We start from the raw sequence: 71,630 nt of genomic DNA on the forward strand, positions 1-71,630 counted from the left end.
CTTTTTGGGTAGGTATCTTTAAGTAGGGCCAGCTCAAAGTTTGTCAAATTTCTTGAAAAAGATTTTTAATAGCAAACATATTTTTAACAAAATTTAGTATGTGTATCTAAAATTGTTTGTATGCTATTTTAATTAATAAAATTGATTATACAAAATATTAAAAAACATATTTTATTCAAAGATATATATATATATATATATATATATATAACTATAAAATGTATATTTTAAAAAAAAAATTAGACCTGTAATATATGTGATATGCCCTTACTATTTTTATTGCTGATGACTGCATGTCCTAAGCTCTTGTTGGCTGCTTGTTGTTGGTTCGTTCTTTGTAAGGTCAAATACAGTTTCAAACGATCTGATCCTGCACTGTTTCTCTCTCTACCTTTACTCTCAACAATAACTTCACGTTCTCGTGCTTCCGGCGGCCAGCGGTGTTCGTTCCGTTGGTCACCCCCTCTATTTTCCCGTTCTTCTCTCTTCTGCCTCAACCCTTTGATATCTTGTGTATTTGCATGGTTCGAACAATTAAGTGCATTGCATATGCATTTGTCCTTATCAGGTGATGGAGATACCATTTGGTAAAATTGGAGCGTTGGAGTTATGAAGCAAAAGGGGTGATCATTGTTCGAGAGACATATTGATGGCAAAGTTTCACAGAGGCCGAGAAACCATTTCACTAAGCCATTATGACTCCCATACGACTTTTTCTCATCATGCCTAAGTGTTGGAGTGGTATAGTGCAGCGGTATGATGACAAGATATCTCAAGACATTGAAGTTTTGCGGACTTTGAATCGGTTTGATGCAGCAGTTATAAAAAGCTGCTGCTAAGGAATCATTAAGAAACTTGAGCTCAAGTGTTGCAGAGGCCTAATGGCAGAGGTTTGGTGTAACCGCTGTGACTCTCAGGATGCAACAATCAAGCAACGGTTCAAGTGTTGGAGCGGTTTGTGGTAGCAATGGGGAGCAGGCCGATGCAAAAGTGTGGGTTCTGAATCGGGAAGTAGTAGTAGTGTCACGAAGACGCCACCAAGAACATGTGAAGAGACTCGAGCCTAACTCTTCCAGTGGTTTATGCGCAGGCTTTAGAATATGCAACCAAACCATTGTGGACCTCCAGCGGTCTCATGCAATAGTATCAGCATGCCACTGGTAACCTTTGAAAAGTCAACATTCGAACTTTAACCAGACTTTTTACCCATTTGTTTTTGGGTCAATCCATAGTTGTTAGATTGACCTGGTTCAAGTTTAGGATTCTATAAATCCTTTTGAGGCCTAAATTTAAGAATGATCTTGTCTTCTCTTTAAACACATTTTTATTTTGGTAAAAAATCAATCTTTAGTCTCTTATCATCTTATTTCTTTGTGTTTGTTGAATTAACTTGCTTCTTAACATGATTTGTCTTCAATCTATTATGGGTTTAAGGTTTATCATGAAGATTAGGGAGTAGACTCCTATTGGATCTATGAGTTAGGGTGATTAGAGTTACTGAGTGAAGAGTTAAGGTGTTTTAAGGGACAAATCTACTTGTTTCCTTGCTATTTAAGTATTCTTAATTCTTGATTGGAACTGATCACTCTCAATCTTGATTTTAAGTTATTTATTGATTTGAAGGTGTATGATGAAATGCTTAAATATGTTCTAACTTGAATAGCAAAAAGATTTGATGCTAGGATAGTTAGATAGTTAGTAGACTTGTCTAAAATGCATGCTTGAATGATTTAAACTAATGGAAATTGATGTTTAGTTCATAATTGCACAAGGATCTTTATCTTGGGAAAGAAATAATATTTATTTGTGTTCTAGACTTAAGAAAAATTGTACATTGACATCTTGCTACCTTAGAAACCTGAAAGTCTTCCAACAACGAAATTTTTATGCTCAAGAAACAGCTACTAAAGCGATTTGTGATGCTAAAGAATGGAAGGAAGCTCAATTAAAGGTCATATCTTTGAATCCGATTAAGACTACCCGACAAATCCACGGAACACCTGAGGTAGTCTGCCGATCGGATGCAGCTTGGAAGAAGGAGCTTAATGCTGCGGGACTAGAGTGGAGCTTCTTAGAGAGACATAATGAGAGATTTGCCTCTCACAGTAAACCAATTGCGTTTTTGACATCGTCTCTTGTGGCGGAGGGACTAGCAATACACGCAGCTATGGAACATGCTACTATACTACAATTGGAGAATGTGATCTTCGAATCTGACTTGCCCCAATTAATAGCATGGATCGTTTCGGGACATAGCTTCTCGGATCTCCATGGAATCTTATCAGACATCTCTCTCCTTTCGTTATCGTTCAATCATGTTCCCTTTAGATTTGTCCATCGAAACAATCTGGTGTTTGAAGATGGGCTTGCAAAACAGGCCTAAATGACTATGTAACAAACCCAGTTTAATTTGAGTTAATGATATGTTATGAACAAAAAAATGATATCTTGCCACCTTACCTTTGATTTTAATCACTTGAAATCAAATGCCTAACCCCATGGATCATGTTTCTTTATTTGATTGAAAGCTTGATTTGCATTTAGTGTTTTTCTGTTTGAATTGTCATTTGTTACTTGTTTCAAATCAACCACCTTGCTATTGCTTAGTTTAAGTTGTATGACTTGGATTCTTTATGATTAAAATCTTCATAAGTTTGGATTGTCCTTAAGTATTACAACTGCTTATGATTAAACTTATCCATATCACCCTATGATCTGTCTTCTTCATCTCTTCTCCTTACTGGACGCCCTGGATTTTTGCTATGGTGATGCTAACTGGATCTTGATTGTTCAAGGGTCTCATGGAGATCTGGCGTGGTGAGATGAGTCTGATCCGTCAAAGTTACCCTCGATTCTGGCTTCCTTGTCTGAGAGAGCTCATATATGAGACTCAAAGGTTCGTCAGTTGGGTTCTCTCTGATGCTTATATCCTTGCCCTTGTCATTCTTTCCAGTCGTCCGGTTTCTATGGTCTTGCAGTCTTCACACCATCTGTGTGAAGGTGACATGGAGGCAAGTCATCAAGGACCTCTCATGTTCAAATTTCAGCAACCATGGTTCGTTTTTTGTGAAAGTTTGGTTGCCTTTGTTTCATGTGTCTGTGGTTGGCTAGTAAGGGCCTCGAGGATTGGTTGATCGTGGTCTCTTCAGAAACTGTTCACAGAGGCTTCACTCACCAGATATTAGCCTATTTTGAGGATTTTGTTCCCCTTCTACGATAAATTGCTCTGAGAAACTGCATCTTGCCTCGATTGATGTTGCAGCTCCTCCTTTGAGAGTTTCTCTGTGTCGTGTGGCCAGATGAGGGGATTTTATTCCCCTACACTTGACTAGATCATCTCTACTGTCGTTTCAATTCGAGTTGTCTTGGTGTCTCTTCCCCGAGTGGTTGGTGAGTTTGGTGTTTCCGGATGGTGCTTTTAAAGGATCTTCAGATCGGGTATAGCCAGCCTTCTCTGTTCTATGCCTCTTGTGAGTAGCTTGGGTATGTCCTTTACAGAGCCTCTCATCTACTTTTCTCTTTATTTTCTACCAAGTCTACAAAAATGGAAGTGCTTTGTGCCCTGGACTATACATTGTTTTTTTTTGGTAAAAATAAACTGTTGTGGGTTAACTTTTTATAGTGACTAACCTCACCCTGAAAGGTCCCATATCCAGGAAACCCCGAAAGCTTTATTTGGGGTATAGTACCACCGCGCCGATAGAGTATCGAACCTGCGACTTCTGGCAGTCTTCTATGAAAATCTCAAGGAACCACTAAGCCACCTTGATATCTCCTGGAATATACATTGTTGTTTTTTCGTTCTAGTTTTTTACTTAGGTTTGTCTACTAAAACAAGTTTATATTCTATTGTCATGATTTGTTTTTTTTTTTACTTTCTTGCGGCCCTCTGAATCGAATCTACTCTCAAGCATAAAGCGATATCAAGTTTTCTTGTAATCAAACCGACACTACTTTCATAATGAAATTTACATTTTAGCAACCAAAAAATGGTCTCAAACCATTTATAAAATGTCATTGAGAAATAAAAATTTCGTTGGATGTGAATCTGATTTATCTGAACTATAATTGGTCAATGATATTTTACTCGATTCACTTTCACCAATGCATAGTTGTATACTTGTATTAAAAATATAAGAGCATGATTAATGGGGGTTCTTAGCGGAATATAAGGAAAAATGTAAAAAAAAAATCTTACAATTTACAATCAATTCATTCAATATTTCCAATTAACTGTCTCTTAACTTTTAACTAAGAAAACTAAGAACCGGTTTTTAAATATCTTATTTAAGAATTAGTTCTTAGCTTTTTTAGTTAAAAGTTAAGAGACGGTTTCTTATATTCCGTTAAAAATCTCCTAAAGAACTCCCCACTAATCATGTTGTAAGCCTCGCTGGACACGTATCTATTAAAAAACAATATTCTTGCACTATAAATACAACGTCCCGGTCTATGGAATGAAGCACAAAAAAGCAATACATACTATACGATGGCAGGCAAGTGTACTTTAGCGAGTGTTCTAGGGTTACTTTTGGTATTCACACTGTTCCAGAACCCGCTCACCGTCTGCGGACAAAGTATCCCGGCGGTGGCTTTGTTCACGTTCGGTGACTCCAACTTCGACGCCGGAAACAAACAGACTCTCACGCAAGTAAACGTTGCTCAAGGTTTCTGGCCGTACGGTAAATCCAGAGATGATCCTAATGGTAAATTCTCCGACGGTTTCATCGCTCCTGACTTCGTCGGTACGTTTAAAACTTTATAACCAGAGAATCCTAGACCTAAACCTAACGTTAACTATTATTATTTTTACCACTAAATAAAAGGTGCATACTTTTTTAGGCTTTCAGCTGCTATTATTTTTTACCACCCACGGCAAATTCAGAGATGATCCTAATGGCAAATTCTCCAGTATTATTTTTTTTACCACCCATGCATGGAATATTTGTTTATCTTTTATAATTAATGAATGTGAAACCATATTCAAACAAAAAACTGTGTTACATGTTTGTGTATATTTATGGATTTTCAACGTTAAAACCCCTCAACTAAGTTTGTTTTGGATAAAAACCCTCAAACTAAGTATTTAACGGAACCCCCCCCCCCCCCCCCCCCCCCACCAAAACTAACTTTATTTAGTGAATTAAATCCTATTAGGTCATAATTACCATTACTACCGGTAAATCTTTAGTAGGGGAGTTTTTACATTAAATAAACATAATTGAAGGATTTTACCATTAAAAATCTAAAAAATTTAAAAAATTCAAAATTTTATAATATTATCTTAAAAATAGTAACTTAAATTTTCGAAATTATCTTTTTTAATTTTTTTGTAAATATATGAGTTTGATGTGTTTTTAACATCAACATTATATATGTATAAATTAAAAATATAAAACCCCAGAAAATGTAATAAAAATTATCTAAAGATTTATTATTACATTTTTATTATATAATATATAATTTTATAATATTTTCTTGTTTTTTACATTTTTAATATTTTAGTAACTTTATTACAGGTATATCTTTAGATAATTTTATTATATTTTCTAGGTTTTTACATTTTAAATTTATACATATATAATGTTGATGTTAAAAACACATCAAACTCATATATTTACAAAAAAAATTTGAAAATGCTAATTTTGAAAATTTAAGTTACTAATTTTTAAGATAATCTTATAAAATTTTGAATTTTTTAAAATTTTAATGGTAAAATCCCTCAATTTTAATGTAAAGATTTATCGGTAGTAATAGTAATTATTACCTGGTAGGATTTAATTTATTAAATAAAGTTCGTTTAGGGGTTTTTCCGTTAAATACTTTGAGAGTTTTTACCCAAAACAAACGTAGTTGAGGGGTTTTAATGTTAAAAGAGAAAAATATATATATATATATATATATATATATATATTTTTTACTTTCTTATTTGAGAAAAATGTTACATTCTAAAAAGAATAATGAAATAAAGAATAAACCACTTTCCTAATTGTTTGCTCACAATGCAAACCAGACGACAAAACCTCCTTTGTAGTGGACGGAATTGTGCTCAACTTGTTTCGTATTTTTTTTTGTCAAGATGTTTCTCTAATCTTATCATTGGAGAAGGATCTGTGTTTCATGTCGACGCAGCGTCGACGACGCTCATTCCTTTCATCCATGAAATATTTGTTGTTTGTGTATACTTGATATTAACGAGAAATTATTAAAAATATATGATAAACTAATGGTAAGCACAGTTTCAAAAAAAAAAAAAAACTAATGGTAAGCAACCTTTAATGGTAAGTATGTAAGAATGAGTATCTAAAGAGTAAGATACTTCTGTTTTAATGCACTTTTGATAAATAATTAAATTTTAATTTTCATGGAAAAAATAAACCAATCACTTACAATAATAGTAAAAGAAGTTTTAGAAAGTATCTTGAAAATTCTGTTTTGAGATATTCTTACAAGAATTTCTCTCACCTTTTCTACTTTTTTAATTTTTTATTATTATTTTTCTGTAGATATTTTTATTATTTTTGTGAGGTGCTCTAAAATAATAAAAATACAATATGCAGCAACATTCATGGAAATTCCTATCCCAATCCCTGCTGCGCTTAAACCGGGCGTCAATGTCTCACGTGGAGCTAGTTTCGCCGTCGCTGATGCTACGCTTCTCGGAGCTCCGGTTCAATCTGTAAGTCTATTAGTTTCTATATGTATATAAAGTGACCAACATTTTCTTTATATTCAAGTAAAAGTAATAATCTTTTCTTTATGGAAAATGCAAGCCTGAGATTTACAACGTCTGAAACAGTTAGTAAACATATATTTTTTCTTAATACATTTGAAAACGAAATAATAACCACTAATATTTTGGGATCATGCGACACTCTGGGAGTAGGACTCCCTTTTGTTTTGTATTCGTCAAAACACAACAATCTTTTAATTACTTGAAAAGCAATACGCTTCACTATAATATACGTAATATTAACTAGACTTTTCTTCTTCTTTAGTTGACTCTGTATCAACAAATTACGAAGTTCAATGAAATGAAAGCAGCAAATTGGAATGACGACTTCATCAAGCAGTCATTGTTTATGATATACATTGGTGCTAATGATTACTTGAATTTCACCAAGAACAACCCTATCGCCGATGCATCTGCTCAACAAGCTTTCGTCACTTCCGTGACCAACCAGTTAAAGAATGAAATCAGCTTCTTGTATGCATCAGGAGCTAGAAAGTTGATGATCCAAACCCTAGCACCATTGGGTTGCTTACCGATAGTCAGACAAGATTACAGAACCGGAATGGAACAATGCTACGAACCTCTTAACAATTTGGCTATACAGCACAACGAAAAAATCGGACCAATGTTGAACGAAATGGCTCTAAATGCTCCTGATTTCCAGTTCACTGTTTTCGACTTCTACAATGTTATTCTTCGTAGGATCACGCCGCAGAGGAGCTTAGGCTACAGTGAGTTGGTTAATTACAACTATTATTTATATATATATACATTTTAGATTTAAGCTCACAGACCAAGTGAATACTATACGAAACCATTAAAATATGTTATATTGCTATAGGATTTTTACGGACGAATGTATCGTGCTGCGGTATTGGGACACACACTGCTTATGGTTGCGGTTTACCTAACGTGCACTCCAAGCTATGCTCGTACCAACGATCTTACTTATTCTTCGATGGGCGTCACAATACTGAGAAGGCACAAGAAAGTTTTGGTCATCTTATGTTTGGAGCCGATCCAAATGTGATCCAACCGATGAACATCCGTGAGCTCGTTACTTACCCAGTAGGTGAACCTATGCGTGAGGCTTGGTTACCTACTACGTCAGCCACAGTCCAAGCCAGAGCCTCTAGCTCGTCGACAAGCCCCGGTTATGAGTTAAACTGAGTCTCTTTAAATCGTAATGTGTTTAGCTTACAACTTCTTCTTTTTCATCCTGCTCCAGTGAATTTCCCTCTACAATAAAAGATTGATCACTGTAACTCATGTATGGGACTGATTAGAGAGTGAATCAATCTATCGATCGTTTACGCAAACTATAAACCAAGAGCATTTAGTCCAGTTACTTACTGAAAGGATAGGAGCAAAATATCGGAGCATAACCAATCCAAAAATTCACCAATTTTAATCCAAACCAAACGATGTAAAAATTCAAATCGTGCTTGTAACCGGATCTGAATTCTCGATTCTCGGGTTGAATAAAAATTTCAATTTCAATTTCAAAAAAAAATAAAAATTTCAATTAGCTCAGTGAATTTGGTTCAGTCGAGTTATATGAACTTTTTATTTGCTGTATTTAAATCATAATCCAAACCAAACTATTTACTTAACAAATCATCGATATGTCAATGTCACTAAACTTTAGCTAGCTTACACAAATTTTAGTTGTTTAAACCGAATTGCGTTTGGTTATATAATGTAGTATCACATACTATATAGATCTTCATTTACTGATCCATTTAATATGGTATCATTTTTCCAGACATATATAACTTGACAAATTAACTGTTGTCATTACTAATTTCGTTCGGCAGATAAGTGTTTTGGAAAAAAAATATTTTTAAAATAGATTTTGGTGTGTTTATATAATTTTTTGTATTTAGAAATAGTAAATTGTAAATTTTAAGAAAATCAATTAAACTTTTTGAAATACTATTTATCTTATAAAAAATACTTTTAATTTATCTGAAAATTGACAATTAGAAAATATGACGTATTTATATATTTATGATGTGAATAAAATATGTTATTTTAATATGTATGAAATAATGAAAAATATATCTTTAAGGAATGAAGTGAATATTAGTTTTTTTTATATCTGACTAATCTTGGAATACTCAGCTCCTCTCTAAAATTCAGCTCTTCCTTTTAAAGTTATTCACGGTGTTGAACTGACATGTGAAAATCTTCAGAAGCGAGGTGAAAACACAAACTGGATCAGACGCGGTGCTACAGAGACCATGTTACATCTCTTTCGCCAAACAGGTTTGGGAGTTGATCCCATGGCTCTTCAACTCAAGTTTGGCTGAATCATTCGGTAAAGGGCAAGAGACATCCCACCTGACCTGAGAATTAATCTACAAGAGTTTCGCCAAGGACCAATCTCTTTCCAAGGTTGCTTGTGCTATCAGGAACTCCAGAACTAACTCCTCTTCGAGAACATGATCAATCTCTGTTGCGGCATGGAAAACGGTCAAGAAGAGGGACGGAATCGATTGGATCTTCACTGATTGGCGGTTAGAGTTGCCTTGCACCAAACAATCTCTCTCGGTATCATTCATATATGGCTTAGATCAGTCTCTCAAGAGCTCATTCGAGCGGTCAACCGACAACGGGTACAGCTCGGAACTCTATTGGACATCGCTTCTCTGTTGTATTCTCGTCTTCTATCCTTTCATTTTCATTCCTAAAAATTAAAATGGGCCAGCAAACCAAATTGCAAAAGCCTTTGGAAAGATTCTAATTGGCCTCCAATATAATATTTTCTGATTTAAAGTGGTGTTTCGAGATTCAACTATTTTAAAAGCAAATATGAAACTTTTATATAACAAATATTTAGTCATCCATAAGCAAATAGATGCATGTTACTCTACTTTGAATCTCTGTTACTGTATTATTTTCTACTTTTGTTTTGATAGTTCTCATTATTTAGAATTTTATACCTATATGATTTAATGATAGTATCCAACGTTAAAAACATGTATATAGAGAGAATGTACAATACAAAATGTTAACTAGAAGTTTATGATTCAATTAAATTACCTTTAGGTAATGTTATTTTGAAAATAATATTGAGTGTTTATTACATCCAAACTTGTTTTAACATTTATCATGTTACCCGGTAATTTTATTGAGACCATTAACTCCTAAATTGTTATATTTTCAATAAATTTGTTTCTGTTAGGAATTTCTCGATGGAAAAAAAAAATTTCCGATGGAAGTCAATTTTTGAAAGACTTCTTAGAATACTCTCGAAAGACTTCTTGGAAAGTCTTCTAATGCATTTTATGCTAGAAAACTTTCCACGAAGTCTTCAGGAAATCTTCCGAACTCTTCTTTCCAAAGTGGTTCAAATGGATGATGTCAAGTAGAGTCCAAGCTTATCTATGTTGAAGAATGATATCTAGTTCCATGTGTAATAGTTTTGTTTATGGTCTGTTTTATGATTTGTATGTGTACTATTGTAGTTGTGAATTCTTTTGTAAACTTGAAAAAATGTTAATCAAAACAATTTGGTAAATATGTTCATGTTTTGCCAAAAGTACTTGACATTATTGAAGTTATTAATACAACATACCAAATTTTTTTAAACATTCGACCCACTCATAACAAAACACAACAACACAAAACTTAGTCAAATTTACTAAAACTAAGGGAGAAGATTTGTCAAGAAAACTTAGTCAAATTCACAAAAGATAAAAATTGAATTTTAAGTGAAATTGAAATTCTAAATTTCATTGAAGTTAAAAATAATATCTTATGATCTAAAAGACACATTAAACCACATGCTTGATACTCTTGAAGTTACTTAACACTTTTGAAAGTTAAAACATACCTCGAAGTTACTTACCATTCTTGAAAATCTAACGTAGAAGACTTTTCTCACAGGATTCTCGGACTAGTTAGAAACATTAGTAAACATGAATATTTGAAATCTCATAAATATCACTAAATAAGTTACGAATTTCATCTTAGAGCCCCAATATTGACTAATATAAATGAATTAGTAAGAAAATATTAAAAAATCATTTTAATTGTAGAGAAAGTAAAAGTTTATTAAACATTGACGTACAAGATTTCCTAAGAAGTCTTCTTAGAGAAGATTTCTTAGGAAGTCTTCTATTTATGTCATTTTTGCAATTGCAAATTTACAAAGGAATACTTCTAAAGAAGTCTACTCTACATCAACCATCTTGAGAAGCCTTCCTTTGTAAATATTGGCTTACTTTTGAATTTGAAAAATCTTCGAAAATACCAGAGAAGACTTATAGAGAAGTTTTCTCTCGTAAACATGTTAGTTTTGCAATTGACCAAAGTTCTGTAGATATTTGACTTTTTCTTAGAAGACTTCTCACGTTCACATGAAGTCTTCTCACTGTCGCAAAAAGTCTGTATAGGTTACTTTTTAGAGTAGAGAAGACTTCTTTAGAACTCTTCCAACATCTAAGGAAGTCTTCTCTCGTAATCAAAGATTTGACCAAAAACATGGAATAAATTTTGAGAAGACTTCTAAAAACACACACAAAGTCAATTGCAAAACTAACATATGCATTGACCCGAGAGAAGTCTTCTCGTTGGAGAAGAAGAGAAGCCTTCTTCACGAAATAGATCTGAAAAAAAAAATTCAAATACTATTTTTACGATCCAGTGAAATTCATGTTTAAATTTTACAAGCACACATAACTTCTTAATGGAAGTTACTCCCTCGTTCTTGGCCATGAATCATGAACTTGAATAATTCTAATAAGCTTATAGTTTTTGAAATTAAAAAAGTTAGGATTGTTGGATGAAATAAGAGATAAAGTGAAAAGGAAATGGTTTATGTGTGTAAAAATGAGGATATGAAGATGTATATGTTTATTTTAGGTGCATTTAGAGCTTGAAATCGATTGTTCATGGTGGTTAGTGTTTTGATGATAATGATAATGTTGTAAATAAATGAGGAAGATGAGGATGAATGAGTAACACACTTATTTTCGGAAAAAAGAAAAAAATAAATAATAATGACATTTTCGTGAATAACTCGAACTTCTATGGTGAATATCGCAAATGGAAGTTTCAAAAAAGCATGAATCATTTTTGTGTTTGATTTTAAATATTATTAAAAAAAAGCCCTTACGAATAATTATTTTCAGTGTATTCACTTTATTATGCTACTATCGTAAATATATGAGGAACGTTCCATTTAGAAATAAAATAAAGAGGGATGGAAAATGATATACTCTCAACATCTAAGAAAATCATCCTTTTACATGTTTTTCTGTATAAAATATATATTTACTAAAAGACGATAGTTACGTAAAAAAAGTTATAATAACATGATGAGGGGTGATCATATAACAGCACCATTCATGGGCATTCCACACGACTTACCGCCGGCGTTTAAACCCGGCGCCGATGTCTCACGAGTAGCCAGTTTCGCCGTAGACTACGCTTCTATACTTGGAAATGGGACTCGGACTCCTAAAAATTCTGTAAGCAAGCTTAATTATTTATATATTTGAATAATAATAGTACTAGATTTTGACCCGCGCTTGAAAAGCGCGGGTTTGTTTTTGTAATTAAATATATTTTAAACAAATTTCTATATAAGATAATGTATAAGTTTGAGCACATTTATCCAAAAACACGGACCAATCCGTACTAAACTGAAAAACCAAAATTAAACTGAATTGCATAAATAATAGTTCAAACCATATATCTATGACTGAAAAATTGAAACCAAACCGAGAACCAAATGAGTATCTGAATTTTCAAATAAAAATTATATATTTAAAAATATTAATTACATTCAATTTTTAAAACCAAATATCCTAAAAATACTATTTATAAACCGGATAACTCGAAAACTTGAATTACCCGAATATTTTTATTTGGTTGATAAATAATTTAGTTAACCAAAAGTATAAATTATGTATATAATTATTTATTTAAAATATATATATAATTATGTTTAATATAACACATAGTATCAAAACTATTTTCAAAATAATATTATGTTAAAATAAGTAGATTTTGTTCTAAAACACAATTCTATTGCTAACCTATTTTAAAGTATTAATATAGTGTTAATAATAACAATGTGTTTTCATAGTTCTTAGAAGTTATCACTAACTGATTTATAATTGGTTAGACTAAATATTTAACGGAACCAAAGATAAATAGCCATTTTCTGAAAATATAGGAGATGGAAAGATTGAACCGGTTTTATGTAGACCATAATCATATATATGGATTCGTATAGGAACTGGTTTGGTATTAAATGGTACAACCAATTTGGAATATTAAGTTGTGACAAACATCGTTTAGTTTGTGAATGATAATGCTGAAGTGTTCATATATATATAACATGGTTAATGAAATCAGTTCAGTTAATAAGGTTGGTATAAAATAATAGTTGATCTCTGTAAAAGATGCAAAATTTTTTTACATTAATGGATATTGTATTATGTTTATAGTCTCCGAAGGTATTTACTATTAAATAAATCACAAGTAACCATATATACAAATATAGGGTGGACATTATTTAATAATAACACAAAATAATTATGATGGAATAATGTGTATATAGTAAATGTATATGTAGAGAATTAGGTTAGTATCATTTTTTATGACTAATTTGTCTTTAATGAAGAATAATGAAGTTAGTAGTATGAGAAATAATAGGAATTCTAGTTAAATGAAATGGTCCAACTATGACTTGTTTTAAGTAGATTTTTTAGGACTCCTTCCATTTTAATAATATTGATTATAGTGTTATTATTACTCACTGATTAGCACTACTATTATTTCTTTGTTGGTTGACACTGAATCAACAAGTGAGGAAATTCAATCAGATGATATCAAATTGGAAAGAAGATGATATTCCCAAATCATTGTTTATGATATCCACTGGTATGGAAGATTACTACAACTTCACCAAAACCTATCCTGATGCCGATGCTTCTGCTCAACAAGCTTACGTCATATCAGTCATTAACCGACTAAAATATAATCTAGAAGTAAGTCTTTCAACCTAAAATTAATGGGAAAATGATTTCGTGACTCGTGAGTATTGATTATATTCGTTACTATAAAATAATTAATGTTGATTGCAGTTGTTGTATTCATCGAGATCAAGTAAGTTCGTCGTACATAATGTAGCGCTATTAGGTTGCTTACCTATCGTGAGACAAGAGTTTAATACTGGTTACGAGTGTTACGAGAAGTTCAACGGTTTGGCCAAAAAACACAACGCTAGACTCGGACCGATGCTGAACAAATTAGCCAAAGCCAAATCTGGTTTTCAATTCACACTTTTTGATTTCTACAATGTCCTTCTTCGCAGGACACAAAGAAACATGAATTACCGTAATCTGTAAGTACTATATATAACTCTCAAAATATTACACTAATGCTTAGTCAAGCTCGCTCTTGTTGTGTGACTAATTAGGGTTCTCCTTCACGAATATATCGTAATTGCGGTATTGTGTCGCACAATGCGCATGGTTGTGGTTTACCTAACGTGCACTCGAAGCTATGTGAGTATCAAAGATATTATCTTTACTTCGACGCACGTGACGATACCGAGAAGGCACAAGAATCATTTGCTCATCTTCTCTCTGGAGCCGACCCAAACGTTCTCCAACCCATGAACATTCGTCAGCTTATTACCTATCCTGTTAACGACGATATGTCTGAGTTTTGGAAAGAACCAGTGGAGGAGAGAGAGTTTATTGTCAGACCATGGCATTGACGTTGGTGCGAGTGGATCTATGCAGCTCGTCTAGTTTCGAGCTTAATATTTACTCTCTAAGATCATGCGCAAGTTGAACGTTGTGACTGTTATTGTAACTAAATAAAATGTTGTCATCTGTTTTTAGTTTTTTTTTGTCACAAATTTCATTAATTCAAATCTAAGAAGTATCCACGATTACAACTGGAGGTAAGCTCGACGGTACGAGTAAAAAATTAAAACATATGATAGAAGTGTTAAAAGGAGAGACTTGCTCGAAGTAGAGAAACCCGCAGATAATCTTCACTTGAATCCTTGAAACTACAGCTCGAAAGAGCTTCAGATAGTCTGAAACGACGTTGAAATATCCTAGTGAAAGGGATTTGGAAGAGTTCAATACCAGATTGAACACCCGAAATGATTCACCTCTCATGGAGAGGGATGCAGGAGAGTCTTTCTCAACCGCAATAGTATCAAAAGGCTTTATGTGCCTGGATTTGGCATTGAAACGCATACTTACAGCTCTAACAACCACAAGACTTATCCAAGAGACTAGGTGAATCTCCAACTCTAGCTTCACTTTCAAAAGAGTGCTTAGGACAATCGAATTTGGTGACGAAGCATACAGTTTAATCGGGTTAGAAACTCGGACCTTGACATTACCGTGTCTAGGCCAACTTGTTGTAACCGAAAGAAACTTAAGCAAACTGTCATCGTACTCGTTTCTGTTGAGCATGTGTGAGTAAACATTGGATAAGAGGCAAGGAGCTTTGGGATGGTCGGGTTGAAGCCTTAACTGCTTGGATATAGGAATAAGGTTTCGATGAGATGCAGGTTGAGTCGTAGGAGACGACCCTGTGAGTCCCCGCTGAGGAAGATCTGAAGGTTCCCGCTTGAAAACGGTATGTGGCGTTGACGGAGACTTCGGCGGTACACAGTGCGGAAGTTGAGTAAGCTTTCCAACTAGAAGACCGGTAAGGTTGCGCTTGAAGAGAGGTGGAGGAGCTAGTAGCATGTTCGGCGTTGCAGATCTGGTATCTCCAGATCGGAGGATGGAAGAGGCTAGGGCCTCCACCGCAGCAGTAACGGGCCTGGCCCATGAACAACAAATCCTTCGCATCCCTGACCCTTCCGATATCACGACTAGAGAAATGAACGGTTTTGGGTGGTCGCTGGAGGAAGGGAGGGTACTGGCGCCTGAGGAGCAGGGGGCATTGAGAGGTTCCCCAGAGCAGACGAAACTTCCGGCGAGCCAAATCGGAGGTGTCTCAAGAACTTTGCCGGAGTGGCGGATTTTTTTGAAGATATAGATCTCTGGAGCACCGGTGGCGGAGAGAGAGGCACGTGAACGCGGTGGGAGTAGATACCAAGTCCGTACGGGGAGCATCAGAGCATCGTGTGAGGCGAAGCTGTTCGACGCCGTCGGAGAAGACATCAAATCTGACTGAGAGCTGAGCAAAAATGAACAAGAAGACTCGAACGAGAGGCAGACTAAGTACAAAACAAAGAGAGGAGGAGACAAGCGGTGACGCCGGCGAGTTAGAACGCTGCCGGCGTCGAAAAACGAGAACAAGTTCGGCGCCTCGATATTCGGGACAGAGAGAGAACGAAATTTAAGGCGAACTCTAGCTCGTACTAAAATTTCCTCTGTTTTTAGTTAAAAGTGCACTTTTGTTGTCATATGTATGAGATAGGTATACACACACACATTCGTCACTATTGGAAAGGCAAGCTTTTTTTTTTTTTTTAGCAACGAAAGGCAAGCTAAATCTCTTACAAATAATTTTTGAAAAACAATTAATACCTATAAATTCAAATGAACCGTAATTTCTTCATTGCAAATATAAATTATTTTAATATTAAATTCAAAAATGTCTTATGTATTTTCATCTTTCTCATTAAGTTATGAAAGGCATTAAAGAAATTGTAAAACTTATCTGCAACAAATTAAGACGGTAAAATTAATTAGAGTTCCAGAAAACTCGTAATTCTTTTCAGAGATGTATGAAATGAAATGAACTAGAATAAATGGGAAAAAAGAATGATATATATATATATATATATATATATATATATATATATGTTTTTAATCATATTTAAATTTTCTCATTTCCTCCGTTTGTTTCATTCCTTTTCTTTTTCATGAATGATTTTCATGGTAATTCATAATTTATCCCACATGAATGTGTGGAATAAAAAACTTTGTCTTTTTCATTTAGTTGGTAACATTTTAATAAAACTATCATGAATGATTTATTCTACATGATTCTTTCCACAAAAATAGCATTTCAGTTACAGCTTAATCTTTATATATATATGTCTCTTGATCATGTAAACAAGTTTTTTATAGATGGCTTTTGAGCTAGGTTAAGATATCCGCCACTTGTGTGGGATGAAATTGTGTAAAATAAATATAATTTTAATTATATCAAAAACATACCTTAATTTTTTGACTCATTATTTGCTTAATCAAACTATCAACACTCCAACTAATATAGTTGGGGTTACCTACAAAAATACTATCAAATCGAAAATGATATAACTCCACAGATAATGTATTAGACTGATTAAAGAGTGATTCAATTTATCGATCATTTACGCAAATAGTAAACCAAAGTCACGGAATCCAGTTACTTACTCAAAGGAGTTAACAATATAAAGGAGCAAAATAACGGAACATAACCACATCAAAATTCACCAATCCCAACCCAAACCAAACTACATAATAATTTATCTAATCTATTAAATCTTATTACTTACAAATCATAAATATATAACGAAATTTTAGTAGAATTAATCAATTTTGTGAGATATTTTTCAAATAGTAAAATTGAACCAAATTATCAAACTAATTAAAACTTAGATTACACGACTTTTAGATACCTAAGCTGGATTTTGTTTGGTTTCAATTCGGTTTTAAATTTATTATATCCAAATTATTCAAAACTCGCAATATTTGAACTGAACTAATTTGAATATTTGAATGTGTAGGTTTACTTATGAGTACATAGAGAGAAAGTGAGATCAATTGCTAATAACATAATGTCAAATATAAAGATTATAAAGAAAGTAGTATAACTTTCGGGTATGTATATTTGAATTATATAACCGTTTGGCTTTTCGTGCTAAATCGAAATCCTACTCTTGATAGGTTGGTATCTTGGAGTTTAGATATAGAGCCTACTTGTCTTCTCTGTGGTGTCTTGACCGACTCAAGGAATCACTTATTCTCTGAATGTGCTTACACCTCTCTAATTTAGTTTCTAAGTGGGGATCTCAAATCCTCGGTTTCATGGGACCTTACTGTGCAGTAGCTCCCAATCGCTTCTGCAGATTCTACCACTTTCTTCGATTTGTTACAAGTTTGGAAATGTGTGTTCTACAAAAATTGGAAAGAAAGGAACTCTCAGGCTCTCAGCTACATGCTTGTCTTACTCTTTCTCACATTGATATCCTTTGTAGGTTAACAGTATTAGGGATAAATGTCCCACATCGGATATTGGAAGGGATCCTTAGCAATATCCGATGTGGATATTTATCCCTAATCCCTTCCAATATCCGATGTGAGACATTTATCCCTAATAAACAGAAAGATTAGAGCAAAGTTTCTTACTTTAACTTGTAAGTTTATTGCTTAATGTTCTTATGATACATTGCATGATATATAAAGAGCAAAGAGAGAAGGATCTAGATCCTATACAGCTCTGACATAATCAGGTGGCAACAGATAAGAGCGAGTATCGATTTTCCAGCTGTAGAGGATGCTTCTCCGTACGTACCACAAAAAAACCTTGAGCTCTAGTTTTTACTGACTGTAACTCTTGTTTGTCTCTTTGCTGGTTACTGATAGGCTTCACATTTGCTTTCTGATAATGTATCTGGGCCGTGCTAATACCTCCTTGCAAACTCGTGGTGGGTGAAGGCACAACACCGAGTTTGGATCTCAAAGAGTAAAAGGTAGCATGTGGTAAAGACTTTGTGAATATATCGGCCAGTTGCGAACTTGCAGGAACATGACGAACGACCAGAGTTCCTTTTGCTACTTGTTCACGAGCATAATGGTAGTGTGTGGCAGAGTGTTTAGACTTCTTGTGGAGAACCAGATTAGCAGTTTGGTGGACTGCAGATAGATTGCACAGTAAGCCTCTGCTGGTTTCTCCACCGGGTAGCCAAGTTCCTTAAGAGCATCAGTTATCCAAGACAGTTCACCTGCTGTATCAGACAAACATCTGTACTCAACTTCAGTAGATGATCGAGAGACTAAGTCTTGTTTCGTAGCGGACCATGATATGAGATTGGAACCCATAAGAGTGCAGAAACCTCTAGTTGATCGTCTTGTTTCTTTGCACCCAGCCCAGTCACTATCGCAGTACACCGTTATTGATGCTTCTGAGTCGGAATGAAAGTGTAGACCCAACGTTAAGGTTTCTTTTATGTACCATAGTACGCGCCTTAACATATGAAAGTCAGCCATAGTTGGTTTGTGCATCCTTTGACAAACCAAGCTGACTGCGGACTGAAGATCCGGCCTAGTTAATATTAGATACTGAAGCTCGCCCGCAAAACTCTTGAAGTAGGTTGGATCAGAGAAGAACTCATCTTGATATGGTACTCTATCAAGCTGTAGTGGGAGTGGAGTAGGCATTGGAGCACAGTCAAACATCCCAGCAGCTTGTAACAGCTCCGATGCATACTTTTCTTGATTCAAAAACAAGCCGGTTGGAGTATACCGAACTTGAATCCCAAGAATATAGCTCAGAGGGCCCATATCTTCCATTCTGAACTCAGAGTTGAGGGATTGTAGCAACTTCTTCATGACAGATGAGTCATTACCAGTTAACAATCATATCAACAACGTATAGTAACATGAAGATAGTGATGCTACTGTGATGATAGATGAAAAGATAAGGGTCTTTGACACTGCAGACTAACCCAAAACTTGAGAAGAAAAGCACTGAACTTGTCGAACCAAGCTCGTGGAGCCTGTTTCAAACCGTAAATAACTCTGTGAAGAAGACAGACATGGTTTGGATGTTTTGTATCTTCAAACCCTGGTGGTTGTCTCATGTAGACTGTCTTTGTTAAGTCACCGTGTAGAAACACATTCTTCACGTCCAATTGCTTAATATCCCATCGATTGACTGTGGCTGTGTGAAGTACCAATCGAATTGTGGTTTTTCTAACCACATGGCTATAAGTTTCTAAGAAATCAACACCCTCTTCTTGTTCATTGCCTCTTGCAACTAATCTGGATCGAAGCTTCTCAATCGTTCCATCTGCATTGAGTTTGACTTTGTGAACCCAACCACATCCAAGTACATGAGCATTTGAAGGAGGAGGAACTAGACTCCAAGTTTTTGTTTCCTGACAGGTATCATATTCATCTGTCATTGCTCCTTTCTAGCCTAGATGATTCAAAGCTTCAGCTATGTTCTTTGGCTTCACAACATCACTTTTGACTGTGGGTAGTACATAATGTGAATTAGGCTTTCGGACTCCAGCTTTGCCTCTAGTTACCATATTATGAGTATTATCTTCTTGAGGTGGGATCGGATTTGAAACTTGAGCTGGTGAGAGAGGAGGGAAATCCTCTTCTTGAAGTTGAAAACCATTTGCGTCATTGTCTTGAGCTTGAAGATCAGGAGTTTGTCTTCTACTTCCTAAGATAACTTCTTCGTCAAGCGTCTGTTTCTTCTACTTCTTCAAGGCTTATGTTCAGAAATTTAAGCCAAGCAGTCAATAGAGGAGTTTTGCCTTGAGGCAGACACGACTGATAGATATCAGAGAATGGAAATTTGCTTTCATCAAAGAGAACGTGACGACTGATGTATACTATCTCTGTAGGAGGATGTAGACATCTATATCCCTTTTGCTTTTTCATATATCTCTAGAAAACACATAGCAGGCTCTTGGGGTCAAACCTGTTATGTGAATATGGACGCAGATAGGAATATCATGCACATCCTAAGACTCGCAGAGCTGAATACTGAGGTGCCACACTATTCAACTTCTCAAAAGGACTGCTTGTCTTGCCAAGAACCGTGTGAGGAAGAAACTTTGTCAAGAAGTTTGGTGTAAAGAGTGCTGCTATCCGGAGTGACTGAGGCATCTTTGCTTCAACCATCATTGATAGTCCTAACTCCACCAGATGACGATGTTTTCTTTCTGCCAAACCGTTTTGTTCTGGTGTGTGTGGACAGGAGAGATTGTGTTTGATTCCACACTTTTCGAGATGAGAAGAGAATTCATTGTTGACAAAATCACCCCCTCCATCACTTTGAAAAATCTGTATCTTTCTTTCAAACTGATTTTCCACCAAATTTTGAAACGATTTGAACACAAAAAACGCTTTAGACTAGAGTTTAATGGATAAAGCCAGCTGAAACCTTGAATAATTGTCTATAAAATGATGTAATATCTGAAGCCTTGAACTGAGGTTACAGGATCATGACCTCATGCTTCACAGTGAATCATTTCCAAAGGTTTCTGAGACTGAAAAACAAAGCTAGAAAACGGAAGCTTGCAAACTTTTCCTAATTGACATGACTCACATATATTAACTGAAATAGCCTTGCTTGTTGATAGATGCTGAAGTATCTGATGGTGAGAATGCCCCAATCTCTTGTGCCATATCCCATCCCTCGCATTATGTTGTCTGAATGAGTAGAACGCAAGAAACTGAGGGTATTCAAGCCGATACAGACCTTCACACTTGTTTCCTCAACTGAGAAGCTGATGTGTCTTTTTGTCCTTAACAAACACATTGTGTGAGTCAAATGTGAATTCACATGGATAATCATCAGTCAACTTTGACACAAATAGAAGTGATTTCGTTATCTGAGGACATACTAAAACGTCTTTGAGAGGTAATGTACCTGATAACGAGGGAAGAGCGATAGATCCAACGTGAGTGATAGGGGGAGGAAGTCGCCATTACCAACAATCACTGAATCTGGTCCTCAGTAAGGCTCAGCTGTCTTGAGATGCTGAGTAGAGCTTGTGAAATGAAGTGTGGCTGCAGTATTTGGATACCAATTGTTTCCTTCATAACCCATTTGTTCCATTGTTCTCATCACTACGTTAGCTTGTGGTTGTTGAGTTGGATGGAAGTCTTGATCAAACTGACGGTAGCACTTGTATGCTGCATGACCAAACTTGCCACAAATCTGACATGTAGGTGCTGATGAATTCTGTTGTGAGCCACGACCGCTGCTTGACCCAAACTGTTGGTAAAAACCCCTTCCTTGAGTTGAATACATGCGTCCTCTGTACCCTCCACTATACTGTCCTCGACCACGACCAGAGTAGCCACCTCTGTTAGTGTAAAAGGCTTGATGAGGAGTGATGCAAGAAGATGCATTGTAGGTCTGAAACTTGTCGTCAAAGGAAATGAGCTTGGACATGACATCATCAAGGGAATAAACAGGAAAAGAGTCCATTGAGTTTTCAATCACAGCAGTAATAGACTCGTATTCCTTGCCTAACCCGTTCAACATACCAAAGATCTTTTCACTCTCGGGGATATCAGCACTAATAGAGTCAAGTTGATCACAAAGCGTCTTGATTTCAGTATGATAGGCAGACATCGTTCTTGTACCTTTTGATGAAGTCTGAATCTTTCTTTGGTGAGCAAGCTTTCTTGTGGCAGATACCCGGTATTCTGGCCTAGAGAGTGCCACACCTCCTAAAAAGAGCGAAGACCATAGACCGAACGAAGAGCGTTTTTTTGACAAAGTTCCATAGATCCAAGTCATGATAAGCTGATCTTTCTGAACCCATCGAAGAAACTCAGGATTCGCGGCTTCTTTGTCTTGATCTCCTTGACGAACGATGATAGTTTGAAGAGGATGTGGTGTAGCTCATGTGACGTAACCCAGAAGCATCTGAGAGGAAAGGAACTGCTCGAACTGAAACTTCCAGATGAGGTAGTTGCCATCCTTGAGCTTGAGTGTGACGCACTGAGTGATAGTAAGATTCGACGCCGAGGTAGGATCTGGATTTGGTTCCATGATCTACTCGCTGAGCTCTGAAACCATGTAGGTTAACAGAGAGAACAGAGCAAAGTCTCTTTCTTTAACTTGTATGTTTATTGCTTAACGTTCTTATGATACATTCATGATATATAAAGAGCAAAGAGAGAAGGATCTAGATCCTATACAGCTGTGACATAATCAGATGGCAACGTATAAGAGCGAATATCGATTTTCCAGCTGTAATGGATGCTTTTATGTACGTATCACACAACAACCTTGAGCTATCGTTTTCACTGACGGTAACTCTTGTTTGTCTCTTTGATGGTTACTGATGGGCTTCACATTTACTTTCTGATAATGTATCTGGGCCGTGCTAATATCCTTCACAAGTTTCTCAATGTGATGAAGAAGAAATCTATTGTGCTTCGCAAAGTTGGCTCTAACATTGGTGGCCACCTTGTCACTTATTGGTATACTCTTCACAACTGTGACGCAGTCCATCTATGTTTTTGTTATGTTCTATTTATTAGTCGGAATCCTTCCTCCTCCACTCCTTTTATTTTAAATGCTTTTTTCTTAATCGTTGTACAACTCTTTTAAGTTTATGAAAGTTCCTTTAAAAAGAAAATGTACATTATAATTGATTTTAAATGCTATATTTCTTCCATTTATTTTATTTAGTATGATTAGTAAAATGATAAGGATAAAATTATTTAATAAAGTATATTTTTTTTGAATTTTTTTTCAAATTTTTTTTTGAAAATCAAAAATTATTTTTGAAACTATTTTAAATTATTTTTAATATTTTAATATTTTTAACTATTTATTTATATATTTATTAGAATCCTAAATTTCACATTCCAAAAACTCTACCACACCACTCAACTTTAAACTCTAAGTGTCCGACTAGTTCGAACACAACGATTGCAGTTACATGTGGGAGTTTGCGAATGCAGATGGTTGCAGTTTCAAGTGTTATTAAGCGTTTTGTATGACTGGCACAAGGTTTAAAAATTGTTGTGTTTGCGAGATATTTGTGACTGATTGATTATTAGATATTGCAGAGTTTAATAAAAAATTACCAATATTGACATATTATAATATTATAAAAACATACTATTGTAATAAAATATAATAATTATCAATATAATATAATTACTAATATTTTGTTTATTTGTTTAATTTTTAAAATTTGTTGAAAGTTATAATTTTAATATTTTGAAGATTTATAGTAAACTTTTAAAAGAATATTTTGTTTCGTTTTCTATATGTGTATATCTTTATATATGTATATATATTAATTTTTAAAAATTATAATGAATAGTTAGTTAGTTTAAAGTTTTATAAAACAAATCATGATACTGTTTGTGGATTTAAATTAAAATATAAAATATGTATATATTTTTATTTATAATATTTCCATTTTAAAATTTTAATTTAAAATTTTTAAATATTTTTGAAAAAAAATTTATTTTAATTTATCCACCCGCAACCGCAAACGCTAGTTGGAACCAACTTTTGATTTTAAGAGGTTCGGAGCGGTTTGAAGCGATTTGTATGGTTGTTTCGAAATGCTGTCAACCGCTACCAACCGTAAAAGCTGCATTTGCGGGTGGTAACAGAGAAACTAGTCAGGCCTTAAGTCTAGATTAATTAACTCTATGGTTATAAATGTATTTTACTATTCATTAAAAGTGATGATAAAAATAGTTAGTGTAAACATAAAAAGTCGTTACTTTAAACATAAAAATGGTATCATGAATGTGTATTTGTAGCAATTTCCCAAGTTTTTTCCACTCTTTTATTATTTTGAAATAAAAAAATACATTTAATGCTATATTTTTCTAAATCGAAATTTATTTATTTTGCATCTACATTTTGTAGAAACCAACATTACAGTTCAGTTGGTATCATAGACCTCCTCACTCCAGGGTTCGATGCCAGCTTGAACCTGTTATAAATTAGAGTTAATTATTAGTACTTTCCTTTATTAATTAATACTAGGTTTTGACCCGCGCAGGCGCGCGGGTGTATATTTTGAAAAATATGTTGATATTTGTTTTTCATGTAATTATTAGGGTTTTACAAAATGAATCCAAGGAACAGAATCGATACCGATCGGAAAATATAGTACCAAACCCGAACATAAATTGATTAAATATTCGAATTATTCAAAATTTTGTTATTTAGAGAACCAAATTTGATCCGAACCGAAGTATTCGGGTACCCAAATTTATCTAAAAATAGATTTATATACTTATATATATATTAATTATTTTTAGATTTAACGTATATAAAACATTAAGAATGATACTTTTAAATTGGTTTAAATGCTTGAAAATATATATATATAGATAGTCAAAAGTAAATATCTGCAATAGTTAAAGTATACTCAAATCACCAAAAATACTTAAAATAATTATTGATTCCGTATCCAAAATTTTAAATCAAGTCAATTGATATGTTAAGCTTAGGTATTCTGACATATGTTATTCAAATTTATAGGTAATATATTATTTTATTTATAGATTTTGAGAAATTTAAAATAGAAAATGATTTAAAACTTTAAAAATAATTTAAATGGGTTATCCAAACGCGAACCAAACCCGCAAAGATCCGAATCAAACTCAAACCAAAATTTAGAAACATCCTAACATGGCTTAAATCTTTGACCCCGAAAATCCAAAACACAAACCGATCAGAACCAAACCCGTATGGGTGCCCGAAATCCCATCCCTATTCATTATTATATATCGTATACTGTCATCATATAATAATCATATTTTATATGTACCATCATATAAGTAATCATATAATTAATAGTATTTTATATGTACCATTATATAAATAATTACATATATTATATTTTTAAAACTTAATATGAAATATAAAAACCATAATTTGAGTTGGTATTTCAAATTGGGCTTTGTATTGTATTTTTATTATATATATTGACAACATTTTTTTATAATGGTTATTGAAAAATAGTTTAGTAAAAATCCATTTTTGAATATATGTATTATTTTTTAATCAATTTTTGATATAAATCAACTTTAAATTATTATTTTGATTTGAAATATGTGTATAAAATTTAAATTTTGTTTTATGGTTAGTTTAGAAAACAAAAAGTTTTAGGCAATTAGATTGACCCGTTTTCGTATATTTTAAATCTGGTCCAGATAGATAGTTTCTTATAATATGATGGACTTTTAATTTTTCTTAAAAACATAAGCCCATTATTTTTTTTTTCTTAATACTACTATCCTTGTTTCCAAACAAAATTAATTTTTTTTTAAAGACTACAATTCATATTTCCAAACACTCCAAATTTTTTTAATAGTCCTATTCAAGTTTCCAAACACTCTAATTTTGTACTTGAGTTTTAATAAAATAGATATATACATCATGGCTCTCTTTTCTTAAGCTATACATCTTGGCTCTTGGGCAGGCACGTAAGCGATTTTGTTTTTTATTCTGTAGCTTCTCAACTTTTCTGTTGTTAACTATTTTTATAGTACCCATTTGTGGAACAAGAACAAAAGTCGTAAATTCATTTTTAATATAGTGTTAGAACTTTTATTATATAACATTTGATTCGTAATTCAAAACTCACGTCTTATGAAGCCAGTATAGTTGATCCATTATATTAAATTAAAGTTTTAAATAATTATTGAATTGTTTTTTTTGCTTAAATATAATTATTGAATTATTGCATTTTTTCTGGGTTTCATTTCCCTTGTTCACCATAGAAGTCATAAACGTTTTAAGTGACAAACAAAATCCAGATTTTTATGGACTTCTCGGTGATTAGTCTTTGAACCTAGAAAACTTTTGGAATCACACCCAGATTATTAAAAAAAGAAATTTATTGCGCTTAAGTAACTTGATATTTTCGTGCATGTCTTCTTCTGATTTCACGTGTTTACTCTTAAGAGGTTCTATTTTTCATGTTTAGGAATCTTTCATTGATATTAGTATATTTTCAATCTTGATTTGGCCTCGTAAATGAACGACCCTGATTAAATCTATATGAATTATTTAGTTAAATATTTTTTTCAGTTCAAAAAATATTATTTAATTAAATATAAAATAAAAACTAGTACGATATCAGTCGATCGATGTCAACCATCTCACGTGAATGTGATCCGTCTGAACTATGATTGATCAATAATCGTCTACTCACTTCACTTTCCTAATGCATAGTTGTGTACTTGTATTAAAAATATTAGCCTCGCGGGACACGTTACTGTTTAAAAATATATTCTTTGCAGTATAAATATAATGACCCGGAGTGTGAACTGAAATCACACAAGCAATATTATCTCTTTCTCTATATAATGGCAGGCAAGTGTAATTTAGCGAGTGTTCTAGGGGGATTTTTGGTATTGACACTGTTACACAACCTGCTCAACGTTTCCGGTCAAAATATCCCGGCGGTGGCTTTGTTTACCTTCGGTGACTCCAACTTCGACGCCGGAAACAAACAGACTCTCACCAAAGCAAACGTTGCCCAAGGTTTCTGGCCGTACGGTAAATCTAGAGATGACCCTAATGGCAAATTCTCCGACGGTTTCATCACTCCTGACTTCGTCGGTACGTTTAATATCTTTATATCTAGAGAATCCTAAAACTTACGTTAATTAATCTTTCAAGTTTATATTTTACCACGTACTAGTTAAATAAAAGCTATGTACAAGTTATAGTTAAGTGCATAGTTTTTGAGGCTTTCAGCTGCTATATATGATTACTTTTCAAAAAACACATGGGAATATTTTTTGTTTGTCTATATATTTGATTTGGTCAACATACGTGGACTATAGAAATATGTGAATACTATTTAATAAAAATACGATATGCAGCAAAATTCATGGGGATTCCGATCCCAATCCCGGCAGCGCTTAAACCGAACGTCAATGTCTCACGTGGAGCTAGCTTCGCCGTTGCTGATGCTACTCTTCTCGGAGCTCCGGTTGAATCTGTAAGTCCAAATTTTCTACGTATAGTTGTATACTATAAACTATCTACATTTTATTGAGGTTCGAGTAAATAATTATTAATCTGACTTCCTTTTGACCCATGTGGAGTGGGACCTTCTTTTGTCTTATATTCGTTACATGTCTCTTTTATTAAAGTTAAAATTATTTTAAGCTTTGGTTTACCAACATAGATAGTAGTAAAAAATAATAATGTTTGAAAACGTAGATAGCAGTAAGTTAGAAAAAAAGTAATGAATTTATACTATTAAAAAATTAGAAATCTATTACATTATAATTTGATATACATATTCAAATCAAAATAATAATTTAAAATTGATTTTTTTCAAATCAAAATTTAATTTAAAAAAAAAAAATGATAACTGTCAAAAAAAAATTGAAAATTGATTTATATCAAAAATTCATTCAAAATATTAATATATTCAAAATTTAATTTTTACTAACATATTTTCCAATAACCATTATAAAAATTTTCAATATATATAAGAAAAATACAATACAAAGTCTAATTTCAAACATCAACTTAAAATATAGTTTTTATATTTCACATTAAAATTTAAAAATATAATATATATGTATATGATTATTATATGAGTGTACGTCTAAAATATTATTAATTATAAGATTATTTAGTGGATGGTACGTATAAAATATGATTAATTATAGGAAAAATTACATGTTTACCACTTTTATGGTACTACTTTTCATTTTTACCACCACTAAAGAGATATTTTCAAAAATATCTTCTTCATTAAGTGGCAAAAGACTCTTATGCCATTGTTATTATATATATAATAAATCGTTATTTAAATAAATAAAAAAAAGTAAAATAAAATAAAATAAAATAAAATAAAATAAAAAATAAAAAGGTAAATTTTTTTTATGTTTTCAAATTATACTTTTTCAAATTCGAACTTTTTTATAATTTTGTTTTTTTCGAATTTGTTTTATTTTTTCAAATTTGTTTTTGAAAAACGAAAATTATGTTTGAAACTATTTTTTAAAAAATTTATATATATTTTTAAGTATTTATTTATATATTTATTAAAATCTTAAATTTCACATTCCAAAAACCTTACCTCACACCCTTAACTCTAAATCCTAAGTCTAGATTAGTTAACCCTAAAGGATAATTGTCTTTTATCCTTCATTAAAAGTGAGGGTAAAAGTGGTTAGTGTAAACATGAAATGTGGTACTATGAATGTGCTATTAGTGGCAATTCCCCTTAATTATATGATAACACATATTTTTGTAACCTATGTTGACGCATATATGATATATAATAGTGATTAGGGAAGGGCGTTCGGGTTTATTTTCGGATCTGTTTGGGATTTCGTGTTCGGTTCATATCATTGAGGATTCGGTTCGGATTTGGATAACCAATTTAAATTATTTTAAAAAAAAATTAAATTTATTATATGCTTTAATTTTTAAAAAATCTATAAACAGTAAAATATATTACATATAAATTTGAATAACATATGTCATAGTACCTAACTTAACATATAAATTGGTTTGGTTTAAATATTTGGATAGATAATTAATAATGATTCAAGTATTTTTGGAGTTTTAAGTATATTTTAATTATTTTAGATATTTACGTTTGATTATTTGTATATATTTTCAAGTATTTAAACGAACTTAAAAGTATCATATATATTCTGGATGTTTATATATATATATATATATATATATTAAATCTAAAAATAATTAATATATATAAGTATATAAATCTATTTTGGATATTTAAAATACTTCGATTCGGATCGGATTAGGTTTCCGTTCTTCAAATACCAAAATTTTGAATAATTTGGATATTTAATCAATTTCGTTTCAGATTTGGTATTACTTATTCGGATTGTGAGCGGTTTGGTTCTTCAAATTCGATTTTTTTGCTCAATCCTAAATAGTGACATAAAAACAAATAGCATCATATTTTTCATAAAATATATCTGCGCGGACGCGCGGATCAAAATCTAGTCACAATTAATATCTTACTTAGAAATCATTAAGCTGCACTATAATATAAACGCAAATTGAAATATTAATTATAAATATTTTTTTTTCTGTAGCTGACTCTGAATCAACAAGTGAGGAAATTTAACCAAATGAAAGCAGAAAACTGGAATGATGACTTCATCAAGAAGTCAGTGTTTATGATATACATTGGTGCAAACGACTACTTGAATTTTACCAAGAACAACCCTAACGCCGATGCATCTGCTCAACAAGCTTTCGTCACTTCCGTGACCAACAAGTTAAAGAATGATATCAGCTTGCTGTATTCATCAGGAGCTAGTAAGTTTGTGATCCAAACCCTAGCACCATTAGGTTGCTTACCTATAGTAAGACAAGATTACAACACCGGAATGGATCAATGCCACGAACTTCTCAACAACTTGGCTAAACAACACAACGAAAAAATCGGACCGATGTTGAACGAATTGGCTCGAACTCCTGGTTTCCAATTTACCGTCTTCGATTTCTACAGTGTCATTCTTCGTAGGACGCAGAGACCCTCCAACTACAGTGAGTTGGTTAATTAATTACAACTACAGTTTCTTTTTTCAATTTAAAGCTCTGAGACTATGTGAATATATAAAACCGTTAAAATTTATTTTACTAGGGTTCTTCGTGACGAATGCATCGTGCTGCGGTGTTGGGACACACAATGCTTATGGTTGCGGTTTACCTAATGTGCACTCCAAGCTATGCGAGTACCAACGATCTTACTTATTCTTCGATGGACGTCACAATACCGAGAAGGCACAAGAAAGTTTTGGTCATCTTCTTTTTGGAGCCGATCCAAATGTGATCCAACCAATGAATGTCCGCGAGCTCATTGTTTACCCAGTCGATGAGCCTATGAGCGAGGTTTGGTTACCTACAACGTCAGCCATGGTCCAAGCCAGCGACTCTAGCTCGTCAGCAAGCCGTGGTTACGAGTTCTACTGAGTCTCTATAAACCATATATGATTCTCACAAAAATCGGATTCGTAATGTTCTTAGTTTGTAACTTCTTTTTCATCTTGCTCGAGTGAATTTCCAACTAAAATAAAAGATTGATCATTGCAACTCTTACCACGTATTGGACTGATGATAAAGTGATTTAATCTATCGATCATATTATGCAAATAGTAAACCGAAAATCATGGAATCCAGTTACTTATTCAAATGAGTTAACGATCGGAGCAAAATATCCGAACATAACCAAACCAAAATTCACCAATCCTAATCCAAACCAAACTATATAATAATCCGAACATGTATAGGATTTTTTTTAGTTAGCTAGTTAGTTTGGTTCAGTCGAGTTTATTTTCTGTTGTGATTTAAATTTATCTAACTTCTTAAATCTTAAGAACTTAACAAATCATAGATGTATCATTAAATTTAATAAAATTATTCAAAATTTTGAAATAAAAAAAATTAAAATTAAACCAAATTTATCAAGCTAACCCAAATAACTAAGGTAAGTGTACTAAATTATGTATTTGAGATGATTTTATTTTGTTCAATCAAAATACAAATGATCATAAATCGTATGAAAATAAAGTCTCATATTATATATATATATATATATATATTAATATAATTTAAATTAAATTATGTAGTATGTAAGAATAAGTTAATTTTAAAATTAGCATTAAAAATTATTGAGGTCTCAATATTTTAATATTAAAATTTGTATTAGAAAATCTCACATTAAAAATTTGTGATTAACAGTTTATATTTTTTTGTTACGGAAAATATACAAATGTTAATAAAATTTTATGAGTAGAAAGTGTCAGTAGTAAATATTTGAAGAAAATATACTATATATATATATATATAATCATACGTCTAATGTTTGTTTCTTCCTAATATCCTATCTAACTATTATAATTCTAAGAATAAGAGATTTGAACTATTTATTTTAAATTTTCTGGTATATCATTTAATAAATCAAATAATTTTTAGTTTATACATAGTTTACATATACTAGAATTGTAAAATTATATATTTATATATATATATATATATGTATATATATATTAATCGATAATATCAAAAGCGTAAGTTAATAAAAATAAGTAATTTGTTTTGTTGTTCTAGAATTAAATGATTTTTAGACTGGACTAGTAAATATATACTAGACATATATTTATATTTTGAGTCTCCATTTATATTCAATAACACTTTGATATATTAGATTTGAACACTAACCTATGAATAGAGTTTTCTGTTGATTTTCTTCAAAAATTTGATTTTTAGATATGTATCTACACTGAAACTAATTTTACATATGTCCATCTTTTTTAGCTGACACTTATTTAAAATCCCTAATTCATTGAAGAAGTTAAAAAAAAAAAAAACTTATATCAGTGAAACAGAAACGAAAGCACAATTTTATAGAGGTGGAAAATAAAATCACTTATAAAGAGTTAATAGTAAACAATTGAAAGCAAAAAATCTAATATATTTTCATCATTTTACAATCGATGTTGCATATCTGGTTATGTCAACCGCAAAACTTATTTTTTTGTGTACATATGAAGTCTTATAAATAATTAATATAAATTGTAATATGTTAACTATTTAACAACGATGATATATTTAAGAGACCAATATTTGTATTTTTCATTTTACGATAGATAAAGATTGTAATGTTGTAAAATGTTAAAACCATTTAATGAATAAATATTAGTATAAAAAATTTATTTATCAGATGCATGCAAAATATCATCTACTTATTTAATAAAATGTGATTTTTAACTCTAGCACGAATATAATATTATATTTGCGAGTGGCAAAAACATCCAAAATCAGTAAATCTCTATAATATTATTTGAGAAGTCAGTTTCCTATGTGTCGCTCCCATATTAACTCTCACGATGGTTGATTACACTGATACCCTTAATGAATTAAAAATATTAAACACTATTATTTTTTTTACTTAGTTTCCTTTTAAAAAATTTCCAAAACATATACATATAATAAAAAAAGGAATTTTTTTATAAAGTTAAAAAAAATTGAAAACGAAAATATATGTATATATAATATGATTTCGAAAAAAGGAAAGTTCACAAAATAGTAATATTACATTTAAAAAATATTTTTAAATAAACAAAATATAGTTTTGAAGTAATAAAATACTTTATTTATATCTATATTTTTTTAGATGAAAAACATAAATTTGTATATAATGTGATTTTATTAAAAAAATTTACACAGATAATCTTGATATTAGAAAAAGAAATAACATTTCTTTCAGAACATAATTTTAAACAATACAAAAAAAAAATTCAAAATAATAGAAGTATTTTTAAATATCTAACTATTTTCTTAGAAGATTACACAAAATAATTGAGAAACATAAATTGATATATGTTTAATTGACTAAAAATAGTTTATAATTAGTATTATTTATATATTTTTCATATATTTTGTTGACTATAATAGCTTCCAATTACATCAAAAACAATATCGATAAATTATATTTTACTTATATAATATTATTTTCAAATAAAATTACAATTTTGTGTACTGTTATTTTTAAGAGATATTGAAAACAAAAAAAAATCAAATAGTTGTAAAATAGATATATTATAATTTATCATTATTAAAGTTATTTGTTTTCTTAATATTAAATTTTCTTTTAAATTTTATGTTTGTGGAACTTAATATAACTATAATCAAAATACCAAAGCAAATATGAATTCTCATTTTTAATATTAATTTAATTAAATTTTAGTTTCCATTCAATAAATTAAAAGCATAAAGTTATTTAGAATTTATAGAATATTTTAATTATTATAAATATTAATATGTGTTCATGAGCTTCTAGAAATGTATCACCTACTTATGTATGTAACTTCCTATTGAGCATCACTTTCTTTTATAATTTATTTTTAAAAACATCAATATATAATTTGATAAATATTATGAAAATACATGCATGTGTAAACGATAAATAAAATTGATTTGATTTGACTTGATTATAATAAAAATAAAAATATATCATTTGAATTTGAAAGAATAACAATAAATCAATATACTCACAACATGAGTGATTCGACTAATCTAACTTATATATAAAATTATAGATTTAACTAAAATAAGAATATATAATTTTATAAGAATAGTAATTTATTTTATAAATATAAATCATAGAACAACTCAAAACATATTAAAATGAAAATAAAATATTAAACAACTGTTACAATTTAGTTCTTTTCTAAAATTTATATATATATGCATGAGACTTCAGAATATTATCATTATATTAATTTATGTAAAATGGAATCATACACTTTAGTTTATTTTATTTTTTTTAGTCCAAGCACAAAATATTTGAAGTTATACATAATATTCATAAAATATATTTATATATTTAAGACAATAACCACCTAAATGCAAATAAGAAATTAATCAAAATTTTAATATATTTAGAATAAAAAATATTATAGTTGAATTCAGAGATGCATTCCAAATTACGCAAATTATAACTAAATTGACTGTAAAAACAACAAAACCGATTAAATATAACATATATAAAATCATATGTATTATTAAAGTAATATAATATTATAAATATAAATGATGCATACAAATTATAAATTAATTTAAAATTAAAAGTAAATAGTAATTAATTATTATAGTATATTTACTTCAAAAACATTTATATCCGTGCATGAGCACGGGAAAATCACCTAGTAAATAATAATAACACAAGACAAAGCTCATCAGTCATCTTGATCTGATCCAAAGTACATGGCAAACCATGAACTGCAACGGTCACTTAATCCCGATGTGGCAAGATAGAAGCAACGACTGATCTTGACCCTATATTCCGGCTCAAGACAAATTTTTTTTGTCAGCTGCCCATTGCTCAAGACAATTATATAGTACCAATTTGATCTAGTATCCTATTTAAAAAGATTTGGATCTTATCACATTTATTGATCCGTTTAATATGATATCATTTTTTTTTGTCGGACGTACATATATATAACTTGACTACTCAACTGTAATAATGCTATTCAATTTTTTTCAGTCATAGGAGTTGATTGAAGGAGCTGTAACATTTTTTTTTATAGAATTAAAACTGTAATTTCTTTTCTGTAACTATAAATAATTTTGCTGTAAAATTCTGTCTGTATATTTGAAAAGATTTAATAACTAACATATTAATTTTCTAAAGTTACAAATAAGTGAAGGTTTATTGTTTTATACAGTAAAACACACCCACAAAAAAATTGATAGTGTAAAAAAAGAATTTACAAACCTGATTTAAAAAAGTAATGCTTTAGAATTAACCTGAGCTATAGAAAGATCTAACCTACGTCGTGTAGAAATCGAAATTCGCACTATCGATTTTAGTCAATGGAAGAAAATCAAAATTTTCGATTTTTTCAGAAGATCCAGATTATCTATGTAAACACACAAATACGAAAAACATAATAATAATAAAAAATACCAATGATGAATTAACCAGAAGCGTTTTATTGAATAAGATGAATTGAGATACAGAGTTTCACCGAAAACAAGATGAACATGAAATCGTGAACAATGGAGAATAAAAAAAAAAGCGGAAAATCTTTCTAAGTACGGAACTTGCTAGTCTAGCCACTTAAGTTCTAAGTTCTCATAAAACTAACAGAAATCTCCTAGGTCTCAATTTTCGGATCCCCCTTGCACTTCGTGTCGACTCTCTTTATATATCCCTCAAGGTCGGTCGTCTTTCTCTTCCTATCCTCGATTTGAGTTTATCCCTTCTCGGAAATCTTCCTTATTCTTTTGATCTTCACGATTATTTTGGAAACTTGACATTTATCTTTTTTTCATTTATTTCCTGCAAAAATTGAGTAAACCGACATAAAGGCTTGGGCTTATCCTCGTCTAAAATCACATGTAGGCACGTGTCGCATTTTGGACCCTTTTAGACTGTATTTCGACTTAAGCGTTTTTATGATTTCTTTCGGAGAAATCTTCCGTTATTGTTTTATACGATTAATCTAAACTTTTACAAAAAAAAAAAGTCTCCGCGGTTTTTGTCGTAAAACTTCGGCTATGAGTATAATCGAGACGAAACAAGGAGTGACCTGATCAAGATAACGGAGGAAGGTATCATGCCCGCCCTAGGGCAGGGAGGAGAGACCAACAATGTGCCCGCACTAGGGCAGAGGAGGATGGTCGTGGGCCGTGTCCGCTCTAGGGCGGAGAGGACAGTCGTGGGTTGTGTCTGCCTTAGGGTGGGGAGGACGTGATCCATCATATCCCTAGGGTGGGGAGGACGTGATCCATCGTATCCGTCCTAGGGCAGGGAGGTTATTCAAATCTGTATAATTATTATGGTTAAAACGTTGTTAAATTATTATGATAAAAACAATTAATGAAGTAGTTAGCAAGAGTAAAAATAATGTAAAAGATGTAATAAAACATTTAAACTAGGTAAATTCTGTTTAAATTCTGTAATAAATACTGCTGAATTATTTTGAAAATAACAAAATGAGGTGGTTAAAATTAGTTTTAAAATAATAATAAAAATTGTAAAAAATCACTTAAAAATAGGTAAGTATTGTTGTGTACTTCATTTTTAATATAATAGATAGATATGTTTTCACTGGAAGTAAAATTCAAGACATTCCGCTTACTAAACCAACTGAGCTATGAAGCCTTTTATAATAGAGATACTAGATTTTGATCCGCGCTTGGAAAGCGCGGAGTTTTTGGATTATATTATAATACAAAGTCTTATTATATCGAAAATATAATTTTTAACAGTTATATAACCTATGAATTAGTTTATTTGATATTTTATATGTACACTTTTACGTAAATTTTTTTTATGTATAAGAATTATATCCGGATAAAAAAAATAAACTGAACCGACCCAGAAATATAGGTTTAGTTTAGGTCTAGAGAAGATAACATATTTGGCTTTTTTTGGACCCGTATGTGTTTGTTTGAGTCTGGGTCCTACCCTAGATCCGATCATAAATATGTTGTGTTTATTAGGTATATTTGGATATTTCGAATATGTTTCCAGCATTATGGATATTTTTTTTTAGATTTTTGGTTTACGATTATAGTTTTTGATTTCAGGTAAATTTTCAAAGTAAAAAAAAATTTGGGTATTTGGATAAAATTTTGGGTATTTTCAGTTCAGTGACAGATTTTGAATAAGATTTTAAATTTTTAGGTATTTGAATTTTTTTGGCTATTTGTTTGGAGTTTCAAGTACTTTTCGTGTTTCAGATATTTTTCAGATTATTTAGATATTTCGAATTTTCTTAAGATCCTAAATATCCGAACAGATGTGGACCCATTACGTCCATATCGGGTCCAACAACCTTTTGATATAGATTTTTAATGTTATTGTACAAAAACATGGTTGATGAAATATTTTAGAAAACTCATTTTTAAATATAAAAATATCTATCAACCTATAGACGGTTGAAAGTTTAGTATATAATATGAGATTTTAGTAGGAAAGTTTATATATGATATGATTACGTTATTATAAAGGAAAGAGGAAGTTAGAATGTACACATATATGTCGTGTAACTTCTCTTACTTTAAATCATATATTATATGATAAAAGTGATAATATAAAACATTAGTTTCAATATTTTTATGATTAAAAGTCAAAATGGTAAATATAGTAATAGTAATGATTAAGATGTACGAGTGATATTTGAATAAATAAAGGAATTAAATAAATTATTGTTAGAGAAATACATGGTAACATATTGTTAGTCTAAGTTTAAGATAAGACCAAAAAATAATGAGCTAAATTAAAGGGTCCAAACAACTTTATAGGTAGATTTTTTAAGACTCATTCCTTTTTAATAGTATTGATATTATCACAAAGCATTCATCAATCTTGATATTATTTGAAACATAGTATATTAGTAACAAGCTTAGACAAGATATATAGCAATTAAGTTCAAATAAAGCTTGTGCAAAAAAAAAACGACAAGATATATAGCAATCTCATCTTTATTTTCATAGACATACATCGGCGATTTCAATTAAGTTCAAATAAAGCTTGAAGATTATAAGGTCCAGTGACATTAGGCGGTCCGCTCCATATCAGCTCTGCAATTTGTCGATGGGCCTTCTCTGTCAAATGAGAGGCATCGAAAAACAAGTAATCGGTAACGTTTTCGCATAATTCGTAACTTTTTCCCATTTGATTCCCACAAGTATTAATTCCTCTCAATGGTCCACTTCCACAACATCCCATCTTACCTTCCTTAAACCCTTCAAAACAAACAAAACTTTCAAAAAGTTACTTAAGATCAATCTCTTACATTTATGTAATTACCAGGTAACTTTAATTACCGTATTTAGAAGGATTGTTGATTCTTTCCAACAAAGAAGTGTGATAGTCGTGAAGGGCATATCTGAATCCGGAAAGTTCATGTTGTAGCCGCCGTAAAGCATCCGGAAACTTCTTGTTGTACAAATATATCAGCTCAGCGACTGGTTTGGAACATGATCCTATGTTTGTTGTGTCTAAGATCGATATGACTGGTGCACACTCGTATGCTCCAGTATTCAAGAATCCAAACTTTCTTCCTCCTATTTTATACACTTCCTGAGAAACAAAACATATACATTCTTTCCTCAATGAACTTGAGATCAGTTTTCGGTTTTACTTTTACCTCGACCACGGATGTTGTGTTACCAATAACAAAATCAACGAACTTTTCTTTGGTATTGGACTGGAAAAGTGAAGAGTTTGCAACTAAGGGATAAACTAAGTCGTTGCCTCCGATATAAAACAGATAAACAGCTCTTGAGAAAATCGTCTTGGCCTCTGCATCTCCTAATGCAGATTTCAAGCTCCTGACAACGTTCTTGAAGCTATTTAACTGTGTTCCCAAATCTATCACCTGAACGATTAAAGAAAAAAGAGAGAGAGAGTTTACTAGTCAAATAACAATATCATTGGTGGCTATGTAAAAATATATGTATGTTCTCTTTATTTCAATATAATTTTTTTATAATATATAATTTCTGTTTCAGGATAAATATTGTTTTAAAATCTCCTTGTAACTTTTTTATCACATATATTTAGTTTACTTCATAATCAATGGTTGATATAAAATAGATAAAGGAATTCTAAAGTCATCTTTTCGTAAAGTTATATTGGAATTTTAAATCAAAAGATTATCCCAAGCGTAGACAAACAATGGGTCTTTTCGGATTTTGATTTTCTCGACTAAAATTTAAGTCTCTTTTCGGATTTAGGATTTCTGAATCTGTTTAAATTATGTAAAAAATTAAAAAATTCCAATATAACTTAAATCCATAAAATCCAAAAGTAAAAACAATATACAGCTAAATGTCTAAAATTAGCATAAAAATAGTTCAGTTTGGATATTGGATGAAAATAAGACATTCTAGTGTTTTGAATATTTTTAGATATTATTGAATATTTACTTTAGGCTTTTTTATATAATTTTAAGTATTTTTGATATTTTATAATTAAATCTAAAAATAATATATTTAAGTATATGATTTTCATTTAAATATTTTTAGATATCCAAAATATTTTGGTTTGGGACGGATTCGAATCGATTCTTTAAAACTCATATTTTGGACCTTTTCGAATACATTAAGTTTTGGTTTGAACTTGATATTATTTTTTGGGTCGGATTAGATTCGGTCTTTCGAATCCTGGTGTTTTGTCCAGTTTTAATTTTTTGTTATTATTTGCACAAAAATTTTAAAAAGAGACTCACGACAAAAATGTATATTAAGTTAATATAAAATAACAAAATAGAGTATCTTCAAATAGAGGCCAAAGATTTGAGTTTAATTTTGTTCTTCTAAAATAAATTTTACTAAATTTTAACTCGCACACCCAGCGGATAACATTTCATTTATAAATATAAAATTTTATAATATTTTGTATATAATAATTTATGATAATATATTGCTCTCATTTTAAAATAAATAAATAGATGATATATAATTATAAATATTAAAATTTAACATATGTTAATAATTTTATTTTTTGTAAACATTATTACATAATTTATGAATATTAATCATTTTAAAAGGTGAATGATGTTTTAGTCACTTTAAACGGTGAATGATATTTTATTTATTTATCTTAATGAATGTATTTTTTTAAAATATATTGGCTTACCAATTCAACATAATTTTAATATGTTTGCACAAAAAAAACATAATTTTAATATGTAATTCATTAATTACTTCTATTTTAATATAATGTAGAATATACTTATAAAATTTATAAAATTAGAAAATAATTTCATTATTTTATTTATAATAAAAAAGTAATTAAAATTAATTTTTAATAACATTATATTATTAATTGCAAAATTAATCAGTGCATTAATTAAAAAGAATATTTAAAATTTTAAGAAGATTTTGTTAGATTTTCTCTCAATAGATTTTATTATTCCTAAAACTAAAATTTAATTTATAGTTAAAATGGATTTGTTTTTAATATCCTTATAATTATTTAGAAATGTTATTCATTAAATAAACTAATGTAAACAATAAAAATATTATTTGAATATATGGACCTAGACTTCTAGTATGACTATTTTGTAGTAGATAAAAATGGTACTTCTCGTTTAATAGAGAAGATTTTGGAGATTTTTTTCCTATGTATACTATATTTAATTTATGATAAACTAAAGAATACTGTTCTGGATTTTTTCCCAACAATATATTTAAACCAGATATAATAAAGAGATAAAATAGTAGAAAGATGATGATATTTACCATTCCTGGAAAGGTTTCTACCAAAGCTCCAGCACCGCCAAAAGCAAAATTAGCTCCATAGGTAAATTGATTGTTACTATTGCTTGGTTGTAGATTTGGTGGGATCAGTGGTAACCATGCGTTCTCAGCTGTCACGTTTATTGAAAGTAAACGAGTAAATAGTTTTTTTTTTTTACATCTTAAATGAGTATAAAAATTTATATATATTTTGTTACCTATGAAATCGGTAATCAAACGTCCGTCAGAGACTCTTCCGGTTGGAAATTTGAAAGTGGTTTGACCGTACGGAAAGAAATTTGATTGGAAAGCTGTATTATTATTGATGTATTTGTAGTTTCCGGCATCGAACAGAGAATCTCCGAACACGAACAAAGCAACTTGGTTTGTGACGTGATTGTTATTCTTCTCTGTGCAGTTGATTGAGCTTATCGATAAGACTATTGTGTAGAGGAACATGATGATAAAAAATAGTTGAGAGCTTTCCATAGTTTATTAGGGACACAAAAGTATTCGATATGTATTGTGACAGTTATATATATGTTTTCTAACATGTGGAAAAATGTTATTGTGTCCAAGTTGTTTTTCTCAAGCATAGATACTTTTCAAATGCAGGACTTTTTAGTGAAATGCACATGCTGTCTTATAGATGGAAAAGTATGAAGTTGACCAAGATAAGTTCAGTAGACTTTCTAAATGCCCATGCATTGTTTGAACAATTTGAAACCATGCATATCAATAAAAAAAAGTTTGTTTACAAAAAACAATTCTAATTGTTTAGGAGAACATAATTGAAATTATTTTGAAGACCAACAACTTTCTAATTGCTTGAGATTCTTGATGCTTCCATCCACCTAGGTAATCTTTTTCTTCTGAATCCACAGACTATGTTTGTAGAGATTTTAGCTGGTTGCTAATTCGATAATGAATCTAATTTGCTAACGCTCGTGCGAAGATTAAACTTGTAATCTATATCCTTTCATTGAGAGTTGACTCAACATGTTCCGCTTGCTAAAAAGTACTCTAACCAATTGAGTTTTTTCTTAAGATCAAAAAATTATTTTATTACTTGAATTTGAATTGATATGGAAAATCAATTGGAAATATAAAAAAAAAATCAATAAGAAACAACTTAAGATTCGAAATCTAGGATTTTTAGCTAACTTGTATTCCACCCCACAAACATATAAAATTGAAATGAAAAAGTGTATTTAATCTCTAGAATTCTTTTAGCTTCGTGGAAAAGTTGTGTCGAACTCTAGGTTATCAACTGAGCTATGAAAGACTTTTGCTATAGAGATATCATATCACTAATCATCCATCCACCTTATTATTATTATTTTAAACACAAAGTATATTACTTATAAACAAGCTTAGATAAGATATATATCAATCTCATCTTTTTTTTTGTTTACATATATATCAATCTCATCTTTATTTCATAGACATACATCGGTAATTTAATTAAGCTCAAATAAAGCTTTGAGATTGTACGGTCTAGTGACATTAGGCGGTCCACTCCATACCAGCTCTGCGATTTGTTGATGTGCCTTCTCTGTCAAATGTGATGAATCGAAAAACAAGTAATCGTTAACATTTTCGCATAATTCGTAACTTTGTCCCATTCGGCCTCCACAAGTATTGATTCCTCTAAATGGTCCGCTTCCACAACATCCCATCTGCCCGACTTTAAACCCTTCAAAACAAACAAATAAAACACAAAGCTTTCAAAAATCTACTAAAGATCAGTCTCTTATATAAATATAAGTACCATGTAGCTTTAGTTACCATATTTAGAAGGATTGTTAATTCTATCCAACAAAGAAGTGTGATAGTCGTGAAGAGCATATCTAAATCCGGAAAGTTCACGTTGTAGCCGGTTTAAAGCATCCGGAAACTTCTTATTGTGCAAATTGATCAGCTCAGCGACTGGTTTGGAACAAGATCCTATGTTTGTTGGGTCCAAGAGCAACGAGGGTGGTGCACACTCGTATGCTCCCATATTCAAGAATCCAAACTTCCTTCCTCCCATTTTATACACTTCCTGTGAAACAAAACATATATCTCTTGTTGTATAGACCAAAAGCTAATAAACTTGAGATCAGTTTTTCTGTTTTTGTTTTACCTCGAGCACGGATGTCGTGTTACCAATAACAAAATCAACGAATCTCTCTTTGGTATTGGATTGGAAAAGTGAAGAGTTTGCCACCAAGGGAAAAAATAAATCGTTGCTTCCGATACTAAACATATAAACAGCTCTTGAGAAAATCTTTTTGGCCTCTGCATCTCCTAGTGCAGATCTCAAGCTCCTTTCCACGTTCCTGAAGCTATTTAACTGTGTTCCCAAATCTATCACCTAGAATTTTTAATACAAAAAGAGAGAGTTTAGTCAAACCTTATGTCTACCCTTTCTATTTCAATTTAAAGTTAATAATATATTTTCTGTTTCAGAATAAATATTGTTTTAAAATTTCAACGTAACTTCTTTATAACAAATATTTAGTCATATATATTCCTAATTAGTGATCAATATAAAATTATGCAATACATAAAGAAAATCAAAAAAATTACTTTTTGTAAAGACTGATTTTTTGGCTATTATTCGCGTGAAAAATATTAAAACAAAATTAACAAAAAAAAGCTGAATATATCATTTTAGTTAATATAAAAGAAAGCACAAAATACTAAAGCGATATATTTTCAAATAAAATGGAATAGTAAAAATTAATGATATTTACCATTCCGGGAAAGGTTTCTACCAAAGCTCCAGCACCAGCAGAAGCAAAATTAACTCCATAGGTCAACTGACTGTTACTGTTGCCTGGTTGTAGATTTGGTGGGATCAACGGTAACCATGCCTTCTCAGCTGTTAAAAAAATTGTGTTAAAAATATACTAGCTAGAAACAAAATTAGTAAAAGTATATTTATGTTTTTTTTTATTGTTACCGATGAAATCGGTAATCAAGCGTCCGTCAGAAACTCTTCCAGTAGGAACCTTGAAAAAGGTTTGACCATATGGAAAGAAATTGGATCGGGTGGTAGTATTGATATAGTTGTTGTTTCCGACATCGAACAGAGAATCTCCGAACACGAACAAAGCAGCTTGGTTCGTGACGAGATTGTTATTATTCTCTTTGCAGTTGATTGAGCTTATCGATAAGATGATTGTGTAGAGGAACAAGATGGTTGAAAATAGTCGAGAGCTTTTCATAATTTATTAGGGATACAAAAGTATTTGATATGTTTTCTGTAAGTGACAGCTTTGATTTATATACGTTTTCGAAACGCCTCTATTCCACAGTTTGCTATTCCACAAAAGTATTTTTATTTTTTTTGGAAAAAGTTACTGTGATCAAATTGTTTTTCTCAAGTATAATTTTCAAATGCACGACTTTGAAAAGTATGAAGCTGACCAAAAGAAGTTCAATAACTTTCTAAATGCCTATGCATTGTCTATTCCATCTAACCTAGAAAGAAAAACGAGATAAGAAACAAAAAATCTAAAAATAAATTCCAAATTGCTGTAAAAATATAAGGGTTTAAAATATGGTTGCGTGATCTGAATAATGTGGCCATAATAGTTTTTAGTTTTTTTTTTCCCCTTTTGATTGAGTATATGTTTGACAAGTTAGATGATAATATTTTCCCCTCTACATCGATGACAAGACAACAACAATTGAAACCATATATGAGGATATGCTGCAAAGATGAATCCATCTTTGAGGAACTCTACCGACAACAATATCAACTTACTTGTAAGATAAAACTTATAATTCATACCAACATTACTTTCCATGTTCGTGATAATTAGAGTGAAACTATCAAAGGATAGTTTTATCGTTACTCTTCTTTAACAGATGGCTTATTCGTATTGTAATAATCCCTTTCTTATTAAAGGAGAAACATTTTGAAAGAATAACCTTCAAAATATAAGTTATTTACATGAGTGCCATGCTGACATGTCAACACCATATTCACTCTCAGCTCATATATAAAATTATCCTTTCTCACTTAGAGAAATTATAACAAATGCCATTGTCAATCCAAACTAATAATTGTCGTTATATATCATGCTCTCATAAAAGTTACCTTTTCTTAACCGTAGCTTTTACCTTATGTAAAAGTCAAAACAATTATCTATCTTTTTTACCAGTCGTCGTACTTTAAGTTATGGCCTCCTTTTTTGTTCAAGATGTTCTACATCGTTGAACTCTTTAATATTTGTTTTTTTATATTCTCCTACGGCTTTCGCGAATTACTCAACAGAATCGTTGAAAACTTTTTATATCATTGATTCGTTTATATCATTGATTTTGTTTCTTTTACCCTGTAGTTTTTCTTAAAACTTTTTCCATGTTTGGGTTGATTATCAGAATTTTTGTTTTTTTTTTCATAATCTCCTCGATCATACTAATCTTCTCACCTCCAATTAGTTGATATTTTTAAGTTTCCAAAAGGCTTCCAGTTTTTGATGATTACGCCGTAATGCGGATCTTAACCAAAACACAAGTTCAAAGGGATTTTCACAAACCGAAATGGCGTAATGAAAACAAATTCAATTGACTAAAATTTGCTACTTTACAACGATTTATTAAAGCAATATATACATGAATCTGGTGCTGATTACTGATGGTATACGGAAACTAAGTTTGGAGGATATGGTAATTGATATTTTACTCTTTTAAAGTAGAATATAGATAGTTTTGACTATATTAAATATTTTGCAGTCATAAATATATAAGTTATTCCGCCAGTAACTAGGACATTTAAAGAGTTTTGGTGTCAAAAAGTATATATGGTAAATTATACTGTGATTTGCGTTAATTAGAGAGTGATTGGCAAGCTTATTCTGTTCCATGAATTATGCTAATATTTCAAAAAAATTGCTCATCAGTGCTCTGATTTTCTTCTATATAAGCCACTACAATGTTAGCCATTTCATCATTAAGCATAATCTTTCATAGAGAAAAAAAAATCTTTTTGGAGGGTCATTCTCGGTGCTTTCTGATGCACCTGAGGTTATATAAATGCTATTTATATCTATTACCTATATTCCGTAATTATGTAAAAAATGAGCGGCTTATTGTTTGTATGCTAACTATGCAGGGGTCTCTAATGTGTCATGGTGGTTCATCTCAGCATTCTGACTCTAATGATCTAACACCAGCCAAGCACACTACCAGAATGGCGTGTACTATAAAGTTGAAGAAGGGATGGTCGAAAAGAGTGGCTAATGTTTGCAATATTTCGCTGAGTTACAAGAAAAAAACTTAAAGGTCGGGTACACTCCCAACAAGAAAAAAAGAATTTCGAAGGCCATGACAGTAATTAAGGAAGACAATATCTGAATATGTTTTTCTGATCAATAACGATGGTCCATTAACATAAATAATTTAGATAAGTCCGTCAATAATTAGAGATCACATATAACAATATATGGCTCAAACTAAGTCCATCAATCAATACTATTAAAAGGGAAAGAGTCTTAAAAAATCTACCTATCAAAATTGTTTGGACCCTTTTATTTAACTCATTATTTTTTGGTCTTACCTTAAACTTAGACTAACAATATCTTACCATATATTTCTCTAACAATAATTTATTCAATTCCATTATTTATTCAAATACCACTCCTAAATCTTAATCATTATTATTACTATATTTACCATTTTGACTTTTAATTGTAAAAGCATTGAAACTAATATTTTATATTTTCACTTTTATCATATAATATATAATTTAAAGCAAGAGAAGTTACACAACATTTATGTGTACATTTTAACTTCCTCTTTCTTTTATAATAACGTAATCATATCATATATAAATTTTCTCACTAAAATCTCATATTATATACTAAACTTTCAATCGTCTATATTTTGATAGATATTTTCATATTTAAAAATGAGTTTTCTAAAAATATTTCATCAACCATGTTTTTGTACAATAACGTTAAAAATCTATATCAAAAGGTTGTTGGACCCGATATGGATGTAATGGGTCCACATCTGTTCGAGTATTTAGGATCCTAAAAAAATTCGAAAAATCTGAAAAATATCTGAAACACGAAAATTACTTGAACCTCCAAACAAATACCCAAAAAATTCAAATACCTAAAAATTCAAAATCTTATTCAAAATCTGACACTGAACTGAAAATACACAAAATTTTATCCAAATACACAAAAAAAAATTTTAATTTGAAAATTTACCTGAAATCAAAAACTATAATCGTAAACCAAAAACCTAAAAAAATATCCATAATGCCGAAAATATATTCGAAATATCCAAATATACCTAATAAACACAACATATTTATGATCGGGTCTAGGGTAGGACCGGACTCAAACAAAGACATGTGGGTCCAAAAAAACCCCACTAGGTTATCTTCTCTCGATCTGAACTAAACCTATATTTCCGAGTTGGCTAGGTTTGTTTTTTTGATCCGGATATAATTCTCATGCCTAAAAAAACTTACGTAAAAGTGTACATATAAAATATCAAATAAACTAATTCATAGATTATATAACTGTTAAAAATATATTTTTTGATATAATAAGACTTTGTATTATAATATAATCCAAAAAACCCGCGCTTTTCAAGCGCGGATCCATCAATAATAGATTAATACTATTCCTTTTTAACAGATTAACACTATTCAGTCCGAATATTTAAGCTTCGATCAGGCTAATTTATTTACCTGTAATGGTCAAATCATTACTATGATACAACACACTCTGATTGTTTTTAAACTATATGGTTTATATTTTCATATAGTTTATGCAATCAAAAATATCAATGAGTATGTAATTCATATTGCTTTAGGATCCATAAATACTATATTACTTCAAAATTACTGATACAAAAGACTCACCCTGCGCTATGCGCGGGTCTCATCCTAGTAAAGAAATATATGGAGATAAATGTACATAATGTTTACCTGAAAGTGTTTTTTTTTTTTGTTTACCTGAAAGTTAGGAGAATCATTTTATTTCTTTCATATATCGGTTGAACCTATACGCATATAAATTCTTTAACAACAAGGTGTTTGGAATGTTGAGAGTTGCTCTCTAGAGCCCTGCAACATCATTGTCTCATATGAAAATTACCAAAAAAAGATTAAAATTATGTATTCTCTTCTATTTTATACTTTAAATCCACTTTCAAATCGTTCTTACACTTTCATTTACCCTCTCAATCTCATGCAAGATTTGAATCTATACCCGATTTTTCTTGTAAAATGTATTAAGGCGAGCAGATAACATCGTGCCGCAAAATTGGACTGGGGTTCGCGTTTGGTCGCTAGTCTTGAGGTACAATAGGAAACTGTAAATCAGTAATCTTGTGGAACAAGTAATAATCAGATATTTCAAAGTTTTATCATGTAGAACCAAGAGGAAAATTCTGTGAAAAAAAAAACAAAAGATTGATAGCTACACGTCTTCTAAAAATAAAAGATTACTACAACACGTACGCATCGGAGACCAATCATTCTGATTAAGAAAAAAAAAATCAGTTGATTCACACAATAAATATGTTCAGACTTCAGATATGTATTTGGGTTACGAATGTATGCTTGAAAATAAATATCAAAACTAATCATGTTCAAACTTTAAATTTTTCATGAAAGATATCTAATATGGTAATACAGTTTTTATAAAGTCATAAATTATATATACAGATAAAACTTTTGTTTTTGAGTCAAGAACCACGTCTGCTCTATTTACACATATTAAAAACTATATTTGTTTTACTGACACTATCCACGAGCAAACTTCATGGAGATTTTATTTTTTGAGAAAACATATGAAATTATAAGCATGGTTTATATGTCCTGGTCCCATATGTTAACGATAGATAGAGATGTATATCGTACATATGGTGTAAATAATAACTATCTGTTATAAACCTCTGTAGTACTTGTGTTTAACTTTTTTTATCATTTCCTCGCACTTTTCGTTTTGATCATATTCTATTTTCTTCTTATAGTTATTTATAAAGTATTTTCTTTATTATTCCTACCGTTTCTTAGTTTCTATGGTGGTCATCAATTGAAACCCATCAAAAATATTAGACAAGTACTTGACTATTAGTTACGATGTATATTGAAAAAAAAATCTTTTAATTAAATACCAAAAATTTAAATTGATTAGTTTTTGCTAAAAATATTAATGAATATGAAGAATGTGTCCATCGTATTAATGTATATGTGGTTATATTGAACCACCGGTCTAATAGAACTAGAATAACCGGTTTAGGTTATCTAGATAAACTTGTTGTATCACGTGAGCTAAGCGGTGTAAAACGGTATCGTATAAATTGTTATGCTAGCCTTATCTCGAGCTAGAGTTCTAAGTGATAGAGAAGGAAGCTCTTAGTCTCGAGATAGAGAGAGAAAGATCGGTGGTGTCGAGGTTGTAATCCGAAAGCTCAAGCTTGAGCTGAGTAGTGGATTATTGCTGATCATAGATCAGCCCCAGGAGTAACGGCCTTCTCACATTGAGGAGGTGCAGTGAACCTGAGTACACAGTTCGAGTGTCTTCTTTCTTGTTTATTCAATCGAGTAGATCTAGGTCAATCGAAGCAACTAATCGCACAAAATCAAGAGTATTTCAGTATTATAATTTTGATAAAAATGTTCAATCTGGTTAACTGACGGTCGTACCCTAGCCGACTACAACATCGTTGGACCATATAATAGAGATCACACTATTCGGGGTGGCTGACAAAGAAAAAAACATGGAGATTGTATTGAAATTTGAAACTGGCCCAACTAACGTTTTTAAAAATCGCCGGGTCATAAAACTAATAAATAAATAGTAATAGGGCCCAATTGTTTTGAAAAAGAGAAAAAACAAAGGCATTAAGCTGGCTATTACATAACTGATGATAAAAGGGAAACATTTGTATGACATGTGTGCTTTCACTACAATGTCAAAGCCGGATGAGTATTGGTTCTTCCACAATGTGATACACAACAGTCCCATTCACGAAGAAAGACTAATGTACAGAGCGGGGGAATAAAAATTTGTTGAGATGTGCCCATTAAAGCTGTTTTAGAATCGTGACTTGTTATTTTTCTAGTTTATGAGGTTATAGTCAGGGTATTTCTTACGTGATTATAACCACTTGCTTTGGAGACGGAAGAAGTCATGGGGATTTGTAAAGGCATAAGGCTGCCTTTCAGTTCTATGCTTATGAGTTATGAGATTAACAAGGTTACGCATTTTTAGAGTGGTATTGTATTGGAGTATGAAGAAGCAGTAGCAAACATGCAAATAGAGGAGCTATTCTCACTGCCCAAATTGTGACTTTGGAAAATCATTAAATATCAGTCATATGTCATGGTAAGTCATCCTGTCATGGCTTCAAAACAGTTCCGGAAATGAGAGAGTTTGGCCTCTATGTAATGCACTATTTAGAGAGACAATGGTTTCTGCTCTTGAAGGTAGTGATGACAAGTTGTTTAGTCTTTCTACTATGCTCTAATGGGTTTCTTACCCAGTCTAAGCTAGTTTTTTCGGTTAGTAAAGTAGTGGGTGTGTCATGTGTGACCCTGTTGTGACCATGTGATGACAAAAAAAAAAGAACAACAGTTTGAATTTAGGTACAATACTTCAATACTACAACCACCTAGATCTTCTTCATCCAACACAAAAAAAAATTATCAAAACCATGTAAAATTTAGAGAAATATGTAGAGTTAAAAGTCAATATAGTATTTTCTATCTGAAGCGAGAATACAAAGCTTTTGGTAGTCTAAGAAAGCCTCTCCAAAAATTGTAGAAGAAGAACTGAATCATTCATTATTGATGTTGTGATAATATCAACAGTTAATTTAGCATATTTTTACTATAATGCATAATAAGTTTAGATAAATATTTTAGCTATTTACTTAATAGAGTTTATTGGTAGACACTAGAGATACTTGAGCATGTATCACAATAGATCAGATAATTTGATAAACAACAGACTATCTAACTCTAAGATTAATGGTTACTACAATAATTACATATTGGATGGAACAGACGTATCCATAAGTTATGGGTACGTCTGCTCCATCCAATAACAGCCTTGGCATTTAATCTTGAATTATGGCTGGATTCTCAACGACTCGGCGGACAACCAAATAATCATACCAACTCGGAAACACAGATATTTAATCTTGTATTATGGCTGGATTCTCAAAGACGGCCGTACACTAGCGACTACAACATCAAGAAAGATTCGGCCCTTCACTTGTTTATGTGTCTGAGGTAGCGTCTCATCATCTAATCTCAAGTGTCGGTGTTTATCAGTTTTCTTTTCTACTATTATTTCAGGTTTTGGGTTTTGGCTATTTTATTATATAAAACCAGGGGCGTCTCTGAGATATTGGGAGACTAAAACAATTTAATAAGGATTTTCGAAAAAATAATTATTACAAATTCGGGGACCTTTTTCTACGTAAAAGTTTTAAAAAAATTTGGAGGCCCTATGCCGATGTTTCAATTCGCTGTGCTCAGGACCACCCCTGTATAAAACATGTTTTAAAAATTATTAATTATTATGTAAACTAAAATTTATCAAATGACATTTTGATATATGTACAAAATTTCCTATCAAATAAATTCAGAAAAAGTCCAAAAACATACCTAAAACTAAAAAGAAAAACTTTGAAATAAATTAAAAAATTACATACTTCTAATTAAATTATAAAATACAGTCAACTACTAATTTAGAAAACAGTTTTATAATTACTATTTGGTAGATTTATAATTCATACTAGTAAAACTTATAATCCATTCACGTTAAAAGTAGAATAAATAATTCCATAAATAAAATAATTTAAATGTAGTGTAAAATTTATGGAAATGAAAGAAAGCGTATCTTATATATTAAAACAGAAGTCACAACCTTGATTCATGTGTGATTTTTAAAAAAATGGACCTAATGGACCTATTCATAGAAATTCATACTATATTTTAATTCAGACTAATAATAAATATAATTTTTAAAATATTTTAATCATAGTATCTTTTGATATCTTTTCATTTTAAATATAAATTTATTTATTTTAAAATTCTAACAAATCTGTTTAAAAAGATTTTTACAAGATCTTCATTTTTGAAATTATACTTAAATATTTTCACTAATTTCGAAATTAGTTTAAAATATTATTATACATTAATATATTCAGTTATATAAAATGAAAAATAAAAAAATCTATAATATTTTAGTTATTATATAATCTTAATCAATTATATTAAATTAAAATTATTATATTGAGCTAAATATAATAAAATTGTATTAAATTTATATATTTATATATTTTACTTTCGTAATTATAAAATATTTATGTTCAAAAATAAAATCTAATATGTTGGTAAGATGGGTTAACATTATCAAACTATATAATACATGTATAAAAATTAACATGTATTTCTTTAAAGTTAATAATATAAAATATTTGTAACTACTTTAATCATAATATATTTTCATTTTAAATATAATATATATATATATATTATATTTAAAAATTCTAATAAATCTGTGTAATATTTAAACAATAACTTAATGTATTTTAAGTTATCGTTTAGAAATAAAATAAATAAATTATATCCTATTTTATCTACTTTTATAGTCATGATCATGTTAAAATATAATTATTAGACTAAAATAAATATGATAAATTTATATTCAATTGATAAATTTATAAATTTTATTTTCATAAATATAAACTATTTATTTAAAATATAATATGATGATAGAACGACTTAAAATTAACAAACTATATAATACATGTATAAAAATTAACATATCTTACACTTTTATAGATACAATAATAAATTATCTAAAATGAATAAGCATAAAAATATTGGTAAAAAATAAATCCAGTTTTGAAATACGTGTCAGAATTTAGCATAAATTAAATACAAAATATTTTTTTAATATATTTTCTCATGAATATATTAATTTGCTTAATAACTAAATGCAAATACAATAAGATAAATATATAATAAGAAGTGGCAAGTACATAAGGTTTAAACAATTAATTAATTATAACATGTAAATTATAAAATTATTGTATTTGAAATAGTTATATAAATATTTAAGTATATGATTAACATTAAAAATATATACCACTTATGTTCTAAAACAATAATTTATGTATAGAAAAGTGAAAACAAACACCCGTGCGGTTGCACGGGTCAAAATCTAGTTTAAATTTAAAATGTAATGTAAGATTTACTGAAATAAAAAGAGTATTGTTAGTAAACTGTAAAAGATGAACTGGGGAAAGGAGAAAACCCCACCACCAAAGTAAAGTACTTTGAATTTCTTGAACCAGTGATGAACAAAAAAAGGTTACCAACAAAAGAACAAAGCATATCCATGTATATTAACATACATTCACATCAAGAAATCTGAAATAATCTGTTGACATTGTATGGGCCAACCACTAGAGAATCTGACATGTGCCCACCATTCCAAATGAGATTTGCAAATTGTTTGTAAGTATTTTGGGTGAGATGAAGTGAATCCCAAAAAATATAATCATCAGGATTCTCACATAATTTGTATTCCTTCACAATTCTCTTCCCTCCACAGCTGAATACTCCTCTCCACTTCCCTGTCCCACAACATGCTTCTTCCCCTTCTTTAAAACCTTTCATTCAAAACATATGAAGGCATATGTTCAGTCAAAAAAAAACATACGAAGCCATGTTTTTTAAGGGCCATTTAATGAATATTCACTACCACCCCAAAATTAAAAAGCCCCACAAAATTCACAGAGAACACAGTTACCAAATTTAGAAGGATGATCCATTCTGAGTTTAAGACTTTTGTTCATGTCAAAGAGAGAGAACTTGAAGCCCTTGACTTGTCTTTGCATCTTAAACAAGAGATTTGAAAGAGCTTTGTTATGTATGCTTGCCAGTATTGAAGCATCTCTCAAGCAAGAATCGTTCTTCTGTTTTAGTATCCGTAAAGCCGGAAAACAACCCAAATCCGGCACATTCAAGAACCCGAACTTCCGTCCTCCAATCTTGTATATTTCCTATTACAAAACCATATCAAATGAATGCAAATGAACCAGTCTTCGATTTATATGATAATAATGATGATGATGATGAACTTACATGGATGAATGTAGTCAAGTTACCAATGACAATGTCAACATGTTGAGACATCGAAACGGAGAGAGATTGATTGGTCAAGAAAGGGCTTGAGTAGTCATTAGACCCAATACTTATCAAATAGACAGCTCTTGAGATTCTCTTCTTGCTTTCTTCTTTACCAAACTTTATCCTCCACAATCTCTCCACTTTCTTATAGTGATCCAATTGTGTTCTCAAACTTATCACCTTGCAATAATTATTAAGAATTGGTCATTACGTTGATTGACATTGAATAATACATCTCACCGACCTTAGATTATAAAATTTAGTTGTCCCAAATAAGTAAGTGAATAATACATATTTTATAATATAATAATGGAACCTTATTACATAGCTAAATAAAGCATGTTAAACTACAAAACAAATCGTAGGTGGGACAAAAGAATCCATTTTAAGACTATTGTTCAACTAATATAGCCACAATTATCGGGTCAAAACTCAAACGCGCACCCATATGGAACCATCTAATTAGTATTCTAATATTTTATATAATAGTACTATACTATTGTAATCTATAATATAAAAAAAAATAACTTCAATCAAATTTTTTGATCAAGCAATCATATCAAACTTCCATGTGCCTTGTGCGCACGACAAATAGAAGATATACATATATTATATATATACACAAAACTACTTAATGCAAAGGTATAATTCAAAACTATTTGAAAATTTCAAATAATTTCAAAATAAAATAAAGATGAAAAGCTAATATACGTACCGAACCTTGGAACGTTTCAACAAGAGCACCAGCTCCAGCAGATGCAAAGTTGACGCCGCAAAGCTTCTTTTGACTATCTCCCGGTTCCAAAAACGGCGGAATTAACGGCAACTTCGCATATTCCGCTATCATTAACATACATTTTTGTCAATATAATACATTTAAATAGGCCACGAGGTAATATAATAGTAACTTTATAATATATATAAATCTCATTCTTTATTAAAAGTGTGCCCTTTGTTTTGAGTAAGAACCCAAAAATTAAGACATTCGTTTTTCTAAATATTGTCATTAAAATATAAACTGAAAATATTTCAAAATTTAATAAAATTGGTCACATTTTTAATTAAAAAAAAAAATTACATTTTGAAACACTTAACTTTCTCTAAAACATATTACATACTAAAATGGAGGGAGAATATGTATATCTCACCAATGAAATCGGAGATGAGACGACCGTCGGAGAATCTCCCGGTGGGGAGGCCAAAGAATGTTTGACCATAAGGTGGAAAATTGGCTTGGTCAAGTGTAGTGGTATTTATGTAATTGTTGTTTCCTGCATCCAAGAAAGAGTCCCCGAAGATGAACAAAGCCGTCACGTTATCATCATTGTCACCGTCATAAGAAACTTTTGCTGCTGATTTTCCGGCGAGAAAGAGAATGCTTGAAGAGAAGATAAAGAAGCACAAAAAGAAGGTGGTGGAGGAGGAGGAGGAGATAGTTCTTTGTGTGACTTTCTCCATTAATGTTGACTTTCTCATTCACCACAAAACTTCTTAAGTCGTGTGTGTGTGTGCTTGTGTATGTATGTTTATATAGACGAAATGATTTGCTTTTTTAGTCTAACTTATAGACATGTCGACAAGACTATGTACATAAGTTATATTATATTAAAATTTGTCTCCACACTTCTATACAAAATGACTTTATAAAGAAAGTCAAATGTTTCGGTCTTTTTTAACTCCAAATGGTTTGTATCACCGTAAGATAACTTATTTATTCAGAATAGTAAAAAACAAAAAAAATGTTAGGTCTTATACTTTTTTATATAACTCATGCACCATAGTGTTTACTGTTGATTAATTAGAGTTTGATAGTGACATATTGACTGGAATGGTTAGAAAAGAGATTTATCAACTATTTATCTTTTGCATAAATTGCTTTTGCAAACAATCAAATTAGTTAAATTTCCGGTCATGGGAACTAAATATATATGTATATATATATATATCTATAAAATTAATATTTTTTGCAGCTTAATCAACAAACTATGTATACTAGTAAATTCATTTTGTTTAAATTTATAAGTTGTTTTGGTTAGAAATACACCTATAAATTTTTTATATTTTATTTAAAATTATTATTGTCTTTAAGAATATTCAATCACAAATCATATTCAATTTTTTTTCTCTTAAATTAACTGGTTTTTGTATAAGACTTAAAAGTAACCTATATTATAAAAATCCAAAATAATTTATATTGAAAATTTGAATTGAAGGAAACTAAAAAGTAGATTTTTTTGTCATCTGGTAGATTAATTTGAAAGCTTGAAACATCAAGCAAGAGTGACATACAAAACATACACCATACTACTACGCTTAAAACAAGTAGTATATGTGATGTATTTATTACAAATGGGTGAAAAGGACGGAAAACGCAGAAATGTCCAGAAGAGTGATTCAACTTTCTTTTTTTTCCCGTCTCATAAAAAAGTGTCACGAGAAAGACACAAACTCACCAGTTACCCACTTGCAAAGTAAGTGCAACCTTTAGATTCTTCTGTCTTTTACCGACGTCGTTTTTGGCTTTTCCCTCTAGATTCATTGTATTAAAAAAAATAACAAAAGTGGCTCATATTTCTAGGCAATCATTTCGGTCAAATAGTATACACGCAATCGCACCGCTTTCTAACCGGTTCGATTCGTACCGGTTCCTTAGTAGCATTCCATATCACAAAACAGAACAATGGTTCAACATATTAACTTATGACAATGTTAAAGAAGATGTTTAGGGGCACAAAGTAACAAAACCAAAACACAAAAGACAACAAGAAAAGAGTTCAAAATGTTTTTAAAACTCTTTAAATGACAATGGATCTCTTTAGAAGACTCCTCCAATCATGGAATCGATCTCATCAATGCTCCATAGCTCCATAGGATTTGCACCATTGTCCTGAGTCGCCACAGCGTCTCCACTGAAGAAATGAAGTGAAGAATCCCATTCAGTGCTGTTGTAAGTTGTCTCAAAATCCATGACCTTGAGCTGCTTAGCTGGATCAGCTTCCTCGGCGAATGTAGCAGAGTTGTTGTTGATAAAAGCAGAGGAGATCTCAGGAGTTATAGGAGCTTGATCGTTCCAACCGAACTCAGAACAACCGAATGAGTTACTACCCTGGTCTGAGCTGAAATACTGATGATATCCATTACCACCAAACTGATTGCTGTTGTTGTTAACTTGGTGCTTCTCCTCCATGAAACACATGTTGTCAAAGGAGTTGTCCAAGTTCTGAGCCAAAACTGGACTTGGGTTTGGAGCCACCTTCTTGGCAGGTGGGTTCTCCTTCTCCTCAGGGAAATTCACCTTAGCTTTGGAACCACGGATTCTACGAGCTGCAGCATCATAAGCTCTTGCAGCTTCCTCGGCTGTTTTAAAAGTTCCAAGCCAAACTCTTGAACCTTCCCTTGGATCACGAATCTCAGCAGCCCATTTTCCCCAAGGACGTTGCCTTATCCCTCGGTACTGGCTCTTCCTCTTCCTCTTTGCAGACCTCTCACCTTCTCCGTCAGCAACTTTCTTGCCAATAACTGAATCTGGTGGTGGAAAAATAACAAGAAACAAAAGATAGTTCTTACATGAGCATATTCAAATCAATTTCATCCCAACCCTCATATACCTCCAAACATCACACAATTTTTAAGGTTTCTCACACATATTAGAAAACAATAAATACACTCTTTTAATTGGAGTATTAATTTTTAGTTTTATCAATAAAGTTTTTTTTTTTTTTTAACATTAGTTTTATCAATAAAGTTTCACCACTTACAATTTTACTTTCTAATTTATGTTCTAGTTTTAGAAACAATTGCGTTAATTATATCCTAAAACATTATACATTTGCATACAAAACAAAAAGCTAGAACATCATATATTTGTATACGGATGGAATAAGCAAGAACAGGCCTAGGAAAAAAAAACGAACCAAAAAACCGGAATCAGATCCGAGCTATAAAAACATCATATATATTTATCATGTTAGATGATATCAAGTATATCCGAACCTGAAGTATTAACCAAATCCAAACGGATAACCGAGAAAAACCGAACGAAAAACCCCTAAACCCGTACCCAGCTATAACAATATCCAAATAGATCCGGTACGGTGGTATAAAATATATGCAAACCAAAGTATCGCAACCGAACCTGAACCGATAACCAAAAAAACCTTCACCCGAACCAAAAACCCCTAATCCGTACCCAGCTCTAACAATATCCAAATAGATCCGGTACGAAGGTATAAAATATATGCAAACCGAAGTATCTCAACCGAACCGGAACTGATAACCAAAAAAAAACCTTCACCCGAACCTTGAAACTATGAATGATAACGGTATCTTATATATACACACCAACAAGAAACCATATACGAATCTATAGCATGTGAATAAACATTCAGAAACATCGCTAATGACTAATCAACTCGAATGTTAATTTATAACTCTTAAGTAAAGGTGGAAGCGGATTTACCGGCAGTGGCGGCGGAGACGGCGGGTTTACGAGCCCCGGCGAAAACGAACGGCTTCGCATCATCGCAATCGATAGAGGAATCATCCTTGAAGCCCTGGAAGTCAGCCTCGAACTCATCGTCAAGATCGAAGAAACTCGAGCGTTTCTTCGAGCTCTTCTTCAGATCCGGCCAGAGAAACTCGCTGGTGACGCGGCGAGACCTCGGCGGCGGAATGAAATCGGAGATTATTGCTCCTCCACACATGGCGTGAGGGTGTAAATGTTCAGAAACAGAATCTTAGAGGCGAAAATGTAGAATAAAAGATTCTTCGGGTTTAATTTTTGTTTTCTCTCTCTCTCTCTTTAGCACTTTGCTTTGTTCTTCGGAAAAAAAATAATGGAAGAGAACGTCCTTTTTAGCTTGAGATGAAGAGAGTACAATTGTTATTTTACAGTTATACCCTAAGTTTGAAGTACTATTTATGATGCTACCCTTAAGTAAATAAGATTAAATCTAGTCCTTTTTGACTGCTGGTAGTAAAGAGGATAAAGCTGTTCTTACCTAACGTTAGTTGAATTTTACATAGTCTAATTCATTTTAAAATTTCAGTCATGTCAAGTCAAACTTTAACGTAGGTTTGAAGATAGCTAAACTAAATTCCATCTTTCAACTTTCAAGCAATTTATTTTAATGTTATGATTTCAAATATTAAAAAAAATAATGTATTTTTGGTTAATTTAAAGGTACTTTCTAAGTATACTGTCGAGTGTTTCTGATAAAAGTGAGATGATTTTACATAATACTGTTAAAATATATGTATGTACTAAAATCTATCAAAATACATTTGTTGATTTTAATAAGAATCTAAGCATTAGATTGTTCATACTTGAATACTATAATAAAAAGTAATCTGATAGTTGAAAAATGAGAAGAGATGGCATTGAAGTACCTTGTTTGACTATTTGTCGCCTCCAGCTAGTAATTAACTTTACCAACTTACCTTAATTAATTAAATGAATATGTTCCAAAGTAATAAAACTTTATTTTAAACATACCTAGATCTTGTTCATCTGTTTGCTTCTTGTACAATTTAAAACACAAATAAGAATTTTCTTCGCCATATTTAGTTCTGATATACACTAGTAGTATTAGAGTATCTCCAATGTATAACTTCATTTTTTTCTCCAAAATGGAGTAAAAGTGAAAATGGAGTAAAATTACTCTAACCCTACTCCATTTTCTACTCCATAATGGAGTGATGAACAAACAAAAAATAGATTACTCCATTTATGGAGTAAATTTCATTATGGAGTAAGATATGAAGTTGGATTGGAGCATTTCTTACTCCATATTCACTTTTATTCCATTTTAAAGAAAAAATAGAGTAAGGATAAAGATGCCCTTAAACCGTACATATTTGTTGTTTCCACTTATTAGGAGTCAACAACCCGGCAGTTATTTTAGGAAAAACAATCAATCTTTTTTTTTGTCAACTTGGGTTTCATTGATTAAGCCCAAAGGGCATTAGTACATTTTGGTATCAGAATTACAACAAAGAGAAACCCACTAAGTTATACAATTATCGGTTCAAATAAAAGAAATTCCAGAAACTTTCGAACGTGTAAGCAAGTGGATCTCCAAAGCCACGTCGCCTAGCCACGCGTCTCGCATGCATTAAGAGGCGAACTTGGCCGCGTCTGTGAGTAGCACCGCCGTAAGGTTCTGGAATCGCCTTTCTGTCTATTTCTCTCCGTCACAAATTCCAATTCCGATACCAAACTTGAAAGCTTTCCACCTTAAGCCGCGAACCTTAGAGCAAATAAACCTTAATTCACCGGAATTATGTCCAAGGAAACTTGAATCAAGTAGAAGAAAGATTTTTGCAGGACCGCTTCAAAGCGCCAGCTTATCTGAATCTTCTTCAACACGTGAATCAAAATCTCCATTAAAACTCATCCTTCTAACCTTCAGAGATGCTTCGTGTAGCACCATCACTGACTGAACCAAAGAACGAAGACTGATTCTCCTATTTAGAATTCAGAGTAAGCGATGAAAGAAGAAATTACTCTAGTATTCAAACGGGATAAGAATTAGAACCAAGTGGAGAGCATAACTTTTATTAATCAACTCAAAATCCAGAGACAAAAGAAAAGAACTTAAAGCCAAGCTCTGTTTTGAGTTGAAAAGCACAACAAAAGCTCGCCTTGCGAAGTAGTGAATCCGACTACGCGGAAGATTAGATCGCCTAGCGAAGAAACTATATTACATAAAACAAAACCAAATATGATTGGTAACCGGCGGCACAAGACCACCGGCCACCGGAAAAGCAACTTAGATTGAGAAACTGTTAGAGAAAAGGTAGAGAAAAGAGAGAGAAAAACTTTTGTTGATGGTTTGGAAAAACAATCAATCTAGTATCTGAATAATAAAGAAAGAAAATAGAAATTAACAAAAACGTATTAATATAAGAGAAATTGCCACAAATACCACATTCATAGTACCACTTTTTATGTTTACACTAACCACTTTTACCGTCACTTTTAATGAAGGGTAAAATACAATTATACCCTTAGGTTTAACTAATGTAGATTTAGGGTTTAGAATTTAGAGTTGAGGGGTGGGGTAGGGTTTTTGGAATGTGATATTTATGATTCTAATAAATATAAATACTTAAAAATATATAAAATTTTTAAAAAAATAGTTTCAAACATAATTTTCGTTTTTCAAAAAGAAATTTGAAAAAAAATCAAAAATTTGAATTTTTTTTTATAAAAAAATTCGAATTTGAAAAAGTATAATTCGAAAACATTAAAAAAATTTACTTTTTTTTTATTTTTTTATTTTTTTAATTTTTTTTAATTTTTTGTAGCTTTTTTAATTTTTTAATTTTTAATTTTTTTTAAAAAAAAATTAATATTTTTTTTTATTTAAATAATGATTTATTATATATAAATAACAAGAGCATAAGAGTCTTTTACCACTTAATGAAGAAAGTATTTTTGAAAATAATGGTAAAAATGAAAAGTGGTACCATGAAAGTGGTAAACTTGTAATTTCCTCTTAATATAACTATAAAACAAATAAATTAATACCGGCATGTAAACTATTTATTTTGACAAAAATATGAAAGCTAAACGACGACTTGCGACGGTAGTTATTACACGCGAGGACCTCGCCTTGTATGCATAGGGCTAAACTTGTAAAAGCATTAAAGAACATTTACGAATATACGTGTGCAGAACACGTACGTTTCTTGAAGCTTTTGAGCAAGTTGCTTATGTGTTTATTATGACAAGCATTTTGTCGTCTTATGGCAAACAAAAAAATTTAACAATTCGTTGTACTCTTGTGTATATGTAGTTGATGACGCATTACAATTTATTAATTTCTTAAGCTCAATTTTCAATTTCATTAATAATTCGCTTACTCAAACTATATTTATTAGGTCAAGTAATTATCAGAGATTGGGTGATATTAGGTGCATATGTAGTTGTAATAGAAGCTCGAATAAATGAAATCAACTAGTTATAATGGCTCTGATTGGTAAACACGTTTAATCGCGAAATCGTGAAAAAAATTAATTGAGCGGCAGAAAATTTTAAAATTTGCAGAAATGCAGAATATATACTAGATTGATTAAAATAATTTACTAAATGAAAAAAATAAATATCAATAATTAAACTAATTACTAATTTTTTTGAAAATAACTAAAATCTATTTAAAAATTTTAAGTTTTACTACAAATATTTAGCTTATTTTTAATATGTTTTTAATAATAGAGTGACATCTTATAATATTATACAACAATTATAGTATGTTTTTATGTACAACATAACTATTTACCATTACAAAATATATTTCTATTTATTTAAAATTTTGAAATGATATTATTATATAATTTAATAATATGAAAGTGTTGATTTTGTCAATAATCAACTAAACTCATTTTTCTACTTAATAAAACTTTTCTTCATATATTTGTCCGCAAAAATGCAAGCTTGCGTTTTTATGTTTTTTTTCTTTCTGCAACATTTTTGTGATTGGTAAAATATGTGTGTAATCGCGTCCAAGACATGATTCTGCCATTCCGCATGGTTACCACTTACCGATCAGAGCCTAAGTGTAAGACTGAATGAATTCCATTAACATTGTCAAGCAATGTCTTAAAACATGTTACTGTTAAGATCTCCACAAGAAAACATGTTACCAATGACAATATATATGTGTGTATATAAAATTAAGCTGAGGAACACACTATTTTTTCAAAATATTATGGGTGCATGTACCCCCCCCCCCCCTCTCTCTTTACTAGCTTCCCCCAGGATCCATCCAAGCTCTTCAGCAAAATTAACAACTGAGTGATACTATGCTCTAATGCTTCGTTGAGAATCTTGCCATGATTCTCTGCTTCGAAAACACCCACGAGATAGCGCTGTTGGAAGAGGTAAACAATGTGAACTCCAATACATGTGATTGTCTCAGTTTCAAGCCCAATCCATATCATAGTAAACATTACGTTAGATTCATAACCAATGACCAACACTTACATGCATTTAAATTAATCTCCTCCTGATCCACAAATTTGTTTTCTGTCAAGTTAGTTACGAATTGACTTACTCTTTTATTAAAAACACATTTTCTTTTACTATTAAAACCAATTTAAAATGCGGTGGGATTTGAATAGATTTTCAAATTTTGTGTGATTTTTAGTTGAAAAAATAAATAAATAGTTTCAGAAAAAAGAAACTTAAACTTTTTTTTTTGGTAACAATGTTAAGATTAATTACCGATTTTTCAAATTTGTTACAGAAGGACAGAGGAAACTAGAAGCAGAGTAATTGAAAGCAACTAAACAGACACTCATACTAAGACTCACAAGGACAGACATTAGAGACAACAGCTAACCGAGACACAGCAGAATCGGACCTGACGCTTGCCGCAAAAGAGAGAACCACAGTTAATACGAGATTTTGAGTCCGGTAATTTTGGCTTCCCCGATGAACAGGTCTTTAAGATTTAGCTCACCAAGAACAGCTTGCAACACACCTCAATCTGCAACCAGTCAAGTCAGACCGCAAAACCCATGGTCTAGAACACCGCTGAAGACGAAGGCTGAGCTTTATTTGGGAAGAAGAACAACCAGGAAACGCCACACGCCTACGAACCTACACAAAAAAGACAGAGCTTTCTAATACCAAGAAACTTAAACTTTCTAATAACAGGTAATACATCACCCCCGCATTTTATTACAAAGAACCAGATGAGACCCTCTTTTCATTGTTTTCCAGCTGTATATACTGTATGAATATACACTGATACACACCTATTTCTGAATATTAAAAAATATGAATATTGTATTGTTCAACTGCATGCATGCGTATAGATAAAAATAAGTACTTTGGATATTTTATCATTAAGAAGATACATTCATGTAAATATACTATGATCAAAATGAGAACGGAAAGGCAGGCAAATCAAAGAGGTAGAACTAACTGGTGGTAGCTTAGTGGTAATTTTTTGGAGTTTGGTACGTACCCATATCGGTTATGGATTTGATTTTTTAAGTCTTGATTTGGCTTTAACTCAAGTGGTTAATATTGTTTATCGAAACAGAGCATTAGTCAGAATGCATTTCAAATTCAGGTCAGACGGTATGGTAATCATTCCACTTTGTAATACTAGGTGCATTCTCTCCGCTCCAGATCAAGCGTATCAGTTAGTATAACAAAAAAAAATGTAAGGCTAGAGTCTTTTCTTCCTGATTGAGACAACTTCCTCAGAACATCTCCAAAAAGACTCTCTATTATAGAGTTTTGCAAACTCTATTTTTGAAGTTTCAGAGTGTTCTTTTCCAAAAGCAAAATTTCAAATTTAACTTCAAAATTATTTGTATTTTACACTATGCTCCTTATATTTGTCATAATTAAAATTAATCCATAGAACTTTTGTAGATAACTAGCACATATATAAAAATATTATAGTAATAATAATTAATAAAATCTTACACTAAAATATAAAATTATAAATAGAAATACATAGTTAAATATTAAACTACAAGAAAAATTCAACATTATTACATAAAATTATTTTATTAATGCTCCATTTTTGGTTATACAAAATTTGTTTAGAAAATATTTTAGAAGTTCCTGAGAAAATTTACTAGACTATTAGTGTTGATGTAATATTTATGTCTTCATGTATATATCTTCTTAAAAAAATTATTAAGTTTCTTTTGTAATATTCTTGTTGTCTAATTCTACTTTTAAAATATTATAAATCTTATTTGATTTAAAGAAAACTTTTATATGTAAATTTTTAATTAATAAAAATAAATTTGAAATATTTAAAATATACAAAAGTTTTAAAGATTAAAACTATGAATGAGAAAATACTTAAGAATCATAAATGTGATGTATAATTAATTATAAGGACAAAGATGCAAATAAAAAGATGAAACTTTAAATTTAGAGTTTTGAGTAGTAAAGTTTTAAAGTTTCATTTTGGAGGGCAAAAAACACTATATTTGAAATTATAGAGTTTCTTTTGGAGATGCTCTAACGGAAGTTATCTCACAAAAAATAGGAGATGGTGACATTCATGGTGCAATTATTATTATTAGTACTACTTGTACAATTATGTTGGAATTATTTGTTTTAGTATTTAAAATTTTAATAATTGGAGTAACTAGTCTTGGACCTTTTACCCGGACCCAAAAAAAACAAAATTGGCCCAAAAATGCCCGACCCATAACCGATCCAAATATTTACAAATACCTAGTTGAATCCAAAATTCTTTTACCTGAAAGAACTGGAACTGAAAAGAACCGACCTAAATAGGCCAGGACCCAAAAAAATTCCGACCCAAATAGACCTGACCCAATAAGAACCGATTATACTCGATCTAAGAACATGAATATTCAAAATTTGACTCCATGTGTTCCTTTTTTATATTTTAATTTATGATTTAATTGTAATGTCTTTTTGTTTATTGTATAACATTTTAAAGCAATATGAAATTTTAAATGTCAAATTTAGAATTTGAAATTTTTTAATTTCAATTATTAATAATTTATTTTTGGTTATTTTGCAGCAAAAAACAATTGATAAGAGCATCTCCAAAAAGGAACTCCATTTTGAAGTTTCCAAAACTCTATATTTGAAGTTTAAAGGTGTTATTCTCCAAAAGTAAAACTCTAAACTCAACTTCAAAACTATTCATATTTTATAATATGGTCCTTATATTTGTCATAACTAATTTGAATTCATAAAACTTTTATAAATAACTAGCACATATATAAACATATTACAATAATATTAATTAATAAAATATTATGTTCAAATATAAAAAAAATAAATAAAAATAACTTAATTAATATTAAAATTCAAACAAAATATCATATTATTTCATAAAATGATTTTCGTAATGCATATATGATTTATTAGTGCATTTTGAAGTAAAAATAGTTCTCCTCATTTTTACTTTCTAGATTACGAGCTAAAAGTTGTTGAAATCGGGTAATATTGATACTTGTAAATATATTAGATCGGAATAAGAAAGTAAAAAAGAAACATAAAATATTGCTAAAAGACTAATTTCTATGATATTAATACTAGTGAATATTTTCGATATGAACAAGAAAGAATTGTATGAAAAAGACATCAAAAGCAACAACAACAACCATCTTCAGCTACATAAAAAATTTTGGACAATATTTGAAAATTTTGAAGGTTCCGGATCAAACTTACCTGACTATTAGTGTTGTTGTAATATTTAAATTTGTGTAATAGTTATGTCTTCATGTAATTTTTTAAAATAATTTTGTTAAGTTTTTTTTGTATATTATTGTTGTCCAAATCTAGCTTAAAATATTTTAAATATTATTTAAAGTTTTATTTAATTTTATGTGTAAAATTTAAAATCTGTAAAAAAAATTTAAAATATTTATGAGATATAATTTTTTTTAAGTATTAAAATAATAAACGAGAAAATATTTATGAATCATAAAGATTATGCGTGATTGTAGGGACCAAAATGCAAATAAAAATATGAAACTTCAAATTTGAAGTTTTGAATAGTGAAACTTCAAATATAGAGTTTCACTCTTCAAAACTTCAAATTTGAAGTTTTGAATAGCGAAACTTCGAATATACTAACTTCTCATTCATCAAACTTGCATACAACTTTAATTTTCTTAGGCACAAAAGCAAACAAAACTTTATTGGGTCGAATAGCTCATATAGTGGGTTAACTGGCTGAGTTCCACATTTGCATTTAGTTTAAGTTATTGGGCCGATTTTAAAAGGGCATACTCTAAATCTGCTATTCTTTGCCTGATACCGTAAACCAGTTGACCTTAGTCACCTTATTACTTATTGGGCCCAACAAATCCAGTTGACTTAAGAGATCAGAATTGAGGAGGCAGGAGGGAAAATATAATAAAAGTAAAATAATAATTTTTTTTTGTATGAATGTTAAGAAATAATAATTCATTTTAATATTAAAAATAGCATTGCACGATATTAAAAAGAGTACATATTCGTTGACAAAAAAAAAAAGAGTACATATTCAACACGTGACTGAATCAGCTGTTCATATCTTTACACCATAGTTTGCTCATGTCCATGTATAAAATATCTCTTCACATAAAATATCTCCGTGCACAAAACAACAAATAGAATCATTCTAAAGATGATATGTTTGGGTTAAAAACTCTCTAACCCTAAGAAAGAGCCGCCGTCTTCTGATCTGCTGCTCCGGTGGTCGGTGTTTCTCACCGCCGCCGGGAGCGGTTCCGCTACGTCTCCCTGTTCGTCGTCTTAGTTTGAATTGCGGCATCTCAACATCGTTCAGACGTGGCTTCAGATCTGGTTTAGGGAGAGTTATCACGGATATACTCTGGCCTGCAATCGGATGGAGAACCAAGGGTTGGTGGCCTCATCGACTTCTCTGTAATGGCTGTGAGCCAGTCTGTCGGAATCCGGAGTCAGTGAAGTCTGATGTTAAGCTTCCTTTCAAGGTTATCCTGTTTTCTGGTCGCACCTACGATGTTGTGCGTATGTTAGTGTACTAGTCTTTAGTTTTAGGTTGGTTTGCTATTTGAATCTGAGACCTTGTCGGATTTGGACTGCTTGGAGAGGTTGTCGGGTTTGCTCATCACTTTCTCGCCTTGCTTGGGATATTTCTTCAGCTTCGAATCTGTTTTCTGGTGCGCGGTATGCAGGTCTAGACCGGCTCTGATGTGGGTGGCTACTTCTTCCATCGGATTTGGTGAAATATTCTTCATAAGGGTCCGGTGTTGTAGTGTCTTCGAAGGCCTTCTCTTTGTCCCTTGACGCCCTTGTCTACGATTATCTTAGCTTTGGCTTGTGCTCTAATGTTGGATCGTGAACAAGATTTCTTTGACTTTCTGGAGTGTGGTGGTCTTAAGCATTGATGGCTAGTGTCTTCATAGTGTTTTCGGTTAGGATCTCCTTGCCTTCGTCTATGGTATTGACATCTATCCTCTGTGGCGTCATGTTGCTTACCGGGATTCGTATGCGGTAAGGCCTTGCTCGACCTGTGGTTTATTGGAGTATTGTCTTTGTGAAGCAATGATGCTGTGAAGTTGTGCTGTTCCTTGGTTTTTAACCGACGGGTTCTCCGGATTTCTTGGTAAGGAATTGTGGAGCTTTAGCTCAATCGCGATTGGTCTTTGAGTAGTTTGATTGTAAACCGAGTTTTTCTTCGTCGGCTGCTCGGGTGAAGATCAGTTATCTTGTAGCTTCCCTCAGTTGAAGCTTGTTCTTGAGTGGCTGGTGCTCGTAGTTCCGTATCGGAACTGTTGTTGGAGCTTTGCTATCACCCTAATAATTTAGACCATCATCGCTTTCTCTCTCATTCCGGCTTCCATCATCGTGGCTTCTCATTCTTGATACTTGTTTTTAACTCCAAAAGTTTCTTCTGATCTTGTTCCCTTCTTTATCAGTTGTTGTCTTGGTCCTTTTCTTGATTCCAGATAGTACTGTCTACTATGCTGGCTGTTGGCTCTGGAAGGGTTTTCATACCTTTGCCAGTTTTGTGTACTTCCAGTTTAAGTTTTAATATTAATCCACCAGATGACAAAAAAAAAAAAGAATCATTCTAAAGATTTCCCCACTCAAAAGTATATTTTATCCAGTTCATATCTTCCATGTCAAGATCCAATCTGAATATGATATTACATAATCATGTTTGGTTATAATCAGGATATGATACTTTAGAATATTGATCATCTCGCTAACAATTTCAATTGCAAACAATCTTAGAACATGTCCAACAAGGGTTTCTCCATTTCTTAAAATTTATAAATACTAAAATAATAAAAAAGAAGAGAAAATGTCAGTGTAGATTCTGAAACAGAATTTGTTAGAACGCCTTTAGAAACTAAATAGCCATTTGTCATAGTATAAATGGTTGATCATCAAAAACAAAATAAATTTAATATGAAAACTTTTTGTTTTGTTTTAAACTATTATTATTTATGGGTTTGGATACTATTTTTTAGAACTTCATTGATAAGGTTACACTTATAAGCTCAAGTTTTGTTCCATCAGTAATTCTTCCCACTCAAGATAAGGGATGACTAATCCAGAGTTGTTGTCTCTACTAATAAATGAGACTTTGTATCTATTAATAAAGGTTTCTGTCATAAAGATAAAGATGTCAAGTTCGAGTATCAATAGTTAAAAAGAGAATTTAATAACCAGTTCTTGATCTCAGTCCAATAAAATTATAGGTTTCAGCTAAAACTTTTAAAATTAAAAGAACGATTAAAACTTTTAAAACTCGTTCTAAAATTCATAAGATTTTTAACAATTTAGAAACTAAATTTATTATATATATTTTAAAATTGATTTCAAAACCGAATAATCTATACATATTACATAATTCAAACTTGGAGACTAATGTGCATGCTTAGATTTCGTTATCCTTACCATAAACAAATAAAAAGTATCAATATATATATATTCAATATAAACCATGTAATTTACATTTGTAATATAACATATCTCTTGCATATAACTACATCTCTGCAACAGTTCTACTGTTTGAACAAACAAACAAATGTTACAAAAAAAAAAAAAAAAAAAAAAAAAGAACAAACAAACAAAAACAATAATTACTAATTAGTGAAGTATGTAATCGATTTAAGGAACTATAAATAGCTGGCGTCGCCGCCGTAGATCATTCAACAAAGTCCGGTTCTCGCCGGAGTTACAGCGTCTGTAAGCTGCCGACATCATCTTTGTGGATGCCTCTAGCTCTTTCTTTTCATCGATCAAAATCTGACTTTCTCTACACTCTCTGCTACAAAATCCCAAGTCTCCTCTGTTTTCACCAAAACATTTAAAAACAATTGAGACTCAAGAAAAAAGTCCTTAGCTTATAAATGGGTATTCATAATCTTGATAAGTTATAGAAATTAATATGTACCTGTACATGAAAATATCTTTGTCTTGATGGAGCTGCTTCATACAGAGGTGACATGTTTTGAGGAAACAGCGCTCCGCGATGTTTGGATTGGATCGGTTTGGTCTAAGTGAAGATTTGATCACTATGTTGCTTAGTTTTTCTTTTGAATCTGTTGTCACAAGTTGCAATCCAACAGAGATTTTAGTCATTCTCTCTATCTCAGGAATTACAAATCTTTACAGAAAAATGAAAAGAGAGAGAGAGAGAGAGAGAGAGAGAGAGAGAGAGAGAGAGAGAGAGATGAAGTGGAAGACGAAGGAGAATGTGTGAAATATATAAAAGAGGAAAAATTAACTATACTGTTTGGTGAATGGTTGCCTTTCATGTCTCACTTAAAACGTGGGAACTGACACTCTCGACATGGACCTTTTTGTTGTCGGAAATTACTACTTTTACTATCCGTCGTTTGTTTATAAAATAAAAAATACAGTGTGTTATCCATATTTATATTTCAATTAAATATGGTAACTGCGGATTGAGCGGTGCGGGACAAGCGGTTCAACTGCGGTGCAGTTTTAACAGTTATAAAAACGTATAGATATATGGTATGTGTAGAGATTTTTGTTACTGTTAACTGCGGTACGGGGCGGGGCGGTTTGTAACATTCGAAACCGTAGTCTTAACTCAAATCTAATATTTTCTTTTACAAAATGGTTTTGGAAATTTCACCAACCTACGGTGTATGGGATATTAATTTCGTTATAAACGTCATTTGATTAGATTTTACGTTTAACATATGATACTTTTTCATAGGGGTAGGCACTTTACCCGATATCTGAAACCGCATCCGAACCCGATCCGAAAAACCTAAACCAAAATCTGAACCGAAGTAGTAAAATATCCGAACGGGTATTTAATTAGGAGAGATTGGATATCCGAACCCGAATGAATATCCGAAGATAACCGAACATATGTATAATTAACCATATATTTCAAGTTTACATCTCTCATTTTATATAAATATTTATATTGATACTGTCCATACTTTAAGTTCATATGATATACATAGAATTACGGAGAAAATGATTTGCTACTTCCTTAAAATGCATGTCAAACTTTTTATTTTAAGAATTAACAAAAAGTTACATCCAAAATTTAAAAACAATAATCAAATTAATGTCTTTTTTTTAGTTTCAAAATGTTATGTCCAAATCTATTAACCATTTAATCTATTAAAAATAAAAAAAATTTAGTTAAGTGAAAATTATATTTTTAAAAATACCCGAATCCGACCCGAAGTACAGAAATACTCGAACGGGTTCTATACCTCTATACCTGAAAATTCGAAATATCCGACCCGAATGGGTACCCGAACGGTCACCCCTGCTTTTCCATATGAACTATTAATATTTTATAAAAGAACAAATTTTTTGTTCGCTAAATATTTGTTCCAGTAGTTGAAAAACTGAAACACAAGATTGGACTGTTGTTGACAAACACTTTGCCGATTTCCGGTGCTTTTAGAATTATTTTAAATTTATTTGTATTATACTTAAAATTGCAAAATAGTCTATCGTTTGTTTCACCAGCAGTAATTTGTTTTAAATATATATATTTTTTGGTTAAAATTTGTTTGTTGAGCAAGAATACTAAAACTCAAAACATTGATACGGTAACGGTTTTCAAAAAAAAAAACATAGATATGGTAAATTCCAAGAAAACGTGTTTTGTGATTCTTACATCGCTAGCCGTTAGGTTTGGTAAATTACGACCGAGCATTAATATACTAATGACCAGCTTTAATTCTGTCACGTTTCTCATGCTTAAATTTTCAAAACATAATATTTCTTCTGTTTCAAAAAGATGGTGACAGCGAATTTGATATTAAAAATGGTATGAAATTAAAGTGTGGTACGGTGTAAGTGCGATCTGTACGGAAATTAAGAGCGGTGTAGTGCAGCTACAGCTTTAAATAAAAAGAGATATGAAATTATGTTTGATTGGTGACAATATTTATATGCGGTACTGAATAATTATTTAATTAATAAAATAATAGTGGAGTTTAATATATGATATAACTAAATAATATATTAATATAATAACTACTTTAAATTTATATTTTATATACATTAAAGAGACAAAAGACTTTTCTGCCGTTTCTTTATAGATATATAAATATAAATAATTATTTAAATAATTAATAAAATTATTTTTTATTGTTTTTTTTTTGACAGCATTTTTTTTATTGGTTTAGAATTGTAATTTTTAAAATGCGACTTTTTTAATAAAAAATCTAATTTTTGCATTTTTAAAATTTTATTTTTGAATTTCAAAATTGCTTTTTGAAACAATTTTTATTATAAAATATTTAATATGTATTTATTTATTTTTTTAAAATACTAAACTCCATCCCTCAAATTTAAATTCTAAATCT

General features: G+C 31.1%; 7 protein-coding genes and 1 pseudogene across 9 annotated transcripts; 3 read left to right on the top strand and 5 right to left on the bottom strand.

Moving 5' to 3' along the window:
* Positions 1 to 4,473: 4,473 nt before the first annotated feature.
* LOC106436189 (GDSL esterase/lipase 22) lies at positions 4,474 to 8,055 on the top strand. 2 transcript variants are annotated; one of them, XM_048738429.1, is made up of 4 exons: positions 4,474 to 4,745; positions 6,507 to 6,679; positions 6,999 to 7,464; positions 7,575 to 8,055. In XM_048738429.1, exons 1-4 carry the CDS (start codon positions 4,490 to 4,492, stop codon positions 7,901 to 7,903), a joined length of 1,224 nt encoding a protein of 407 aa, XP_048594386.1. In that variant the 5' UTR covers positions 4,474 to 4,489; the 3' UTR covers positions 7,904 to 8,055. The 2 variants fall into 2 exon arrangements, with proteins under 2 accessions (XP_048594386.1, XP_013732601.2); XM_013877147.3 differs by having other exon boundaries at positions 6,561 to 6,679.
* Positions 8,056 to 8,263: 208 nt separating this feature from the next.
* On the top strand, positions 8,264 to 15,594 carry LOC106436187 (annotated as a pseudogene).
* An 11,117-nt stretch (positions 15,595 to 26,711) lies between these two features.
* LOC106436190 (GDSL esterase/lipase 22-like) lies at positions 26,712 to 30,495 on the top strand. The gene is made up of 4 exons (XM_013877148.3): positions 26,712 to 27,016; positions 27,283 to 27,401; positions 29,491 to 29,947; positions 30,045 to 30,495. Exons 1-4 carry the CDS (start codon positions 26,761 to 26,763, stop codon positions 30,371 to 30,373), a joined length of 1,161 nt encoding a protein of 386 aa, XP_013732602.1. The 5' UTR covers positions 26,712 to 26,760; the 3' UTR covers positions 30,374 to 30,495.
* A 6,747-nt stretch (positions 30,496 to 37,242) lies between these two features.
* LOC106436188 (GDSL esterase/lipase 3) lies at positions 37,243 to 40,682 on the bottom strand. The gene is made up of 5 exons (XM_013877146.3): positions 40,381 to 40,682; positions 40,166 to 40,293; positions 38,068 to 38,298; positions 37,745 to 38,000; positions 37,243 to 37,663 (listed from the first exon to the last, which is right to left on the bottom strand). Exons 1-5 carry the CDS (start codon positions 40,649 to 40,651, stop codon positions 37,428 to 37,430), a joined length of 1,122 nt encoding a protein of 373 aa, XP_013732600.1. The 5' UTR covers positions 40,652 to 40,682; the 3' UTR covers positions 37,243 to 37,427.
* Positions 40,683 to 41,469: 787 nt separating this feature from the next.
* On the bottom strand, positions 41,470 to 43,404 carry LOC106436185 (GDSL esterase/lipase 3). The gene is made up of 5 exons (XM_013877143.3): positions 43,110 to 43,404; positions 42,901 to 43,028; positions 42,288 to 42,518; positions 41,951 to 42,206; positions 41,470 to 41,858 (listed from the first exon to the last, which is right to left on the bottom strand). Exons 1-5 carry the CDS (start codon positions 43,372 to 43,374, stop codon positions 41,623 to 41,625), a joined length of 1,116 nt encoding a protein of 371 aa, XP_013732597.1. The 5' UTR covers positions 43,375 to 43,404; the 3' UTR covers positions 41,470 to 41,622.
* Positions 43,405 to 52,458: 9,054 nt separating this feature from the next.
* LOC106359442 (GDSL esterase/lipase 5) lies at positions 52,459 to 54,916 on the bottom strand. The gene is made up of 5 exons (XM_013799149.3): positions 54,476 to 54,916; positions 54,043 to 54,167; positions 53,283 to 53,507; positions 52,948 to 53,200; positions 52,459 to 52,807 (listed from the first exon to the last, which is right to left on the bottom strand). The coding sequence occupies exons 1-5, from the start codon at positions 54,801 to 54,803 to the stop codon at positions 52,557 to 52,559; spliced, it is 1,182 nt and encodes a 393-aa protein (XP_013654603.1). The 5' UTR covers positions 54,804 to 54,916; the 3' UTR covers positions 52,459 to 52,556.
* A 1,076-nt stretch (positions 54,917 to 55,992) lies between these two features.
* On the bottom strand, positions 55,993 to 58,169 carry LOC106360402 (ethylene-responsive transcription factor RAP2-12). Its single transcript, XM_013799990.3, has 2 exons — positions 57,787 to 58,169; positions 55,993 to 56,852 (listed from the first exon to the last, which is right to left on the bottom strand). The coding sequence occupies exons 1-2, from the start codon at positions 58,028 to 58,030 to the stop codon at positions 56,143 to 56,145; spliced, it is 954 nt and encodes a 317-aa protein (XP_013655444.2). The 5' UTR covers positions 58,031 to 58,169; the 3' UTR covers positions 55,993 to 56,142.
* Positions 58,170 to 68,728: 10,559 nt separating this feature from the next.
* Positions 68,729 to 69,518, bottom strand: LOC106359441 (FCS-Like Zinc finger 17-like). 2 transcript variants are annotated; one of them, XM_048738430.1, is made up of 3 exons: positions 69,218 to 69,505; positions 68,895 to 69,112; positions 68,729 to 68,848 (listed from the first exon to the last, which is right to left on the bottom strand). In XM_048738430.1, exons 1-2 carry the CDS (start codon positions 69,403 to 69,405, stop codon positions 68,932 to 68,934), a joined length of 369 nt encoding a protein of 122 aa, XP_048594387.1. In that variant the 5' UTR covers positions 69,406 to 69,505; the 3' UTR covers positions 68,729 to 68,848; positions 68,895 to 68,931. The 2 variants fall into 2 exon arrangements, with proteins under 2 accessions (XP_048594387.1, XP_013654602.1); XM_013799148.3 differs by having other exon boundaries at positions 68,729 to 69,112; positions 69,218 to 69,518.
* Positions 69,519 to 71,630: the final 2,112 nt, after the last annotated feature.

Source organism: Brassica napus, chromosome A8, assembly GCF_020379485.1.
Source record: "Brassica napus cultivar Da-Ae chromosome A8, Da-Ae, whole genome shotgun sequence".
Lineage (NCBI taxonomy): Eukaryota > Viridiplantae > Streptophyta > Magnoliopsida > Brassicales > Brassicaceae > Brassica > Brassica napus.

What these genes read in the sequence shown, in the direction of transcription:
- LOC106436189 (XM_048738429.1), top strand. Translation starts at nt 4,490, where the DNA reads ATGGCAGGCAAGTGTACTTTAGCGAGTGTTCTAGGGTTACTTTTGGTA. An exon ending in CATCGCTCCTGACTTCGTCG is followed by an intron (nt 4,746 to 6,506) that starts GTACGTTTAAAA and finishes ATTTTTCTGTAG; the next exon opens with ATATTTTTATTATTTTTGTG. An exon ending in TCGGAGCTCCGGTTCAATCT is followed by an intron (nt 6,680 to 6,998) that starts GTAAGTCTATTA and finishes CTTCTTCTTTAG; the next exon opens with TTGACTCTGTATCAACAAAT.
- LOC106359442 (XM_013799149.3), bottom strand. Translation starts at nt 54,803, where the DNA reads ATGAGAAAGTCAACATTAATGGAGAAAGTCACACAAAGAACTATCTCC. An exon ending in TTGAAACGTTCCAAGGTTCG is followed by an intron (nt 53,508 to 54,042) that starts GTACGTATATTA and finishes AATTATTGCAAG; the next exon opens with GTGATAAGTTTGAGAACACA. An exon ending in ACTTGACTACATTCATCCAT is followed by an intron (nt 53,201 to 53,282) that starts GTAAGTTCATCA and finishes GTTTTGTAATAG; the next exon opens with GAAATATACAAGATTGGAGG.
- LOC106436188 (XM_013877146.3), bottom strand. Translation starts at nt 40,651, where the DNA reads ATGGAAAGCTCTCAACTATTTTTTATCATCATGTTCCTCTACACAATA. An exon ending in TTTGATTACCGATTTCATAG is followed by an intron (nt 40,294 to 40,380) that starts GTAACAAAATAT and finishes TAAACGTGACAG; the next exon opens with CTGAGAACGCATGGTTACCA. An exon ending in CAACAATCCTTCTAAATACG is followed by an intron (nt 37,664 to 37,744) that starts GTAATTAAAGTT and finishes TTTGTTTTGAAG; the next exon opens with GGTTTAAGGAAGGTAAGATG.
- LOC106436185 (XM_013877143.3), bottom strand. Translation starts at nt 43,374, where the DNA reads ATGAAAAGCTCTCGACTATTTTCAACCATCTTGTTCCTCTACACAATC. An exon ending in ACACGACATCCGTGCTCGAG is followed by an intron (nt 42,207 to 42,287) that starts GTAAAACAAAAA and finishes TTTGTTTCACAG; the next exon opens with GAAGTGTATAAAATGGGAGG. An exon ending in TAACAATCCTTCTAAATATG is followed by an intron (nt 41,859 to 41,950) that starts GTAACTAAAGCT and finishes TTTGTTTTGAAG; the next exon opens with GGTTTAAAGTCGGGCAGATG.
- LOC106360402 (XM_013799990.3), bottom strand. Translation starts at nt 58,030, where the DNA reads ATGTGTGGAGGAGCAATAATCTCCGATTTCATTCCGCCGCCGAGGTCT. An exon ending in CGTCTCCGCCGCCACTGCCG is followed by an intron (nt 56,853 to 57,786) that starts GTAAATCCGCTT and finishes TTCCACCACCAG; the next exon opens with ATTCAGTTATTGGCAAGAAA.
- LOC106359441 (XM_013799148.3), bottom strand. Translation starts at nt 69,405, where the DNA reads ATGACTAAAATCTCTGTTGGATTGCAACTTGTGACAACAGATTCAAAA. An exon ending in AAAGATATTTTCATGTACAG is followed by an intron (nt 69,113 to 69,217) that starts GTACATATTAAT and finishes TGGTGAAAACAG; the next exon opens with AGGAGACTTGGGATTTTGTA.
- LOC106436190 (XM_013877148.3), top strand. Translation starts at nt 26,761, where the DNA reads ATGGCAGGCAAGTGTAATTTAGCGAGTGTTCTAGGGGGATTTTTGGTA. An exon ending in CATCACTCCTGACTTCGTCG is followed by an intron (nt 27,017 to 27,282) that starts GTACGTTTAATA and finishes TACGATATGCAG; the next exon opens with CAAAATTCATGGGGATTCCG. An exon ending in TCGGAGCTCCGGTTGAATCT is followed by an intron (nt 27,402 to 29,490) that starts GTAAGTCCAAAT and finishes TTTTTTCTGTAG; the next exon opens with CTGACTCTGAATCAACAAGT.